Source organism: Nipponia nippon, unplaced genomic scaffold (genome assembly GCF_047370975.1).
Source record: "Nipponia nippon isolate SJK-2023a ecotype South Korea unplaced genomic scaffold, ASM4737097v1 scaffold_5, whole genome shotgun sequence".
NCBI lineage: Eukaryota > Metazoa > Chordata > Aves > Pelecaniformes > Threskiornithidae > Nipponia > Nipponia nippon.
In genome coordinates, this window is record NW_028262369.1 from 84,850,020 (window position 1) to 84,922,108 (window position 72,089).

Sequence of the window (72,089 nt, forward strand, 5' to 3'; positions counted from 1 at the left end):
GTAGCTGTTGAAGACAGCATTGTGCACCTACAATTTCTCTCTTCAGCAAGAGCTCAATCTTTCATTACATCCATCAGCAGAAGAGAGGAGCAAGTCACTTCACAGCACTGCAACTTTGTGCTTTCTAATATAAACCTTGGGAAGCTCCTGGGGGCAGGGATTGCCTTTATTGCATGTGAGCAGACTTAGCCTTAACTATCCACACTTTCCAGCTGAGAGGGGCAAAGAAATTCACAGTGGACCCAATTCTTTTCATAATGGAGTTCACAGAAGATGGCAGCCAGTCCAGCCCATAATAAGGGGTTATTGCAGTGTCCGTCAGTATTGCAGCTGGCTCCTGAATGCGCTTCTGAGCATTATTATAATATAAATCACTCATGGAAAGAGGAGGAATCCCACATGGGAGTGTTCCAGGCTGTGGATCAAAGCAGAAGGCTGAATCAGCATAGCCGGCCTTTGCCCATATTGCTCGTGTGACACTGCCTGCCCAGGTTAAGAAAAAGTCTTGCTGGTGGTTTGACATGGTCACCTGCTAGGTCTAGGTCTAAGCGACCTGCTAAGGACACTGGAAAACTCAGGATGTCCCATACTCTGTTGGGCAGCTACTGGCCCAACGAGAGTCTATGATCGAAAGTTTAACTACCCAAACAGCTGGTGAGTCTCATCTTTAAGATGGTCCTCATGTGCCCTCAGTGGACAGACTAGGTAAGTAAAGCAATGGCACTTGTCCCCAGTGCAGCATCAGAGGTTAGGGTTGGTCCAGTGACAATGAAAGGACATTAATTACAGCCACCAAAAATGTGCATCATTACTCATTGGGTGGTGCCCATGAGCACTGAATAGCGTTGGCTGCCATTTTGTTGTACAAGCCAAATCCTCCTCTATGCCTTTCTGGTCTGGAGGGTGTAAACCTCACATGTAGCACAAGCTTCCTAATATTTGTGGTGTCATCTGAGGGTGAATTGTACAGGCTAACTGCAACAATATTTTTATTGTTGTAGTGAGAACATTGCTTGGATGACATAATGCTGGTAAAAATGATTAAATCTGACTTCCTCAATCCTGCAAAAGCTATTTTCTTTTTTCTTTTTTTTATTTTTTTATTATTTGGCTTTGAAACACCCATATGAATTTTATTCAGTGTTTCATAGAGAACAGGAGCTCTCTAGGGAGGAAAACCCCAGCATGCTTGGTGTATATTTCAGACACAGATGGCAGCTTTATAGCGAAGTGTTTGTGTGTAAAAATATTGAAGAGACAATGAAAACATTCCATGAACTCAAACACACTTAAACAAAACCTGATGAAAACCAAAGCAACAATTTCTTGGGAATGTGCAGGATACTAATGAATATTATAGATTAAAGACCTAAGGGTATGGTGTCCCTGTGTTTGACAGAGTTTGCCTGCCAGACTTACAGGCCCTGTTCATGGCAGCTGAGGGAATACTCCAAAGAAATAGCAGCACAGTTTTCAGAGTTCCCAATACTGGCTTATGCCCATATATTGCAGTTATTGGTGGCTAAGTAGTGCCAAATTACTAAACTTTTCAGTTTCAGTCAGATTTATCCAATTCTAAGGCAGAACAAATGACAAAGGCTAAAAATAGCCTGCAAAATTACTGTGCCTGCAGAGATGTGTATCATCATGGGGGTAACATGAGGTGTTACCAGAGTGCAGTGTTGGAGATGAAATCATGCTATAACACCCTGCACAGGATGAGAAGATGGAGCATGACACACAAGAATTGTTATCCTCCACAAGCACCACAATTTTTATGGAAACCATTTTTTATGGAAAAGGACAATATTGGCATTTGGGATATTTAGTTTTGTTTAAGTCAAAAACTCAATTTTATATTTAAGCAAAACCATTATTTCACTTCCGAAAGATTTTTGAATTAAGTATTTTCCCTGTATGGGTCATCCCAGATGAAAGAATCAAAATTTGTCTCCCCTTTCCTAAGCCCACACTCTTTGTCTTTTACTAAAGCTCAAAGTCTAAAAGCCAGAGAGCAATAATCAGCTCAGTGCATGCTCACTCTGGGCTCAACTACAAACAGCTTAGGGTACTTAAAGAACACCAACAGTTAGGCAATAGTAATTCTTATGATACGCCTGGGTAAGATAGGATAGCAGCACCCTCTGCTAGAATAGGAGACTGTCTTCAGATATGTGTTTTTGGACAGGATGGGGAGAGGCCCTGTCATATGTTTGTGCAAGGTTTTACTTTGTCAGACCTTCACCCTCTCCCAACATCTCTGCTTTTGTCTGTTTTTTGGAAAGGATAATTAGCCTTCAAATGATAACAACCCCATTACAGAAGCAGCAAGCCTTCTTAGGAGAAGCAAGAACAGCTCAAGCCCTGCCAGGCAGGGAAGAACAAATCTCAAGGTTTCTTTCCAGATTTCCCCTCCCACCCTGTGGCATCCTGCTGCTACCTCCAGCTTTATCCTCTCTGCCTTTCCCTCAAGAGGTTCAATTGCTTTCATGTTTGCGTTTATGGATCTTGCAATGACCTGTCACAACATGAGCTCCCAGAAGCAGTAGGAAAGATGCTGATTTAGGCTGAGGGTGGCTGAAAGCTCACTCCTTTTATTCTTTTTTCCAAATCCAGTTGAAAAGAAGGAATAAGAGTTTTTAGGGAGAGAAGAAGACCTCCTGGTCCTTCCCAAAATCCAGCTGTTTGTAGGTGCCCACTGCAGAGCAGTTCAGGGGTATTTTACCAAGCATCCCATGATCATAAGTGCTTTATGCATAATAAATGGAAGCAATATTGCTGTCCTCAACTAAACCTTATGATCAGGTATCAGAGAATTGTATTTATTTCCCTTGCAACTATGTATGACTTCAAATGCAGTCGTCCCTGAGGTGTGCAAGTCTAAAATCTGATTATGTTGCTATACATGGCCTATGCTTTTCCTATCACCCTTCAGTCATTCAGACTCTTAGTCCAACATTCATAAAGCCACACTGAGATAAATAGAAACTCATTTATGCCAGGTGGGGAGGGTGGCTGCAAAAAACACCCCAGAGTCCATGTTCTTCTGTTTGCATTCACACAGAACAAAAGCCCCTGCACAGCTACCCAGGGTAGGTATAGAAATCCCTTCTTCTTCACTTATCTATTTTGCATTGTTACCTTGCAAAGGAAATGTGCCTGAGCTTTTGGCATGTACTGCCCATTGGGCTGGGTTCATAGGCCAGCAAGCACTAAATTTAGGGTTGCAAAATGCTTAGAATGCTTTGTGTCCAAGGCATGGTGCATATTTAGAACAGAGTTACCAGTGCTGCAGTGAGCACTTCATTCAAGAAAAGGGCAGGGATCGATTGCAATATTCCTCTAAGCAACATTGATCTAGGATGTATAAGAAAGCTGCTTGGCTAAAGGATTTAAAAATACAGCAGCCTGCATGGACACAAACAAAATAACAGAAGGTGTCAGTGATGAGCTGTTAACACAAAGGGTGAAAACCCAGTTCTCCTAACCCCAGGAAGCTGGGCAGGAGGTGGGGAGGAAAGGATAATCTTGTAATATTTTCAGTGCACAAATCAGATGAGAGGCGCAAAATCTGGAAATGCATTAAGAGAAACAATTATGATAATGAATTGGTGTGAGGAAAAAAAAGTCACTATGATAATTTCAAAGCATTGGTAGTGAGCTCGGTTTTATTTATTTTGCTAAAAAATAATCTGCAAATAGAACTTTGATGGAATGGAAAATATAACTTTTTGTCAGGCACATCAAAATATTTCATTTGAACATTTTTTCTTTTTTTTTTTTTTTAACTGAAAATGCTTTTCATATAGGAGATTCATCTAGATGGACTCATTCCTGCTAAAAGTTTTGTTTCCAAAGAAAGCAGCATTTCTTTTGAAAGGGAAAAATGTTTGGTTAATAGAATTTCCAGCTATCTTTAAAACACCAAAAAGCTTAACGAGTTGAGCATCACAGCAGTGGTGTTAGAGGTGAAATGCAAGAGTGGAGGTAATGTATGTAAAAGGGTTATCCTGTCTGGTCTGTTGCAACTACTTATATTGAGTCCCCTAAGAAGTGCTGTGAATTAATCTTTGGAAAAATGTTGAAATGTCGGTAAAACCACACAGTACATGCTCTGTTCTGAGTTCCTGGGCTTCAGCTCCAGCTCTCTAGACTTTGCGGGACATATGTTCATTTCCATCAAACAGCTTCTGATATCTTCACAATTGCACCTTGAGTAATTTGGCATGAAGAAAAGCCTCTGAAGAGCAATGCATGCAATATGCCTATTTACTTCTTGCCTACTCCGAAGGTTACTGAAACTAATGAGAGATTTTCTGTTGACTTCAAGGGGCTCTAAAGCTGGCCCATAGATAGGTGGCATACTTACAAATGGTGCTGTTTGTTAGAAAGACTGGCAGAAGAAAAACAAATTTGCTAGAGGTGTGCAAGATGGGAGGTAATTTCAATGGGCAACAGAGTTATGAGGCAGCAATAGAGAGGTCTTGCTGATTTATAAATTGTAAATCTATGTACTTTGCTGCGGGGACCCCATCTTCTGCTGCCTATTAACTTACATAGTCCGCTTTGCAAATAGGCAGGCAGACATGTAAGTTATTTTAGGCATGCTGCTATGCAATTTGCATAGCAAATAGAGCCTGAGATGTGCATGAAAAAGTCCCTGGACAACTGTATGCATGTTTTTTAAAATTTTGGTTCTGCCTTGAGACATGCAGGTGGTTGAGTGTCATCTCAAGGAACGGATGAGATTTACAACATTCATTTTAGAGGTGTTTGCTCAGAAAATAATATCCTAAGGTTGCTTTGGAGCTTGCAAATCACTTTCTCACCTTAAAGAATTTATGACACAAAATATGGGTGAGTTCAGTGCAAATTTGGGTAAGTACTTCATGTCCAATGCTGTAGAAATTTTATTCCTCTTTCCACAGAGGCTGCACAGCCCTCTGCTTCCAAAGAATCATTTCCTTAGTGTTCTAGAACATATTCTTCTGGCTTTACACTTTTTAGATGACCATGCTATATTAATAAATGCAATCTGGAGGGAAGGACATACCGTCAGGGAGGTGCTGTCCGTTCCACGAGGACATTTAAAGAGGTGTTCATCCAGGTTTCCCTTAATTCACTTAATTAGTGACTGCCCATCTCCTTGGTCTCCAAGACCCCCTTATTACATTCTGACTGTCTAATTCCTTTGCCGTGGTTGCAGTTGGACAGAAGGTCTCAGATTTCCAGAGCGTGGACCAGATCCTGAGGGAGGGGAACCATCCTTTGATGCACTCTGAGCTGGATTGTCTTCTCTCCTGCTGTCAATCAACTACTGTCCCTGTGGCAATCCATATGGCTACTCAACTGGAAAAGAAACACTGGGAAAATAATTATTCTTTAGATGTCTTAAAGCAAAATTACCTACCTGAAAAGAAGTAGAATAATCCAGTCTTTCAGAATGAATTATCCTTGGAAGATCATAGACCTCGTTTTGGTAACCTGTGCTTCTTATGTTGATGTATGGCAACCTGCTGCTGGAAGAACTTCCAGTCTTCAGCCACAGGGAAGCTAAATGCTGTTCCTGGAGCCAAGCTGGTTATGGTAAAAATCTGTGTGGTTCCTAGTAAATGGATCTTGCTTGCATATCAGAGAGCCAGCACAAGTAAGATGTACTGCAGATGAAAGGACTACAGTGCCAACAATGATTACAGAACTTGGAAAAAGATGAAAGAAATTTCAGACCCCTGTGTCACCTCCTTTTCCAGATATCTAACTGGGATTATTCTCTTCATTCTTCAGCTGTGAAATGAGGCCCATACTGCCTCCTTTTAGTGATTCTACTACTCAGCACAATATCTCACTGTCAGCAAATTTTCATTAAGACTGCCAAAATTTTCCTGTGCTCAGCTTGGTTTTAATAACCTTCTCTGTCAATTCCCTCTTCACCAGTTAGGTTTGCACTTCCCAGTTTTTCTAATCTTTTCTTACAGATGCTTACAATAATAATAATACTCCTTTGAACATTTTTTTTCCCATTTAGATATATCTACTGTCTGGAAATCTTTTCTAGGCAGAGTTTGAGGATGTGGGACATTTGTCCAGAATTTCTAGCTGTTCCAGACATATGCATGTGCACAAATGGTCCAATCCAGCCCGTGTTTCACAATTCCCTCCTGATTTTATCTGTTTATGGACTGGAAATCTCAGCTTGAAATTTGGGAGTCCCATTCATCAGGCATAATCTCCCATATATAGTCTGTCATTACATTGAACCTCCTACTTGAGTAAGCAGTCCAGCTTAAACACAACAGAATTTCTCAGCTGTGGGGTGGACCTCAAGGGCAAGTATCAGATGTTATTAACGCAGGGCTCTAGAAGAAGCCATTCTGTTGGCAACAAGGAAACATGACCATTTGCAGGGAGGAAAAAGGGATGCAAGTTATGGAACCAATTTGCAGGGGGGCACTGTGAAGTATAGTATGTAGGAGAGACTGAGACAAATATTATTCACATTAGCCTCTATATCTCTGCTTTTGGTGAATTCTCAGCAATAGGACTATTTACTAATTCATCTCTTTCATCACCCTATTCGTCATTCCCATTTTCCTTCTCTGCTGACTTGATTCAAGCAAACAGAAGCATCTGAAGCGTGTGGGGAGAAATTACAGCATCCATCTTTAAAGTGACCTGCTTTTCTTTTTAAGCAAATTCTATGCCCTACCCAGGCTTTGGATGTTCTCTGCTGGATAATGTAAAATGACACTAACTGGGCTATTTATATCATTGCAAAATGACTACATGATGGGATAATTAGCAGTGCTATATCTGCTGGAGTGAGTGATAACACTGTAACAAATTTTTGTGTTAAGCAACACAAACAACAATGCCTGCAGGTTAAACAGTACCTGAGCAGCTGATAGGCCTTCTGCACTGTTATTTCCAGGAGGCAATATCTACTGGCTTCATTCATGCATGAGGCACAGCTGTAATGCTGATTTTATTACTTCTTGCAGTACTTGCCCTCTATGCAGGTAAATGAATTTTGCAAGCAAGCTTGCTTTGAGCAAGTATGGGTGTTCAAGACATTTTGCAAATGAGTAAGGTTGTGTATATTTGTATGTCTGCTAACTAAAATATGACCCTTGGATGAAAACGTCCAAGTGCTTGACCAGTCAGTCTGTTACTCCTGGATGGAGTCCAATAGCTTTTGCTGTGTTTTGGCTTACATATTACTTCAGAAAACACAGCCAGTCTTGACCTGAAGCCATAAAAGTGCGAGTGTGATCCATTTAGCCCACATCTAGGTAGAAAGATTCTAGCTTTGCTGATGACAGCCTTGGCTTCTTTTAAGTATCAGCACAGCCACAGCCCGAGAGAACAAGAACCTGTTATGCTCAGTGAATTTCAATGGTTAATCACACTCATTAAAAACTGTTTAATATGAATTTGCTCAATTTCAATTTCCATAAATTGTCTGTTATGCCTTTCTCTGCAAGATTAAAGGACCATTTTGTATATGCTATTTTCTCCCCAGGAAGGTTACTAATGCAGTAATCATGGCTGTCTCAAGTCTTTGAGATACGATCAAATTCGCTCCCCGTAAATATTTCTCTCCATCCCTTGAGCTATGTTTGTGTCTCCTCCCTGCACACCCTGTAGTTTTTCAACATCTTTTTTAAAATGTCAACACCAGAACTGGACATGTCATTCCAGTACGCAGGAAACATGCCAGCATCAGGTGAGCAGTGCCAGATGGGGAACTAAAATCATCACAGTGCTTGCCTGCTGGTGCATCTGAGGAATGAGTTTTTTCTCCAATTATATCACTCCTGCAAAGTATGTTGGGTTGTTTCTTTGTTAAGAACTATAAATATGACTCACTGGTTACTAGGGTTCAGTTCCTTACTTCTTATTTTTAGATCAGTAATATTGCATTTCACTTAGCTAATATGCACTTTGTTTGGATGGACAAAATTTTCAAAGCAAAATCTGTAACTGCCCTTATTGACCTTTATTCATCATGTCACCCTCTCTGATGAGGAGCAATTCTATATTTACCTCCAGCTCACCTCCAGCTCCCCACAGGAAGGTGGACCAGGAACTCTACAGCTCAGGCTTGGTAATTCCCTGGTTCTAATGCAGAGCTGTTTCATGTTTCCGGAGAAGACAAGAGAAGTCCTATTTAACCTTGATAAAGAATAGCACTATGATTGTGAAAAGAAACTGGAGAGTGACATGTAGGTGAAACATTCTGGTAATGTTCCCATGCTGTCAGCTATTGTGAAATATGCCACCTTCATGACTAGAATTTATCCTGTCTCCAGTCTGCAGCTGCTTTGTGTTAGCAGAGATTCCTGCCACCAATTTATCTGGACTCCATAAGCAAGTCCATCCAAGATAAGACAAACTTTGGGCTTGCATCTGTTAGGTATCCATCAGGACTTTGCCTTCCATATTATCCTAGTTCAGTCCAATGAGTTCTGACACAACAGTTCATTATCTGAGGAATAGAACAACTTTTCACAAAGTGGAAGCCAAACATCTATTTTTTTAATATCAAGGGTACACATGAAGACAGTCCTGAAAACCCTCTAGTGGTCTATAATAACATGAAGATTAAAATGCTGTCTGTTGCACAGCAGCCACGGATTGCAGACTGTTATCTTCTTGAATAAAGCTGCTGCCACAAAGGCAGTGTCTTGCTGACTGTATTATGTAGAGAATAGGCGTCAAGCTTTAAAAGAGTCATTTAACAGAAGTTGAGAACAATAAGAAAAATATCTAAAGAACACAGCTTTCTAGGTAATTTACTCTGCCATTATTTGAAAGTACTGCTGTAGTTTCCCTCATACAGGACAGGTCATGTTACTGTAGCTGTCTTACATAGCCACTCAGAAGGGCTTCCTAGTGGCATGAGGACCACCGAGGAAGTAAATGGAAATAACTGTTGATCATCTGTTTTGATGCAAAGACTATCAGGGCTGTGTTGAGAAACCATCAAGGACAGGTTCAGAACAAAGAAAAGGAAGTACTGCTTTATTAAATGCGCTGTTGAACTGCATAGCTTCTTGCTTCAGCATGTCTGAAACAAAAAGAATTATGTGAATTCAAAACATTACAGTGTAAGTTAATGGAAGAAAAATCCTTAGAATCTGAGAACACAACAACCTTTCTTTGATATAGGAAATTGCTAAATCATAAATGTTCAGAGTATTTTCTAATATAAGCTTCCTCTGTTCTTGTATTGTTCCCTTATGTATCTGCAATTGGCAAAGACTTGGAGATGAGGTACTAGGTTACATGGGCCTTTTTTCTGACACAGTAAAGTTCTTTTATGTTATGCTTACCTTCTTACAGAGCTACACACATTCCCTACGATACCAGAGTCAGCCTCTAACTGCTTCTGCAGTTTACTGGCATATCAGTATGAGGAAGGTGAGAGAGATTTGTTGCCCTGAATCAACTAGAGACAAAATAAGCTGAAAGAAAAGCTCACTACACAGGGAACCAGACTTAGTATTCACTGGCAGGACGCAGCTGCTCTAGTAGCAAATAAGGGCTGGATGCAGTCAAGAGGTCGATAGCAGGGTGGCAACAGGAGAGCAGGGTAGAGAGGTGCTGCCCAGGAGTGTACTTACTTGTCCCTACAACAGACCAGAGCACACGATCTGTACCAGGTGTAGCTCCTGTCTCAATGGGAATGGCGCAATGCTGAGATCTGACTGAGAAGCCCACACCACACTGACTGAGATTTACAGCAAGAGAGAAGGATGGTGGAAGAAATTGCATCCACTCTAAGTATCCTGCTTTGCTAGAAAATCAGCCTTACATAGAATAGCCATATAGAATTATACGGAAATACGGACCTGCTCTTCTAATTCAGAGTATCCTGTTCTCCAAGAAGAGCTATTTTTAGGTGCTCTTCACTAAACATCACTGCATTTTCACTCTGCTTTTTTCCTCCTTCAAACTTTGCTCCATACTTCATCTTTGCCTACAAATGCATTCAGAAATCCAAACAAAAACCACTCTGTTTTGCACCCCTCTAGCCAAATCAGAGGATTGACTGAAAAACTTCCTTATAAAAGCTTTTCCCCAGCTGTGGCTATTTACTAAATAGGAGAGGATTAGCTTCTTAGGGGAAGCCAGCACAGAAAGTTAACTACACCTAGTTGCTGTGTTAGATTGCAAACCCTAGGTGACTGGTAGGATTCATGATTCTTGGATAATAGCAGTATTTTGGGGAATGAAATCCAGGTGTGCAGAGATTGAGCTAGTGTCAAGAAGAAAGGTATGCTGGGAGTTCAGTCATTGATAAAAAGCTTCTGGTCATTGAAGCCTAAAATAGGTTTGGTAGAATATGGGTTTAGGCTGAAATGAGTTTGAGGTTCTTAATGGTGAAGTGCTATTGTCAGTCTTAGTAGCAATGCATAAATAAAGCCTTTGTTATTGACCCTACTAGGGATCAAATATAGGCTTTCTGAGATACCTCAAATGCATAGGTCTACCTTTTGAAGGCATCTCTGTTCAATTTTCTGTTAGGTCTAAAGGATCCGACTGTGTATCTCTATTTCTTACTATGGAGCAGTTAGTGATAGGAAGGCTGCTTCTGAAGATAGGGTTCAACTCTGACTTAAAAACTCTAATCAAACCAGGGGTCTTTGGGCAGATTCTATTCTCAGTTATCTCTGTGGAAACTGAGTAGCTTTATCAAAACCAGCTGATAGTATAAGAGCAGGGTGGTGGCAGCATATGCTCTACGTAACTTTGTCTTCTAAATAACCTTCCTTGTACTGCTACTAAATCACAATATTCCTTTTCAAAGAGTATCTGAAATCACTTTGCCACAGAACCGAAGGAGCAGCAACAGTATTCTTCTGTTTTCTATTTTACTCAGTCCTGTACTTAATTAAAAAAGTGGGAAAAATAATCTAAATATTCAAAAATAAATTAAACTAATTTTGTGAACATTGAACCTTCACTCAAAGTTCACAGGCTGAAGGAGTAGGAGAAGAAAGTTGTTATTCCTCTTGTTTTATGCTTTAGATTTAAGGGTGCTGTCTTTACTTTGCAAAGTGCTTGGGTTATGGACGATGGTTGAACAAATTATATTTTTTTTTCCTAATCTTCTTGTCTGTGACTAACTCCAAATTTTACCCTCCTTACCTGCCTGTGATAATTTCTGGCTGCCATACGAACAGGATTACCCATTCTAAGTGTTATAGATCCATCAGTCTATTCCCAGATGTCTGGGAATTCTGAGTCAGTGAACTATATTGTATGTGGCCTTTTAACATTAATAGGCAACTTAAATTTTGTTGGATTTTTAATATATATTTTTAAAAAATCAATGACTTTCCAGGGATTTTGACCCAAAGTAATTACATTTATCAAATCCATATTTTTTCTTGTCTGTTTCAGTTTCTTGCCATTATCTTAAGCTGTTGCTGTCGCAGAAAATGTAAGCAAAACTCTGTGCCTTCCTAAGAGAGAATCTCCAGCTTACACCCGATGCAAGATCTTGTTCAAGAGGTGAAAATCAATTAGAAGTTATCTTTTTAGTTCTCTAAGATATTATCTGCTTGCGATGCAGAACTTTCAAACTTTTTCCCTTGATCTGAATATTCCTGTGAGGTAACTAACTTTAGACAGGCCCATAATAGTAAAACATTGTCAGTAGGTCTTCCTTTTCAAATGAGCAGAAAAACTTGTTTAAAGCACCTTCCATCTTTGAAAGCATTTTCCCCTTCATAAACCTTGAAGTGCTACAGCTAAGCTGGAGCTGTCTGCATACAGAAGCCTGCCTGTCACTTATGGAAAACTCAAATTTCATATATCAAGGGCTTGTGTGAAAATTGCTTTGAGTGTTAATTGCCCAAATGATTCAGCTTTATAAGAGCCTCTCTCATGTGCTCAAGTATGTCTCATAGCATGCTGAGTGCCAAGCTCCAATAGAGACCCAGCTGTGCTCTGCTCCCAGATGTTTGAAGAAGATAATTTTTGCCCATCATTTCAATCCTCCCCCCCAAAATCCTGAGAAATTTATTTAATGAAGTCATTAATGCACAATAGTGTATTTCTTCTTTTTTTGCTGTTAAAAGAATACTCTCCCTAGAATGTATGCAAGTTTGCCTTGGCTTATAATTACAGTAGCACATTGTCAGATTAACTGTGCTGAGGAGACAAAACAAAAGCCATCAGTTCAGCAAAATTAAGACTCTGCCAATGTAATTTAGAAAGGATCAGATCCCTCTGCTTTCAAAGATGCTGTTTGTTTGCTGTGCTTGAGGTCATTTTAATTCTCCGATTCACCTATTGCAACATGAATTCCTGTTGGAAACCTAACAAAAATATACTCAATCTTAAGCCTTTTCATAACTTTTCTTCATCCAGATCTCAATTTTCAACCTATTCATGTATTAGATCCTTGACCAATTTACATTGCTCAGGTTTTTTTAAGTCAAAGTAGCTACCCTGAAGTCAAGGGATCTGTGTTAATTTATACCAGCTGCCTGTGGGCTGAGCTGAAATCCTGGATCCAAACAATAGAAAAACAGCCTTTTACAGGGAGTTCCTGCCTGGACTTTGCCTATCAGTGTGGAGCTGCAGAGAATTTCAAGGAGAGGTTTTCTGTGCTGTATGGCGATAAAATATTTGTGAGATCCACAGCTTGATCTTCATAGTTAGTGACTACCATCAATTCCTACTCCTATCTGACTCAGCTGTCAGAAGAGATTTCTCTCAGACGATGTTGTAACTGAGTTTGAACAACCACAGATAGGCGCTGGGTTAATTCAGCCTGTCTTTGTGGCCAGGCTGCTCTTGAATCACAAGTATATAGCTGTATTTATACAGCACAGGTGCTAGGCGATATGAGTTCACTTTCCACAATTCCCAAAGTACTACGGTAAAGCTCATCTGTCTTCCCAGGTCCGTGCATTTGTGTGTTCATCCACCAACACCGCATTTCTAGCCCACAGGTTGCTCTGGCTTTACAGCGTCTGATCCAGCTGCTGTTGTGAGTTACGGACTCTGTCCAGCGTCTGTAGCCTCTTTCAGCTGTTGTTAAAGTAATTGCAAAGTCCATTTTCAGTGGTTCAATCAGAGGTGATAAGACCCTCTGGAAAGCATTTTGTCTGTAGCTGATGGCCCTCACAAGCTGGCGGCAGATGTTGATGTGGAGATTATTGAGATTGCACACAGATCTGAGAGACAGGAGACAGCGGAGCTCCTTGTGGTAACATGGGGATGAAGCAGCTGCTCTGAAACAGAGCCACAGCCACAAAAAGCTGTTCAAGTCTGGGGCAGCCAGAGTGACTCTAGATGATGCTTCTCTTTATGAAGCTGAGTCATTTGCTTGTATCTCTATCAAATGATCCATCCAAAATTAGGACACACACACCTGGGGATACAAATAATTTGCTAATTTTGTCACACTGGTGTTAATGGGTACAGTGGTGCAAAGCTTAACTTTCTCTTATATGGGCTTAGCAAAAGACCTTAAGAAGTACGATTTGTATTGTTATCTTGTCCTGTTAGCTGGAATACGAAATTCTGTATTCTTGCAAGGTTGTTTCAGCAAGGTGCTGTGCCGCCGGGGTATGTTGTTCTGAGTAAACATGTGAGATGTATTGCTGTTTCACTCGCCAACTGCAAGAACCTAGAAAACACAGGCAGAAACATACAGGCAGAGACTGGCTATCTCCCAAGGTATGAAGATCTTTTTATTTCTGTTTTTTTACATTCAGGTGTTGCCTGTAGTTAGAAATACTATTTGGATTAGACTAGTTTAGAAGCCACAGCAGCTACTGACATGACAACTGAATGTGCATGTAAATGTTCTGTATCCCAGCAGCTGTGTATACCCTTCTGGAGCAGGTGGCTATCTCTGTCTTTGGAGGGATTATTTTGTTTTACTCCCATCAGGAATTTCACCAGCTAAGCTATATGGTGTTAAAAAACAAACAAACAAACAAATAAACAAACAAACAAACCAACAAACCAAAAAACAAATAAAACCCCACCACTTCATTAAAATTCCAGTGCAAATCTGAGCACGCTTAGAGGTCTTGCTGTAGAACTAATGGAGTCCCTCATTGCTGCTTTCCCAGTTTATTGTAGACTCAGTTGCCTGTTTGGCTGGGAATGCCAACTTGGCCAAGTCACCCTGGATATCTCACCTCATAGACTTCTTGGGCTGGCTGATTGCTTATGTCTTTGATTTCTTTACAGACTTTGCCCATTCCAGTGTCCTTAACTGAAGGACATGGGAAATCACAACAATCCCAATTTGCTTGGAAGTCAGTAGATCTTATGGCCCCAACTGTTTACCAGCTGATACCTTTAGAAAGTTGTTCACCTTGGCAAAGGGCCTTATCTCCTGAGCTCTGCAGTACTGACAATGCGTGTTAACTGCTTTTAACTAATAGTGGATTTTTCATATGGGAAATACTTTTAATAGGAGTGCTGGCTCCTTCATACTCCAGAAACCACTAGAAAAATAAGCCAATACTTAACTATTTCATTGTTAATTTGCTGAAAATGGATATTTCAAATACTCTTTCTGTTCTTTATAGTTCTCAGGAAATGCATCATTTTTATTCTGACAAATAAAGCAAATAAACTGTAATGGGCAAATGCAACTGCTCTTTTGAGGAAGTAATTTTTCTGTTCTTTACCTCATAGAAGGCTTGTGGTGCCCCTATATTATCTATAAGATATTGTACAGCTGAAGAGAGCCTCCTAAAAAATTATTTTCTAGCTGCAATGGGACAAAATATTCATGCCAATTTGTTGTTGGGGCAGAGAGAACTAAAATTTGTGTTTTATTGAAAAGTGATACTCGGTGAGTATATATCATGATCTAGTGGACGAAGATGTGTAGGAAGTCATTTGTATTTTTTATAAGCTATCCTACTGCATGCTTATAGCAATACACCTCTTGTGTATTAAGTGTTCCTGACCAACTAAGGATGTGAGAGAGGCAGCAGTCTCAGCTGGAAGTGTTTAGTTGCTTAGCTAAATCTGGAGAAGCTTCTGCTTTTAGCTCTAACAGTCACAGTTTCAGTTCTTTTTATGACCAATGGCTTTTAAGGTACCAGCATGTATAACTGCAGCAGAAGTCTTCACCTTTGTGGAAGACAATACAGCACCAAACTTCTTATTGTTAGGAATCATTGAGCTTTACCTGAGACACAGGAGACTTTTGGTTTACTTGCAGAATCCAAAGGGTTTTCTTGTTTTCTTCAGAACTGACTTTAGTTAGAAAACCAAAGTCATCTTTGACGATGCCAACTAAAATGAAATGAACATCCCACAAACCTACCACTAGCAACAGAATGTACTGTGACTCACCTGCATCCTTATGCAGGCTTGCACTGATAGATGATGCTGTAATTTTCTCAGCCTTTCTAGAAGAATATTGGTTGTGAGTTAAGAATGAAGAAATACAGTCTTAAACTTGCACCCACAGCAACAAGGTGGAGAAGACAATGTTGGAAAATGTTCAAAAATTGTTACCAAATAAAAACCAAGGATATGTTCTTGCAGGTACTCTGGATAGTGACTGCAGAGGTACATATGGTAAATATACAATTTTAAGGAACTGCATAGCATTTTCTCAGGGGTTTAATTTTCCATAATACTACTAATAAAACAAAACAGAGCCCTTGGAAGGTGTGAACTCCTGCCTGGACTCAGAGCTAGGCAATGAATGATTATATGTATTTTCCCAGCTCCACCTTAACCCGATGCACGTAGAGAGAGAGGGTAAGACCTGGGAAGACACTGCACAAGAAAAATGATTATTAGATAAAATGACACAAACACATTTCACAAATGTTACTGCAGAGGGAAGATGAAACAAAAATATTGCTTCGCCTTTGTGCAATGTTAACAATTTTTACTGTACAGCACAGAACTGTTGGAAAATAGTTTTAGTGAACAATGACCTCTTATTCATCTGTTTGATTAAAAGTGCTTTTTCATCATACTGATTATTTATTTACTCTTTATTGCAGAAAGGAGACAATTATAAGGAGTTAAGAAGTGACTTTTTTTTCAAAAACAATTCAACTTTGGCCAAGAAATTGGTTTATAGAAAAGGTATTGTTTGGTCCATGTCAGAACAATATTCTGGTAATGCTTTCTTTCAAATCTTCAATGTCTCCCTGCTTTGTGTAGGAAGGCTGACCTTCTTTGGGAATGTGACCTTCATTCATGACTATGCCATTCGCTTCCTTATCGAAATGCCAAAAGCTGTTACCGAAATTACGAAACTGTTTTGTCAAGTTTTAAGGTTTTTTGTATGGGAAAAAAAAAAACCAACACAACCAAACCAACGACAATCCCCTCCCTCCCCTGAAGACTGGATCTATGAAAAGTTCAGCCAGAACCTTATAAGAAACTTCCTGATTCTGCAGCGGGAGAACAAAAACTGGACTTGAGGGCTGGGGCAAAATGAAAAAATTGGGACAGGCTTTCAAAATCCATGTAACTTACACCTCCAAGTGGGACAGCGAGTAAGCTGACTTAGTAGGTCAGATAAGGTTTAAAGTAATCTGATCCTGAACTATTTCCTCTTCTCCTTGGGCCTGTAATGCATTTTTCATTGCAGCCAGTGAAGCTGCAGAGATGAGAGATCTGGTTAAACTTAAACACAGCTGCCAGATGTTTTTGGGAGGAAGAAGGGGAGAGAGGTATTGAATGCGAAGACTAAGAAAAATAATTCTTTGGGGGCTCGGCAGAAGTCTCTATGACTAATTCTTGTGGTTTAACTTTCGGCAAGTGTTCAGCACCTTGCTGTTCAGGGGAATCAGCTTGTTCCTGATTCTGTGCTTGTGCCTTTCATTTTTCATTCTGTTTTCTTACATCCTGGTGTCAGAAGCATCACTCATGTCATGCAAGAAGAAAGACGGAGAGAGTCCTGAGCTCTCTTCATGGAACAATGGTCTTTATCCCTTTACCAGAAAACTGAGAGATATAATAATCTCTCTGATTCTTCCACTTCTGGTAGGCAAGTTGTGCTGCTGCTGAACAGAAGGGAATGGAGATATTTCAGCTCCATTCAGAAGAATTTCTGAGCACAAGGCTGTATTTATGCATAACATTACAGGAATATTAGAAAAGGTATGGAGAGCCCTGAGGGTCACACATGCATTTGTGAAACAAAAATTTATGAATGAAGAGGAAAGCAAAAATTGACAGTAAAGAATGGCAGAAAGTGTAATTTAATCGAAATACAATATAAAATCTTATTTGAGTTAAATATGACTTACAGTGGGCTTTATTAAAATGCTATTGATCACTCCATTAGGTGTTAAAATGAATAAAGATGATTGTTCCCAGTAACTAAGAATGTGGTGTTGAGTTGCATTTTATCAGCATATCCATATGTCACACTGAGAAGGGCTTTCAAGTGAATCTGCTAGCAATCCCTCTGAGAGATTAAATACTTCCTTTCCAAGATACTGGGAACGGAATGACCGCTTGGGTCTTCCTGGTCATTAGCCAAACATCAGAAATCAGGAAACCTCTCTATATGCAGCCCCAGCAAGGCTGGCTGCAAAAGGTTTTTCTTTTTTTTTTAAGCTGAAATAGAAATGTTAATCAAAATCTTTGCTGGGAAGCAGGCTCGTTACTGCAAGGTCTGGACCCTTTTCTTTCTCAGTGTAGTCAAAATATCTTGTACTGAGGCTTTAGTTCCAGCACCAATGATATGAGAGGTGTGAAGCAAATCATACGTATGTGTGAGATGTTGCTATGTGATGGCACATATTGCTGAAAACTCTTATTTTCAGGTACTTCCCTTTTTTTAGTATTTTTTTCCCTTTTTCCTCTTTGTTTCTGCTGTAAGCTGGTCATCCGTAAAGGATTAATTTGGTCCCAACAGACTTTCATTATTTCTTGGCAAAGAGCCTATGGCCAATCTCCATGGAACTACATGCCATGGAGTGCCACTGGTAACAGTACACACCGTCACAGATTTGGGCTGGTGAAGCACCTCCAAGAACATTGAATCCCATTGTCAAATGTGGTATGAAGTCAAGGTCAAATTTCCATAATGTGCTGGCTAATAATGGAGGATCCAGTGCCTAGTCTTCAGTAGTCTTACCTCTCTGCTTGTCATCCCAGCAAGAACATTGCTCATGAACCATTTGGCTACTGCTGGCCCCCTAACAGCATCAAAGTTCTATGTGACATGAAAGGCCCATTGGAAGAGCTGTTCTTACCACAACTTCTCCACTTAAGAATATTAAAACTTAGATGATTCACTGTCTTTCTGGTACCCTCCAGGTTTTCACCATTTTGAGGCATCATTTTGACCCAATAACATATCTTTTAAAGGCCTACTGTTTTGTTTTTTTTTTTTCCACTGACAGCAATGATCTTTAAAAAAATATGTGGCAGAGGTGAGATTACAATACCTATTACACTAGGCATAACTGATTATTCTTTAACTAGGGATACATTAAGATAAAAGAGAAATTATGTGGAAAGCATGAAGAACAAAGCAGAAGTATTCATATTTGGTAGCAGTTGGGTGGAAGGCAGGCCATCCATCAGTAAATACTCATTAGATATTTATAAGCCTGCCTAGAATTTTTAAGAATACTCTGCATTAGATAACAGACCAGTGTACAGGTCCACACTGGCATCCATAGGGTAATGTTCCTTCAGAGAGAATTATTGTTTGATTTCTTATTTGAAGTTTGACTCCTTCTTAGATCTATCAAAAGCTTCTCTGGCTTTTTTAATGCAAACACCAGCAGTATATCTTTTAGGGTTTGCATGTTCTATTAAGAAAAATTCTAGCCTACTATTCCTTTTTGATCTATGTTCTTATGAAAACAACATAATTGGCAATTCTCAAAGTTCATGGTATTTTAAAAGAGAACAAAAATATGAGAACAGTCTTAAATGCTGAAAATGACAACTTTAATTATAAAGTTATTTGGTTCTTCATAGTTTAGCTTTTTTTTTTTTTTTTCTCAATTCAAAATGTAGTAGATTTATACCAGCAGTGTATTAATAGCTTTGGTAAATACGAACATTATAGTCAGCTTTAACATACAATCAGCAGTAAGCTTTGAATGCTCTGTGCTCTCTATTCTTGTCATAGCAATGCTACAATTCTAATAGACTTTAATACAACATATCAGATACTTTCCGTCATACATACAGTTTGAAACAACAGAAAAATGGTATGAAGACACGAGGTTATGCTGAAAGATCAGTCCTTATAAAGATTTCTACTTTAATTTAGTGTGTTTCTTTCTGACATGGGTGGGAATACAATGTTTTGGAGAAAGGATAAATATAGTCAGTGAAATTCTTGTCCCACTGAACTCAGTGGGATTTTATCCCACCACACAGGGAACAGTTGTGTAGAATAAGGATGCCTTCTTTCCAGTCACTGACGATATTACTTTCTTGAACTAGAGAAGGACCTCTACTACTACAAATGTTTCATTACTTTGTAATATGGTTGAAATTTTTACTCATCATATATATTTTTTTCTTTGATATCATTAGCTTCCTTTATTAACTACCTGAATTTCCAGACATCAGATGTGTGTTCATTGCTTGTTCAGGGCTTCTTTAGTTTTCTGTCTTATATGAACTGCTGCTGTGAAACTTCTGCATTTTCTAAACACACAAAGCTTTCTTATGTGAAGAACTGAGAGAAAATGCAATAAACAGCTCTTAATACATTTAACGTGAGTACTCTTTTGGTGTGTATTTACTAGCACTTTTTGATTGGACTGGCACATGCAAGGACTTCAAACACCTCATATAATTCAGAGAAATTTGTTGTCAGCAGTTATCTTCAGCAAATGCACTTTGATTTCTCCAAATGGCAATATCTATTTTATTTGATGAAAAACTGCTCCCCATCTCTATTGGCATCTAATTACTTTCTCCCCCTCTGTATCTTTTTACCGATTTACACCTTGTCTCAGCATTTCCTGTGTTCTGTGAGGAATCCTCACAGGCTGTAGCTAGTGGTGCCATCCTACTTATCTTGCAGCTATAAATGTTTCAGCACCTTGTCTGCTTTCCTTGCTGAAAGGGAACAGTCTTTTTTATTTTCCTGTCCTGGTGTTCCCCCAATGATCCTTAGATTTGATTTAAGAGAAAAATCGATGTTGATGTTCTGAGGGATCCTATGGTACTATTTTTAATAGCCCCCCAAAGTGATTTGGTCCTGTTGTTCTAAAAATTAAAAAAAAAAATCTAGGCTAGTGGCTGATTAAATACGCCTTGGGACTGCATTAATGTGCAATGGTACATTGGACCTCAGGAAAACCTGGAATGATAGAGGCCAAGTCCCCGAAAAAAATGTGTATGAAGTCCAGTAATGGGTGGTCAGATACACATTTGGAAGTGACTGCTTTTGGACAGAATTACTCTGCTGAGCTGTAATGCTACTACAGGGGCTGACACTGGCATGCAGCCATTTTTGTGCAGGGGAGGACTGTACAGGCATCCTCCAAAAATTAGAAGAAATTGAGTTCCAGATGTTAAGGCAGAATGGTAGAATACTGAATCTGTGAAGCCTGTTTTCAAAGCTTGACAAGAAGAGATGGTTTAAAAGGAGATTTTTTTTTTTCCTTTTGCAAACAATGATTTTTTTTCAGTGAGAGAATTTGAAAGCTCCATGGACCCACTCTTAAAGCTTACCAATGTAATCAGAAATATTATGTTTAATTCTTGTCATTTCCACATATCCTTAAAAAATGTCTTGTGTTCCTACAAGATCATATTTATCCTCTCTCTTCCAACTCCAGCAAATATTGGTAATTCTGAGGCACAGCTTTCCTGTTGATCATTGAAAATGACTTATGCTTCTAAACACGGGCCAGTGGCTTTCTGTGCAAAGTGGGATTCAACAAGCTTTCACAGGTCATTAAGTCATCAGGACAAAATTGAGTTGCTTGAGGAGCTGTCATTCTGCTCCCTTGTTTAGTGAACACTAGAGATTTATAGTACTAAATTTAACTAACTAGAGAGCTTGCAATACTATTTTTAGAGTTGTTTTCTGTGAAAAAGTGGCATATGTGATCCCTTTGTAAATCAAGCTCAGGCCAGGTTGGTCAGGTTTGATCAAATTTGACACAGGATTGGAAGTTCAAAGCTAAAACCCTTGTGAAAATTGGTTCTTGGCTGGCAGAGAGGGACAGAGTATCTTCACTGATAAAAATAAATAAATAAATACATAAGTAAATGGCCAGTTCTTTGCCATAGGGAAGGCAGTAGGGATCCAGATGGGAGCCTGGGGGACTGCAAGCAAGAATGGCAGTCACAGCTGGGGAGATGGGGCACCGGAGAGCTGTGGGACAACAGGCCGCAGCAATGGAGGAACCTGGGTTAAAAGTATGTGGGGGAAAAAGAAACTGTTTCCTTAATCCTCCTATTCAGGAAACAAATTGTAAAAATCATTTAATCATCAGTGATGAAAAGCTATGGCTGCCAACCGAGACATCTCAGCATTGTACATAATGTTTGTTTTAGCACAGCATGTTGCTTGCAGAAGGATGTTTTGCTAATTAGTCCTAAAAGTTATAGGACGTTTGTAATGCATTCTTTTTACAACTAAATGGAATGACTCAAGACAGTAGAGTTATTGTATGATTAAAAAATAGCAGGATCAGGCTGTTAAGAGTCTGTCAGTCATCAGATGTCATGAGCTTTCTTCATTACAAAGCAAAATTTGCCCTGAAAAAAACAAATAAACAGAAAATTTCCACAAACCATCTCTTCTCTCTGTTCAGCATGCTTGAGTCATTTCTAAATACACAAAGCCCTGGAACCCAAAAGGACACTGTAAAAAAAAAAACTAACTAACTGAAACTGTAGCTCTTGCCAGAGTCACTGCTCTGCAAATATTCAAAAAGTGGCTCATTACCAATAGAGAAACTGTTGCTATACGCTTGGGCTGTCAGCCTAGATGAATAGGGAAAATAGGATAAAGAGATTTAATTAAGCTACTAAGAAGGCATATAGTCAAAGACCAGTAGTTGCATTTGGTTCAGATTTATAGGAAGCAATGACACAAAGTCTGGTGTTGACTGAACTGGTAAGAATTGGCTGAGCTCTGCTGAACTCATGTTGTACCACCAGAAAATCTGGCCTCTAGTTCCAATGTGGACAGTTAGTCTGTCTCAGTCCACCTCATAATTAAAAAACTCACACACACCCCAAAAGAGACACTAATTCAGGTTCTCCTGTGTATCAGGTATGACACAGTTGTCTAATTATAATTAGCAGACTCAAGTTGCATAAACCAGAATTGCATGACTGGGCAGGGAGACAGGAATTTATTCCCCATGTTCCCTCACCACTTCCTCTAAAGTCAATTTTCTTTAAGAGCCAAACTTACGTTACATGGTTCTGAGTATATGAAAAGGCACAAAAGGCTGGTAGTCCTTTATAGGTCCTGCTAGCACTGGAGGAAAGTTTTCTGATGTTCCCACGCCTTGTGTGGGAGATGCAGCAGAGCTCAAGTCACCCTGTTTACCCTCTCCTCAGGGGAAATATTTACATTTTTATTGAACTGAGGGGTCAGGGGTCTTCAGTTTTACAAACTCAGTCTTACAGCTAAGATTAGTGAATTTCTCCAACACTTGTCCTAGAAAAACAAAACCAGATTCCTTTTTCAAAAGTAGTAAAAAGATTAAAATAGTAATGTTATCTTAGAAGGAAAGAGTCAGGTGCATAATACCAAAATATTTGAGCTCTGCTAGTCCTGGGTTTTGTGCATTTTATACTGCACTAGCCACAGAATACAATGTGGTTGTGCAATGGTATGTTATGAAAAATATCTTAAGCATTTAGTAAATTTGGCACAATTCTGATATTCTTTGGTTAAAATGCAAACATGTGGGGATTTAAGATTCAAAATCAAAGCTATCGGGATTCTAAGAATAACTGAAAGTCCATCTCATTCAGGTGCTGAAAAAAGACTGAGATTGTGATTGAAAAGACAAAAATATCCCATTTCTTCATTTGGGTCCTCAGAGTCTTGTCTTGTTCAGATCTGTCTTGTCTTGCAGCATTTTTGTGGCCAATGTCGATAATGAATACTGGAGTCCAGGAGCTTTCCAACTTTGGTGCCAAGAAGTGAGCACAAGTGATCAGCAACAATGTCTTGAAAGCACAGTTGTAGATGACTTTACATATATGTACACATACATATAGATCAAAATAGAAGAAAAAACATATTGAGTTGAGCAGAGCTCATCAGTGTCTTATTTGTTATCGTGTATTTCTCCCCCTCTATTTTCAGTAGTCCATGGCACCATCGCAGCTGGGGATGAGCAGGTGCAGAGAACAATTATCTTATTTCCAGAGCTAATTCTGAGCTTCAATTAGGAAGCCAGCTTACTGGGGTAAAGAAACTCATCACCATTGATTCTTAGGCGAGGAATAAGATCTTTTCATGTGACTCACCATGACTAATCTATTTATTTATTTATAATAAAGCATCAATGGTTGGTGTAATTCTCTTACCTAGCACAATACAAAGGCCATACAGAGGCCGTACAGAGGGAGACATCAATAGAACACAGTGGGATGCAGATGAGCAAGCTTCTTTATAGTGTCAGTCTTATGGTTGCATTTGTAAAAGATTTATCAGTATCTGCACCAGAACTTAATTCCTCTCCCTGCAAAAATCCAAAATCCTGCTGGTGGGCATTCAAGAGAATTTTCCAATGTAAAATAAATAAATAAATACTCAGGCAAAAATATCTTACATGAAAAAATCTAGCTGAGCTCCATTGTTTCAAAAGGCCTGCTCAAACCAAGATGCTTTACCTTTTAATATCTACTTATGCATGCATGCAGGGAACCTACCAACTAATTGGAATCATATTTGTAAGTTTACTGACTACTATATTGTAAATTCCAACATTTTGCAGTTCTCAAGCTGACATGCAGAGCAAGTTAGAAATAAATCCTTCATTCTTACATTTCCCATGTTTTCCAACAGTTTTATTTCTTTGAAGTGTCTTTGACTTTTATATATATAAAAATCAAAAAACTAAAAAAAATACCAATCTAAATCCCCAAACAAACAAAACAAACTCCCCTGTGCCAGCAAAATTGCACATTTAAGGAGAGGGGGATATACCTGGCCTACAAAGCTATTTTTGTTCCAGCTACATCAGCTTTATCTAGTTTAATGTTTGTTCTGTGACCATTTGAAATGCAATTTCAGGTAGTTCTGTATCATATCAGCATAAGATGCATCATTAACTCTAGGAGGATATTTTGCATTGGCATCTGCTATTTTCACCAAATGTCAAGGCTTGACATTTGCTATCTTTATCTGGTTTTGGTGTATCACTCATGCTGAGATTTTGTTTCTTCTTATCTCATATTGATTTCAACTGTGACCAGCTGTGTTGCTAATAAAATCAACAGGCAAGTACCTGGCATTTAGTTCTTCACCAGTAGAGGAAAAGAAACAGCCCAGTGACAAAAAAGTAAAGAGAGAGATACTTTTCAATTAGGATGCTTGCCTGTATCCTCATATTATCCATCTCTTAGCACTTCTGTTGATGTAGCATTTCTTATTGATTCCCTTGGGGAAATCTCCATGGAAATCCTTGCCTCTCAGATGAAATATTCCTTTTTGCTCTCATCCACTGCTTCCTGGAGAGCGGGGTCATTTTTCAAAGCGGCATCTGCGCTTTCGGCAAACTCAGTTCCTTTTGCCTCATTGGTGTGGTAGGTGCCCTTATGCCTGTACATGTACCGGACCATCACCACCAGCAGGCAAATGAGGACAAATACCACTGCAGCAATCACACCTAGAGGAAAGAGACCAGTTAAATGTATTGTCAGTAATAAAATACAAGCAGTATCTCACAGCCAGGCATCACAACTTCAATTACTTGATAGGGAAAAGCCCATATATCATAAGATGTTCGCATGTTGTAGTGGCTGGCATCAGAACAGAGTGTGACATGGCAAAAAACAAGACGGGATATAGATACTGCAGGAATGCAGGTCAAAGTCTCACTAGCTTTCTTTCAAATCAATGTCTTGATTTTGTTGAACTCATTGGAGCTAAAAGTTCATTACAAAATGAGGAGAAATAAGAGAACATAAAGGAAAACCAATAGGTTTCTTTCATCCTTCTGGTAACATATACCCAGGGGAATTTGCAGGCAACCCGACCCTGCCTCCATGAGTGTACCTCAATTTAAGGAGTGCAGGGCACTGAATATTTCTTAGGAGACATTCAACAAATAGCAGGAGCCGTGTGACTGCAGTACTGCTCTGTATTTGCAAGCTGCCATTTCATGCTGTGTTCTAATTAAGAAAGTCTGATTGTAATGAATGTGGAAGTGACACTGGGGAGGAGGAAGGGATTCTGGGTAGATCTTTCCTGTCTCCTGGACTAAGGCTAATTACTAGCAATGATGTGTTGACTGGACAAAAATTTCCATAGGTAACCCAAATGTGCATAGGACTAATGGAAGCACTCCTAGTGAAGGAAAGTAAATCCGGGTTCCAGGGGCGATCGTGCAGAGAACACTGTGTGTCCTTGCTTCCCAGAGCCCCTTCATTTTTTTCCTTTTCTACCATGAAAGGTACAATTCCATAAAAGAGAGGCACCCCTAAGTCCGTTGTTAAAAAAATTACAAGCTGTATCCCCTTCCCTCCAGATGAAATTGTTCACTTAAGAATCCTGAAAATAAATGAAGTATTTTGAAGTTTATTCAACTTGTGTGATTTTTACTTTTTTTAACATTTTTTGGATACAACTGGGATGTGCTTATAAACTCTTTAGCTGTGATTCTGCACAAGTACATGATACTGAGCTGATTCTATATTCACGTGACTCTAGGAGTAAATCAAACATTAAAGAAGTACACAATAAAAAGCACCAGAACAGGACATTCCTAGGAAAATCCTATATGTGGAGTGTGAAGCTGCTGTGAGGATGCAATAGGTAGGAATTAATCTGTCTCATTGTAGGCATCTACAGTTCAAGAGGCTCCATCTGAGTTACTCCCCTTGGGCTTTCCCCAACATTGGACACTTTTAAGATTCAGCTGGACAGGGCGCTGGGCCATCTTGTCTAGGCTGTGCTTTTGCCAAGAAAGGTTGGACCAGATGATCCTTGAGGTCCCTTCCAACCTGGTATTCTATGATTCTATGATTCCTCTGTCATCAGTGGATGGTGGTGTGTGTGTGTGATTTCTTTTCTAGAACGGAATTACTACGTTTGGTCAGATGAATCGCTCGCTGGAAATGCCTATTCTGCAGAGAAAATGAGGGGTATGTAGACAGTATCTCTCTTCTGTCCCCTGTGTTCAAGATATGTGGCAGGGTATATCCAAAGCTTTGGATTTATCAGCATCAGTAGACTGAGTGGGGATACCCTATTGGCATGAAAACAGGGGAATGGAGAGAACATTAGCGGGGTAAATAAAAATGATAGCTCTGTCTTAAAAATATGCCTGCAATGTTATCATGCAGATTTTATGGTGCCTGGTTCTGGAAAGTGAAGTTACTCCTTAGCAGAAATGAAATTGCTTATACAAAGAACTTTAGGTTTACAATAATATCATAGTTGCAGTGGGGGCTTCATCAGTTTTTAGGACCTCACTGGTATCCCTTGACACAAGAGACTTTAATAGGCTTTGGATGTAGCACAATATTAATAAGCCTAAGGGACTAAGTACAAATCAATTTACCTGCTATTTGTTCATAGAAAGCTGAAATTAAAGTTACAGGAGATGGGACCTGAGGGAAATATAGCAGAACCTCACCAGTTTGCACTAATGATTGGTATAGCCCCTTGTGAATGACTGAAATTAGTGCGTTAGCATGGAAATGAACAAACACAATAAAAATAAAAAGACAGGTTCTCTCTGTGAACATAGCTTTGCTCATTTATTCTGACAACCGTATTTAGTTTAAATGCATGAGAGAGCTTTAATGGAACACCAAGAAATGCACTGTGGTATATTCTGTAAAAACAAAGGGTCAGCTGGTATGAGCTAGCATGGCTCAAATCAAAGGTGCTACACCAGTTTTGTATTAAATGACAATCTTGGCCCAGTGAATAATGAAGAAAATCAGAGGTTGACTTTGCTGCTGGACTCTTAGGTATTTTGTCTTAAAATGAGGAAATGGATGGGGGTGGTGCTGCTTACTATACAGTTTATGCTCATTATCTCATCTCATTATCTTGCCAATAGCCCCTCTGGGAGCAGATTTCCCACTGGCCTAATTAACTCTAATTGTGCCACTCCTGTTGTCTTGTCAGCAAAGTAGGGGATTTGCAAAATGCAAGACATCAACCAACCCGCTGTTTTAATTCTAATGGTGCTGCTTAGTATGGTCTGTTACTTACCTCCAATAACAGCCACATCTGCTCCAGCTGTGGGGCTCTCGATGTCTCCACCTATAAATAGATTAGAACATACAAAACTTAATTAAAGAAAAAGGAATTGGATCGTATGTAACAGCAGTGACTGTACTCGTGGTGCTGTATTATTTTAACCTTTGAAACTCAGAACTTAAACGAGATCTCTCGTTAGCAAAAGACATTTATGAAACATCTCATTAGAATTAGCTGTACTGTAACAGTTTTCTGTCACCATAACACTGGAAAATAAATAGCTAGCACATTATGCAAACTATCATGGCCCTCAGGGAAACACCTACTGTTTATTATGAGCACTTACCTGTAACACCCTCCAGCGAATGATTAAATTAAGAGCGTTCAGGTACTGTGATTACTCTCAGAAAGGCAGTTTTGGGGAAAAAATGTTGGTGCCTATTCATTTTCCCATTTATGGCTCTTCAGACTATGGTCTGGATCTTGATTTGATGCAAATTAATCTGGCTCTATTAATTTCAGTTAGTATTTATTTATCTGCAATATCCTGTTTTTAATCTTAGCATTTGTTTTCTTTTAAACCTGCATTTGAAATCAAGGCAAGCCTGTTATGTGTGTGGTATAAAACACAGTTGTCACTTAGAGTAAGTCTGAATTTGGTGCTGATAAATCAAATTATGTTCTTTACTGGATTATAATTTATAAAAAACTATAACTTTGCAATTTAAATGCAAAAGAGAAGTACCTGACTATGCCCTTTGAAGAAGTAAGAAATTGGTCTGAAAAGTTGCAAGCTGCTGAAAGAGCAGTTAGAATTTGAATTATGTTTTGATCTTAATTATAGCACTTACTAATTATAGCACTTCTGCTCCTTATTTCATGCCACTGGTATCAGCCCTTAGTCCTGAATTATGTGGATGTCTGAGAAGGTGATGAACTCCTGGAGTTCTTCCATGCTAGGTTTATGACAGGACACTCCTTTCTTTGTTTATTATTGTACTATTTATACAATTCTAAGTGATATTGGTTTCTGAATAAGGCAAATAGGTTTATGTGAGGTATTGTTTTATTTCTCTTTGGTAAATGCAGTGGATAGAAAAGTTTTCTGGAAAAGGTAAAAATGCTAATTCCAAATCCTTCTGTAAATTCAACAGTAGCACTATGGCTGATATCTGACTCTCCTTTTGCTAAATCTGTGATAGATGATGCAAGGATAAGACACTATCAGCAGTTTCCTCCTTACTCATATCCAGTGTCTTATATCAAATTGCAATAAACAGAGGAGAACTGAGATTTAAAGGATACCTCTCTCCCCAAACATGGGAGATGCTTTTTCTGGAAAGTAGGATCTCTCTCGCCCAGAGATCCTTCCCACATTTTCTTCCAGCTATACACTGATGGAAAGATTGAGCATGCCTTGTGTAATTTAAAAACTCTAATTATGTCTACGTCCATTCAAAACCTGTGTGCCTCAGAAGAGATTAATTGCTTCAAGGTCAAACTGTTCTGTATTTCTTTATACACCAAATATATGCTGCATGCCAAAAAAGCAGGCTCCTCTACAGCAATCAAATACTTGAAGGTGTGAATTTTAAAATGCTTCCCTAGCCACACAGCTTGCTTCCAAACATTAATTCCAGATCAAATCATTATCCCTTTAATTATAAAAAGGTATGTGAGTAACTCTCTGCTCTTTCCTGTTGTTCCCAGGTGCCTCTCAGATTCAGATAACAAGCAGGTGCCTTATCTCTAGTACTTGCCACCAAAGTGCTTTTTGATAATGGATTACGGTATCATCACTTTGCAGAAAAGTTTTCATTTCCATACTGTACTTTTTAAGTTTTCAGAAGAATGCTGGACTCATCTTGAGCTACCATGTAGTTGGCACTGATCTGTTAAGCTGACGATGCTGTGCTGTTCAGCAACCTGCTAACACTGTGACGTGGCTTCACTCACCACAGTTACCATTTTACTGCAAAGACGACAGTTTAACTTCTTTGTGTGTCGACTTTTTACCACAGAAAGTGCTTGCTGTCCTCTCAGCTGGCCTTTTGCTGCATCATCCAGAGTGCCAGGATACCACAGCTACCACCACCAATGACCAGAAGTTTCCAGGGTCTGCTCCCTAGATCATTTTCAGAGCAGGGATGATGGAATGGAGAGAGGGACCCTCAATGCCTGTCTCACAGTTCCTGAAATTTCACTTTGTCCAAAAATAGCTATGTGATTCATGGCAATATCACAATATTGCTAGGCAGGGGGGGAAGACATCAGTGTCATTCAAAATTCAAGCACTATTGCCCTTCATGAAACATGACTAAGGAAAATGCAAGGCGTGTGCTCATGAAATGAAGCCGTCTTCCCAGAGCAGGGGACTCAGCCACTATCCAGACAGGAATCCATGCTTGGCCAGGAACCTCAGCATGTCCTCTTTAACTTCAGCTCAGTCTATGTGAGAAATAACACTGTATTACTGGAGGCCTGAATCTTCACTTTCCGAGGCAGAAAAGATATCCAAAGTACTGGAGGAATTTTTAGCTCAGCAATGGCTGTAGGCTTTGGCCTTCTTGTACCTTCTTTATTCTGCTCTTCTTTGTGTGCAGAGCACTCAGAGATCTGTGTTTCAGTAACTGCTATTGCACCTGTTTTTGTTATTTTCCTTTCTTTCAAGGACGTCTTTTGTGTTATCTGCTGCTAAATTGTCCTTGCAAAACTTCCTCTCACTGTTATATTGGCCCTTGTCCATAGCTACAACCTGATCCCAAAAGTATTTAGACAGTGTTGTTATTTAGTGTCATTGGTTACCATGACATGCAGAAATCAAAAGATTGTGGGAAAACTTGTTTGTCATAAAATCTCTGGCCATCCGAATGGCTAAATCAAGAATAGAACATACAAATCAAATTGCCTGTTGTTGGAAAGTGAGTTTCTAAAAGCCAGAATGAAGGGAAAGAAATGCCTTTGTGCCATGACCTGAAATTCATCAAATTCCAGTTCTGCTCATAAACTTACAGATAAAGAATTTTGCAATAGAACGACAATTGGTGCCTGTCTCGTTCTCATCAATCAAATCATGCTGAGAAGGCAACAGCTTCTGAAAGCCCCAGGAATATTCCTGACTTAAATACTGCAAGCAGATCTCTGGCTTTGTGCTTCAAAGGTGAAAAGCCAGTACAACTAGCTTTTATGTTAATGTAGCCAGTGGTGAATTTTTCCTGCTAAATTTGTCAGTAAATTTGTTAAACCATCTCCTCCCAGTGCGATTTTCCAATAAAACTTGACTTTTATTAATTTTGATAGTTTTTTTCTAGTTTAAACTGATCCCATTCCATTTTGGCTGAGAGGCATTTGTTTGAAGGAGGTATGTCCAGCAGTGAAAATGTTTGTTTGAGGTTCAGCACTCTCCTTGCTTTGCTATGCACTTCTCCTGGCAGTTGTAATGGTTTCTTTTGTTCTTTAAATTACAAATCTGAACCACTAAAACCCATAAGTCACTTCCTGCTCAAAAATCATGATGTTGGCTTTAAAATAATTTAAAACTTTTTTTATTTGCCTTTTTTTTCATACCTGAGCTTCATTCAAGTCTTACTTTCCAGCCCTTCTCTACAACACCAAAGACAAAATGCACTTTGTAAATGAAAACTGAGGTTTTGGCATGATTTTGTGACACCAGGAAAACAGGTCTATAAGCACATAGACATTTGTGATCTAAACACAAAGCATTATGAGAATCCTGATAAAGATGCAAGACTTATCAGTGAGCTACTTCAGAAGCATAAACATGTTAAGACATCCCAACTGACAAGCCATTCAACTTAGATGGTCATGGGAAGAGGCATATTCATTCCCAAAGTACTTTATCCCATCCAGCATAGAAAGCACAGATTTTAGATCCTGCTACTTGCAGAAAACAATACCTTAATGTGCTTCTATGGCTACTGTCAGTGACACGTGGGATAAACTTGCAGAGAGGTTCAAGCTTTCTAATTTTTTAGACATCATTTTCACCTGCTAAAGGAGTTTCCAGAAAAAAATCCGGTACTTGCACCCTTACTGGTTTTGCAGTCAGCACTGTAGTTAGCAATTTAAGTACCTACATGTTTCCTTGTTATGGATTTACACACGGAAAAAGCATGAAAGGAAAACTGTATCTGCAAAGGGATCCCCATTTGGCACATTTGATATGAATGCATGGGAATCATCCTACAGGATAGACCTAATCTACTGGCGTGAACTACCAAATCTCTGCACTGTAATCCAGAAGGGCAATTTGATGGGATAACATAGACCTTACCCCAAACTTAGCGTCTCTCTCATTTCCTAAGATAAAGCTCCAAACTAAAGCTGGGCAAGTGCTTACTGTTAAGCAGTGTTGAATATAGAAAGAAAAGCCCGAGATTACAGCTCATGTAGTCACGATTTCCTTGCAGCTGTGGGTGATACTGCTGTTTTGGAGTGGGTGAGTCAAGCTGAGTGAGTATACAGATATCTATGTGTGATAATCAGCTTTTACAACACAGGTTCCAAAGCCACTCAACAGCAGTCAGGCAGCACTGCTCCTTCTCCTGCCTTTCAGGATTTTCCTACCCACAAGCTTGTGCATTCAATTCTTAGCAACCTAAGCCATCCCTTGTCATGATGCTCCATTGCTGCCTGCTTGTGGTTACAATCTCAAATGAAGCCTTGGCTGCTAAATTACACTCAAGTAGATCTCTAAGTGCTTTCTTGGGCAACCCATTTTCTCTCTTGATGTGCCTGTTCATTGCATAAGAAGTGCTTGAAATTCATTCAGTCCCTGTGAATGATGAGCTGAGCTCCTTAGGGCAGTCATTTCCTTCTTAGGGCTTTTCTAGATGTGCAGACTAGGACACACACTGTAAGATTTCATCTTTAATCAACTCACCTAAGCACCTTATGAAAAACACTGCTGCTAGTGGGACTTTTCCAGGTGAGGAACAACCCAACCTTATCTTGGTATATCCATGGATGTGCTTTGCAGAACCACCACAAATATTGACTGCATTGTTGCAGCAAGTGGTGTATAAGCAGTCTGTAGGTTGAAATGTGTCTTTAGAATTCAACTATTAAATGTTTAATGGTTTTGTCTTAAGTATTAGTACTATCTATCTGTGGACTTCCAGTAAACAAGGAAGATGTTCAAACTGAAGAACATCCAGTTCATGATTCAGGCCAGATATAAATGTAATTCAGAGAAGGATATTGCTTCTTTATTGATTGTTCTTTCATACATTCATACATTTGAAAGAGAGCTTTAAGTATAACTGGAGACTAGTGACATACAGTTTACTCAGTAATACCAAGTCTAGTAAATTATTGTCTATTTTTTGGGTTGTATCAATTGATCTAGCACAACATATCATATAAATTTTGCCTTATTTTAAAAAAGTTGTAATTGTAAAGGAAGACTGCCTTTTTATGTAAAGAATTTAGGCGGGGTTTCAAAACATTCATCACTGATGTAGTTACTTCCACTGAAGATGATAGGAAGGTATTTGATTGGGTTCAGTAAACCATTATAAACTTCTGAAAGTATTGAAGAATATACAGATTCCACCAGGAAGCTTTTGCAATTGTTAAAAACCTTTACTATAATTTTTGAAATTTATTATTTTTTAATATTATGTATATGTCGTGGTTTTGGCTGGGATAGAGTTAATTTTCTTCCTAGTAGCTGGTGTAGTGCTGTGTTTTGGATTTAGTATCAGAATAATGTTGATAACACACCGAAGTTTTAGTTGTTGCTAAGTAGTGTTTACACCAGTCAAGGACTTTTCAGCTTCCCATGCTCTGCCAGGTGCATAAGAAGCTGGGAGGGGGCACAGCCAGGACAGCTGACCCAGACTGGCCAAAGGGCTATGCCATACCGTATGGCGTCATGCTCAATATATAAACTGGGGGGAGCTGGCTGGGGGGGCAGCAATTGCTGCTCAGGGATGGGCTGGGCATTGGTCAGTGGGTGGTGAGCAATTGCATCGTGCATCGCTTGTTTTGTATATTCTTTTATATCATTATTATTGTTATTATTATCATTGTTATTATTATTATTATTACTACTACTATTATTATTATTATTACTACTACTATTATTATTATTATTGTTATTATTATTAATTATTATCTCTTTGTCTTCTGTCCTATTAAACCATGTTTACCTCAACCCATGGGTTTTACTTTTTTTTTCCGATTCTCCCCCCCATCCCACCGACAGGGGGGAGGGTGAGCGAGTGGCTGTGTGGTGCTTAATTGCTGACTGGGGTTAAACCATGTCAGTACATAGAAAAGTACTTATTATAACTGTTCCTTTCCCAAGGGCTCTTTTTTGGTCTTTGTATGCTCTTCTGCAGTCATCATTCCTCTCAATTGTAAAAGCAGGTCTTAATGTGTCCCTATCATCATCACTGATGCAAGACTTTTCTTACCACACATTTAGTGTGGAAGAACTAATGAAGTCTTAACATCTCCATTGTTTATGCAACTGTGCTATGTCCTCCTTGCCCTTTGGTTTATGTTTGTGCCTTGCCAACACATTGCGTTCATGAGAAAATCATTAATCTATTAACCTTACCATACTGATTTAATTTACAAGCTATAGTTAGAACTGGTTCACTGCGGCTGCATGCGTAAAGAGTTGAACCAACTTCTGAAAACTTCATGTTAAAAATATGTTAATTGCTCAAGCTGCTCTCTGGTCTGTGTTACGATATCAGATGCATTGCACTGAGGCCTTTCTGGATTAAAAAAAAAATGTCATTACCTATTTTAATATTTGCCAGTAAGCGTGCTGTGCCCTGCCAGAGCTGGCATCTCTTATCCTGAAGGGTCATCAGCCTGAACCCATCAATTTGACACATTCTGCTGAAAAAGCCATCACCAGCTCCCATTAGATAATGAAACACATCAAGGCTGTTCTTTCAAAATTAAGGAACAGTTTCTCATCTGTCAATCTGGACAAGAGACAGAATAATTTGGCTTCCATTTATATACTAAATTATTATAAGGACAATAATGGTGACATACAACAACAAGCACATGATCTTTTGGGTAAGTAAATGGACTGCGCTCCAAATGTAAGGTAAATCATGCAGATTAAAAATATCTACAAAATTTAAATGCACTAGGCCCAATCCTCTTGCTATCCTAGCTAGCAACTACTTTGTCATTAATTCTGAGAAGACAAAATCCAGTCTCATTCAATTAAAATAAAGGCCTGTTCAAGACTTTTCGTACTTTGTAATACAGTGAGGATAAAAGGGCTTTATCAAATTAGTTTAACTGGATTAAGATTGCCACATAATTTTAGCAGTTCACATTTGATTCTGGTGTACTGGGTCAGCAAAATATTTTTGTACCATTCTAGAATGTTATAAAGTAAATAAGAGAAAATATGTTTTCCAATGTTTGAGGGAGTAATGGCTTCACTCACACAGTTTCTCCTTCTTTTGTGAAACTGAATTGCACTTGGGTCTTGGGGAAAATCTGAGATGGAGAGATACACTAAAAGTCAGCTTGCCAGAAAATAATCCTATGATATCCCTTAATGACAAGAGGGACAAGGAGAAAATGTTCATGAAATTTGGGAAATTATTTTAGGTGAAAAATAGTAAGGATCTTTTAAAACTGAACAGATATTCTATATTTTTAAATAAAAAATTTAAATAACAAATTAAAAAAAGAGAAGAAAATTGTGTTTTAAAGGGTTACTTAATCTAAAAAAAATAGATCTTTTTTTAGTTAAATCAAACTTTTCTGTTTACCCCCCAAAAGACACCCCCGCCCCCAAATTCCCCTTTCAGTTTGAACCAAATACTCTTTTTTTTTTTTTTTATTTGCACTTACTAGAGACATACATTAAAATACTTTATCTCCTTAGCTCAGGGTAGATGAATGCCAACCACCAATTCTGACAGCAATTAAGCAAAGCGCATCAGTAAGAGCATTAAAATGGCCATCCCCCCCTTAGAAGTACTATAAATGTTACAACCTTACAGCTTCCATACAGCACAGTACTTGAGACAGAGCTTATTGTAGGCCCATGTCCCCTCTGGTAACAGATATTTAATGTGTCCCATGTATTCACACTGATGTATATATACAGTAAAAAATTGACAGAGAAATTGGAGAAAGGAGGTGCCTCTACTAACACTGGAGCTCCTTAGCAAGTGGGCAATGAAGATCACAAAAGGATGCTGTAGAAATCTTTTTAGAGATGGGATGTGGGAAGCCACCAAAGTCCATCCGGGGTGGTCTTGCTGCTCATGTAGAGTGGCTGGTATTTGCTGTGCTTCTATGGGAAAGCTGCTTGATATCACTGCAAAAAGCTCCTTAGTTTTCCATGGAAATATGTTAATGTAACCAGGCCATCATTTACATTTTTCCTCCACAACCATCAAAGTCGGCTCATGCTCCAAATGTACAACTTCTTGCTGGGGAAGATAAATTGACCTGGTATTGCTTCATTAAAGAAGGAGTAACAAATGGGGTATGAATCAATCCATAAGATACAGTCCACGATCAGGACTTTTTCCTGCATGTGTTCCTCCTCCTCCCACCTCCCCGCTCTTCATCAGAATAGTGTACTCCTTTCGAGGGCTTTTTAATTGTGAAGGTTTTGAAAGGAACATTAAATATCCAGCAAATCTGCCAAATAATTTCTGCCTGACTTTCCTCCAAAGTCAACAATTTCAAGCTCTAGTCATTCTAGCTGAATCAAAATGGGAACAAAACAGCCGTTTGCTCATTCACCGAGATCAAACCTGAATGGAAAGGAGTTGCTGGCTTAATTGATTAACCATTGCAAATGCTGCAAATTGTCATACGTAATCAAAGGAGCTGGCTATGGATATAGTGAAAACCCATCTGACAACCTGTAACAGATACTTAACTTGCAATTCTTGACAAGCAGTGCATGAAAGAAGCACACCCTGCTCACCTAAACTTTGCATGTTAGAAACATAAGCATAAAAATTTGAGCCAGAACCTTTCAGTGGAAAGTCAGAGGCCAAGAGGTCTTGGAGGACATTATAATTCCTGCCAACCCCTTGCGTAAATGGTTATATGATGCAGTAAGACAATTTAACTGCTAAACTGCTTGTAATTATTTACCAAGATGTGCTTTTAATTTGTACCTAACAGGTCTGCTAGCCTCAGTCCTGACTCTCAGGCCTTTTGACCATGTCATCAGAGGATAAGGTGATCTATGTGTTTCTTAATGTTGCTGTGCTTGATTTTATGACATTAATAACTTCTTAAGATTAGTTTTTAGTTTACATTTGAAGCATACCCTTTTTATGGCTGTAGCACTATTCAAGACAAACATTAGTTAAAATTAGTCTCCCTAACTAAGACAGACTGAACTGTTTGTTAGTATTCGAAATATTTCCACTGAATACATTCAGCAGAATTTTTGCACTGATTTTCTCTGTTCCTGCTGTGTGCCTGACTGTCCTTGTAACCGTTACAAGTTTTGACTCTATTATTCAACTCCAACTGTTTTTAAAGGAAGAGCAGGCAAAGATAAGCACTTTGCCTCAATTTTCATGAAAACTGTAGGCTGGAGAGAAAAGGTAGTCCAGCAGTGAAGGAAAGGCAGTGAGGATTCAGCAATTTTAAGCTCTGTTTAACAGCAGACAGCTCCCCGGTCACCATGTGCTTTCCAGTCATCATGCACGGAGATCCAGAGGAGCTGCAGCATGGTGCTTCTCCTTCACATGGGGAGCTGCTGTGGGAGTGAGCCAGTGTATGCTGGGGGTGGGCAGAAATACAAATCCAAAAGCAAGGGTGTTTCCCTGGTTCTGTTGCTGGCAGAAAACTTGTTTTAATGCACACTGACGTACAAGGAAAGAAACATGTCCATTATTCTACTAAGGCTGATAAATGTCTATTTTTTGTTTTGGGATGAAAAAGATTGACCTTGTGCTGAAATCACAGGTGATATGATCAAATTACAGGTGATGTCATCTAGAAATCACCTGGAACCTGGCAGAAGCCTGTAGTTATGCACATGATATTATCCTGACTATTCACAGAGTGTAGTGCAAGGCTACTATCCTTAGAAAAGTATACTTTCCCGCAACATAGGCAGGTTTCTTCCTTTATGTCTCATTCCCATCACCAATATTTTGTAGCAAAGCAGTCCGACAGGTGACAATTCTTGGAAACAGGAGCTCTCTGTGCTCTGTCCCCTAGATTATTTGATATGAATTGTATTCAGCTACATCCAGCTCATATACCAGTGCTTGCCTAAGGCACTGTCTACTAAGTATTGCAAGTGGAAATGCCAGGATGTTTAGCATATGGTCTTTAGGGACACAGAGATCTTTCCTGGAGCACTGACGAGGTTAATATTATTAATGTAGATATCTGTAGTGGAAACAATCTTCCAAATGCTTTAAATATTGAGCATATTAAACAAAGAAAATAAAACATATTGAAACACCTTAGAAACTTGCAAGGCAAATAATAGCTCAAGGCAACAACATTTCTCATTTTCCAAGGATTCTTCAGTGAATATGGAGATTTCTTTTGCATAACTGCTTCATTTAAAAAGACAAAGACCATTTTATTATCTGAAAAGCATTTACATATCAGTCCAAGCTGTCTGAATTGAGTTGAGCAATTTTAGCAAAACTTTACCATCTATCATTCATCTGAGCAATTCTAGACAGATTGTGCAATAATTGTTAAAAACAGGAAAAAAATAAAGAAAAAAATCTTGCTTGTCTATTATTTTTGGACAGTTGTCTGGCATTATTTGACAAATAGCATATTGAATGCATTAACAGAGCTGAGCATGAAAAAAACTTCATTGAAGCCATATACTGAATGTTTTTCAGCATGGGACTTATATTATTGTGAGATTCATTAACAACTCATTACTAATGTTCCTCTCTCCTAATGAAACCTGAATGGTAAGTACCATGTAGGTGGAGAGCTAATAACCAGCCTGGCAAGATGTTTGACTACTGGAAAGGAGTCTATGTGATTTAAACTGTCTCCACAGGTGCTGCAGAGAGTAAGCTAGTTGGCAGCTGGACTAGATGATCGTTGTAGGTCCCTTCCAACTGGAACTATTCTATTCTATTCTATTCTGACATGCCTTCTTGCAATGAGATCCATTCAGCTCCAACAGAGATGTCATGAATCCTGGGGATGGGGTGGGAATTTCTCTTCCTATCAACCAAGCAGCAAATCTAGAAGACTAGATTAGATTAGAAGCCTGGCTTTCTGGAGTCTATAATTAGGGAAAACAAATGCCAACCGTTACTGTTAGCACTGCTCAGCAATCCCTTTCAAAAGCCTGTGCTCAGGGCTTAACCTTTCCATAAGGTAGTCAAAGACTTTTTTGCAGAGCTTTCAACATGCACTGGTCAGAAGGGCTAGATCTCTCCTACAGGTGCTTAGTGTCTTACACTCTGCTTTTGCCTGTTAAGTTGCAGTCATGTTTATGGAAGAAACCATATTGCACCAAAATTTGATGCTATTACATTCCTAACTAGAAAAGAGCTCCATTTTGTTTAGTGTCCTAATAAGGAGTCCTTTTTGTGTTACTGCTCACTTGAATGGCTCTCTGTAGACAAATGTTGACTTTCACACAACTTGGAGAACGATAATAATTTCTGAGGCTTCTGCTTCTCTTTCGAATCTGGTTGAAACTGGTCAGTAGATCCAAAAGTTCTTGATGGGAAGTGACAGATGGATGAACAGATGATTAAGCAGACAGATAGACAGCAGGAATACAAAAGACTCATTTCATTAGGAAACTGGACTGAAAACAGAAGTAGCAGTGGGTACTTGGATAATATTCATATTTTGGTCACCAATTTAAAAAATGCCATTTTTTTTGTAGCCATTTCAAAGCTTGTGGACCATGTCCTTAGTGGTTTTAACAGCAAAGGAAAAACCAAAGGGACATTGCTGAGATTTGTTTCAGCTCCTTTTTTGGTCAAAATGCTACATTTTTATAGTTTGGACTGTATTTTAAACCTTTAAAGCCAGATTCAGCTTGGACAACACTGCAATTTCAATGGAGGATTAATGTGTGTCATTAAGGAAAGAAATATGGTCTAGTACTTTTCAATAGCAACAAATGCTTGCTATGGCACTTCTCTGATCAACATATTTTTGAGTTACTGTAAAGCCTTTGGGCTGCTGTTTTCCTAAATGTATGAAATATATATGCAGGAAAGCTGAGAGTGAATTGTTGTGATTTGAGCTGACTGCTACATTCCAGCAGAAAAGGGCATTCTCATTCCTAACCCTTTTCCTTTCAAGCTGATCCAGCAGAACACCAGCCCACCAAAAGGAAAGAGGTGGGGGGTATTTACTTATTGGCAAACTGATCCAAGTCACCATGTGGTCTGACTGTCGGTCGATCTGTTAACAGGAAGGGGTTTGCTGGGTGCAGACAGAGAGGGCAAAAAGCAGGAATGCTCTTTCCGGCGGGTGAAGTACATTATAAATCCGCACTTAGAAAAAACAGGTCCCACAAAAGAGAAGCATAAGGAGAAAAGCAGCTGGATAAAGCTGGAGATTTCCTTGCTAGATTGGTCTGAACAGAACAGAAAACTCCAGATTTTCATAGCCAAATGACTCCTTCAAAAAAAAAGGGCTCTAGAAGGCCACGGAAAAAGCTGAGCTTGGTATTCCCTGTGTAAGAATTTATTGGAATGCATTAAGAAGTAAGGACCCTCTCTCAGCTGTCAAAATAGGGACACTAGGGCAGAACTGTTACTCTGTACCTCCCTCCCTGCCTGGAGGTATGCTGCTCTTCCATCGATGAATCAGCAGCAATCACGCTTTGCAGCTGAGCAGCACCAGCAGTCACTGAGGTCCCATTTACACTTGTATCAAAGCAGGGCACTGTTCCAACAAACAAAGTGAAATACCATGTGGTATATTTACAAGGTGGGATTTGCAAAAGCTCTCTCTGTTAAACTGCTTCTGCTCCCTTTGAAGTTGGTGGCAGATCTCCCACGCATTCCAACCGCTCAGTTGGGCCAATGGTGAAAGCTTTTAAAAACTCTACTTTATGAATATTAGAAACATGACAGAACCAAAGATTCATCATCAAGATCATCATATATAGCCTCTGTCCATCCTCTCTGTTTTCCAGCTTCCCAGTTTAATTCACCAGTTCATGCTGCCTAACAGGCTGCAAAAATCTGCCTTCTCAAGCAGTCATGAGAGAACCTGCAAATTTCTCAAAGCCCTTTCATAACATACCCAAATCATTTATCATTGCCTTCAGAGAAGTCTGCTTTGGAACAGTATCATAAGGTCAAGTTATCCCACTGAAACACCTATTAGTATAAAGGGAATGGAAAAAAAAAAAAAAGAAAAATGAACAAACCAACAGCACTAGCACAGCCCTGGAAAATATGAAGTCATAAGTAGAGTTCAGCCAGAACAGACTCCCATTAAACTTTGTTTAAGAGCCAAGTTCCACCCTGAGATATGTGTGAGTCGCAGTTTATTTCAGGGGGAGCTGTGCTGTACTTCATGTCAGGGCAAGGCTTGGACACAAGTATGTATCTGTTACAAGTCAGAGAGGAGTAAAGCCTGCACCCCTTTTGCATTTTTTGGTTCCGTCTGCATAGACAGAATAGAAAACTGAAAGAAGTGGATAAAACAGCCCACACTTTTACAGGGTCTGTCTGTCAAATTTAATTCCTTCTTCCACAAGACCCAAGTGCTTGTGTTTCTAAATTCACTAAGCTACTTTCATGAGACGTGGTAGCCTTTCCCTGTGCCACTGCCACCCCAATGAGAGTTAAACGCACAGGCAGAAGATCTAAGGCTTGTCTTTCTAGCATCTTTGCTCTTGGGAGTCTCTTTAGAAGACAGTCAGCAAGAAGCATTCCCTAGAATACGCACATGCTTTATAAAGAAGGGATGTACACAGCAGTCTGGCTTTACTTCCTGAAAGCCTTCCACTGAATATCTTTGCCTGACAAGTAGGAGCTCAGCTGAAGAAGGAGAGAAGAAGGAGTGGCAGAGAATTTCCTATCCTGCTTGCATTCCCAGACAGGGGCTAGGCATGACGGCACCCTTGTGCTGTGCTGAGTTGCATGGATAGCTTCAGGCAACAGCCTTTATCGTTGCTGGGGCTCACTCCTGCTGCACAGCTGGCTGTTAGAGGGCACAAAAAGATGAAGTCATGGCCACATGCATTTCTACATGGCTTCTAGGGGCACTGTTGTTACCTGGGGGAACAAGGCAGAGGGGTGCCTTGCTCCCTGACACAAGCTGTGCCTTCAGTAATGCTGAGCTCCCAAGGCTGAATTCCTTCAACTGCAAGTTAGAAGAGTTCATTCAAGAAGAGGGAAGAGGGGGAGGTAAGTCTCAGTCCTGCCAAGCACTGAGGTTGGATGTGAGCAGGAGGTTAAAGTATTTCATATGAGAAACTCTGGTAAATGAGAAAGATTTTACACCCCAAGACAACCCTTTAAATGCTGAAATACTGACTCTGGCTCAATAGTTTCCCATGCCTCAGACTTCCAGATGGTTGCCTTGTGCTTTAACTCTCCATTAGGCATCCACTACTGGCTCTAATAGGGAAGACAAACCATCAGCTCCTTGCTCACTACAGCAGTTTCATGGGCAGAGGTGTAAAAGCGTTTAAGTCTTGGTTAGGCAAGAACACCCAGCACCATCAGGATCAAACCTATCTTGGCAATCACTTGTCATGGACACTGTAGCAGATGGGAAGAGGCAGCAGTGTCCCTGGGAAAGAAAGTCTCTTTTTCTTGATACTGGTGTGTCCAAACAGCTGGTGAGGGCCAAGGGAAAATCACAGGCAGCTCTGGTAATGCCACATTGTGCAATGGCAGTGAAACAAAGGACGGGAAAAATTGGTACCAAATCCCATTAGCTAGAAGATGGACTGGAAGTGTCCCAGCAAGGATGGGGAATGGGAAAGACAGGTACTCGGGGAGTCTGGAGAGACGATATGGCCCTCAGCCACAGCTGGCGTGCCATGGCTTTGCGGCTGTCAAGGGACTGATTTTGCATTTCTTGCTACATCTCCCCTCACCCAGGATTATGTTCAGTGTGGGGGAGAAATATCCTCCTAGGGATGTGGATGCTCATGCCCACAGAAAGCAAGCTGTTACCTTAATGTGCCAAACAGCAGCAAACAAAATAAATTGCTAAGCTGGACACCCACATTTATCAGTATCTCCGTGGCAGACTTCCCTCAGCCACCCACAAGTCCTGGACCTTGTTGTGTGCTGCAGGTGGAAGGGCATGACCTGGGGTGGTTGATCCCTTAGGGTTTGAGAGACTCTTCTCAGGTGTGAGCTGTGAAGCAAATCACTTGGGTGGACAAAGGCACGTGATAGATGTTTCTGTTTCCAAGCCTGTTTTCCTCTTTCAGCGAGGAAAATACACCCCTCTCCTCTGGAATGAATCACAGGCACAATCTTTAATTACAGGACATGTGGTCCCCCTGTCCCCACCCCCAATCACTGCTGCAATTTCATATCTGACAAAAATAGGCACCCAGACCTCTAAAGGGAGTAGCTTGCATTTCCCCCTCTGGCCACCTCCAGCAGCTGCCAGATTCTGCAAGGTCCTGGGGCTGGGCTGCACCACGTTTGAAAGGGAGGGAGATTCAGCACTCAAGTCACTTAAAAACAGGACAGTGGAAGCAGTGACATGGAAGTCATGCTCCCATCTGCTCTGCTACCAGCCTCTGGAGAAAACAGGACACAGGATATGCCTCCTGCTTGGGGAAGGCTCGTGGCAGCCCGTGAGAGAAGGCATGACCTTTTCCTTAAAGGAAATGCAAGTCATGGAGCAGAGTAAGGGGAAAAAGTCCAGGCTGCATTTTATCTTAAAAAGTGTTATGCAGTCCTACCTCCTCTTGCTTTCTCCCCCTGTGTTTAAAGCTCATCCTTACTTATTTAGCAATGACACATTTTAAACAGTTTCATCCATCTCCACCAACCCATTGTTGCCCCAGTCAGTCATGAACCTTCTGACACAAGTCAGATGTTGTTGAAATGAAAAGTTTCATTCACTACAAGCAAAGGAAATCAGAGGAGGTACCCCAAGAGGAGAAGGGCTTGGCTCATGCTCTGTTTCCAGCTCACAAATGGTTATGTCCCCAGGATGCAGATTAAGCATCTCAGACAGAACGTGGGAGGAGGAAGAAGAGTCTTTGTCTGAGATTAACAGATTTTAATGGATTCCAGAAGGGGAAATCTTTCACCGAGGAGCAACAGCAAAGTTCAGAGAAATGCAAAAGCATTTATCTCCCCAGTCACATTCCTGCCTGCCAAAAGCGGGAGGGGTGATTTACTCCTCCTTGGTACACGGAGTCCCTTACAGATCATTAATCCACAGGGAGAATGAGCTCAGGAGCTATAGACATCTTTTCTTAACATACAAGAACCTTGATTTAGCAGGAAGTATTCTTATTTGGGAGTGTACAGATTCAGTTGATCTTTATTTGCTCCCCACTACCCCCTGCCTTCAATAGCGGTTCCTACAGGAGCTCTAGTTACCACTGATAAATCACTTTGCTTTCATTAAAATCTGCAGTGATAGTAGATGAGGCTGCCATGAGCTAAATCAAGGCATTTGAAGCAGAATAATATTAAAAAAGTGAAGATCTGAAATCAGCAAATTCTGATCCAAAGTCCAATGAAATCAATACAAGCAATCTCAAGTTCCAGGGTGTGAGTATCTCAACACCAGTGACTTCAGCAATGCAATGATAACTTGCACTGAGTAAGGCATTTCCTGAGAAGCTCTGCAGAAACTTGAAGGAGACAGAAATGGTCAACTATTTGTTTACGTGCCAGGACCTCCAGTGATGAAGCTGTGTGTTTACAGCTAGAGCTGATCAGAAAACATGCACCAAAAGTTAGTAGGAAAGGCAGTAGATCTGGTGGACACCTCTTGTTATTATGTTCTCATTTCTTTAGGGGTAATAAAAAGAAAAATAGTCCCATTTTGTCTCACTTAGACTCTCTGAAACCACCTGAAAATATTTCCACAATGCCTCAGTTGCTAAGTGAGGAACGTTAAAGACTGGTTATCTCTATTTACAATATGCAGACATTTACAAAATGCCACTAGTCTGTAGTGGATGGCATTTTATACTCTTCACCTTGGTGAAAAAGTGTGCAGCAGAGAACTGTATTTCTGTATTCAAATCTCCCAAGAAGCACTCACTCCATGTCCAGATTTGCCAGTTTCCACATAAGTCTGGTAAATCCACATCCTTATTGCTGTAAATGACTTACAAGATCTGAAATGTGGCTGAAAGAGAAAATCCAAAGCTGTCTGGTGTCCTCGGGTTTTATGCTCCCTTGTGTGTATGTGTGTGCACGCAGCATCCCTTACTTTTGCTCTTTGTCAAACGTTGTGTCACAGAGTTAGGCTTTGACAAGTTGAAAAGTATGAAGATTAGAACAATCATGTTTACATGTATTACCACCTGCTACTTCATTTCTTCCATGGTGCTTAAATGTTCAGGCATGTGGCTTTGAAACACGCTACCTTTAATGCACTTAAAAACTCTGCTGGATTTCCAGCTTGCTTTGATCTCCACAGTCTAGAGACTATCTCAGAGAATACAAATGAATATGTTTAGGGGAAAAATATTTTCAAGGAGAAAACCCTAAAGTCCTTCCAACTTGATATGCTTTGCCAGTTGATGTCGTACATAAGGTTGTTTTTTGCATTTTATCTTTATGTTTCAGGAGGCCTAGATCTCTGCCCAGAATGAGCAACTTGATGAGGTAACTTGGGATGACGGATGTGGTCAGTGCCCCTTATCATGAGCACTGAAGTGGCAAATAATTTTTTGGTGATTTTTTTTTAGAAAGGAGATGGAAGGAGAGATGACTTCTGTCCTGAGGAATTTATAGACTAAACAAAGCAAAAAGGATACATTTATGCAGTGGAGAAGACTGTATTTTGTTAAGAAGGAATGGGAAGGATGTGAGAGGAGAGATGGTAAGAACTTGCTACTCATCATGAGTAGGAAGGAGTCATTGACTGGAGAGCTGGAAAGAGAAGAAAGACTTAGCTAGCCCAGGCTATAAGCAAACCAGCCTCTTTCTGCGGCTGTACAACACCACCTTTTCCATCTCTCACCACACAAAGTCACCATGCATCACTGTCTTTGTGGTAATGGCTTGGGCTTGAAGTAATGTCAAAATCTACCCTGTACAGCAAGTAAGTAGAAATGAGATCTGGGCTCTTGGGTCAGGGTGTGGGATGGTTAACTTGAGAAGAGGGAGCATAAACTGGGGAGATAGGGTGATGTGGGTGTGCAAGTAAGCAGCATGGGAGAGATGTTGGAGGTATTGGATTCATCCAGCTCTGCAAAAGGTGAGATACAAGGTGGTTTTTCCTTTTTCTAAGAATAACTGAGGGTCTTGACATCAACCGTTGCTTAAGCTCTAAGTACGGAGGAGCAGACAACTCTCAGTGGGAGCTGGGAAAGTGCCAAAGGCAATCAACAAGGTTGTGCAAGAATTGGTCCTTTTCCTTTAGGTGGACACAGCCTGAACAAGAAGGACCTATAAAGCACCCTTCTCCTCCCTGACCTGGTGCTATTCTTCTTGGCCATGCTGATGTTAGCAGAAGCCATTAACTTCACTCTTCTTCATGACTGGAGCAAGGATGGGATGAGCAATACGAAAAGTGACAGGGTAGGCAGAGCACACTGAGTGGTTTTGAAAAAGAGCAAGAAAACCATCACTTCCTCTTTTCCCAAAGCGAAGGGGAAGCTGGAACGGAAGCATGGCTCTCAACGGCTGTTTTGTTTCCTGGTCTGCTATGCTCAACACCTTATGCAGGGTTTTCTGGAGAGATGCAGCCTAATCCTGTGTATATCACCCTGTTTCCACTTAATTGCCGTTAGAAACTGGTAGTATAGGCTTCTTTAAAACAAAAAAAATCCTGATGAATTCAGTGAAGGGAAAACTGGATTTGTATGCAACAGACTCCAAAAATGAAACTGATGTAATTATAGAAATTCAAGGGAGACAGACAATAACAAACTCTCCCAATTGTGGGCTTCAGCATGTTCCAGGTTGTAAATAAAAATTCCTATGTGATGACAGGAAAGATCTGGAGGGGGAAGGTGCTGTTTCATGGCAAGCTGTGAAGATGAGAGATCAAAGAGAAATCAATGGAGAAGAGGGAGGGAGATGGAAGAGGGGGTGACACCCAAAGGAAACAAGGCCTTAGCCCAGAGGATGACAATGGAAGATTTATGACTTCCTTGCCTGTGCTCTTCTTCCTTCCCACTGCCAGGACTGTGGAAGGTCCTTGAAAGAAGGAAGGAAATGGCATTTAACAACTGGGACCTGTGTGTCTCTCCTATGTTGAGATGTGAGCACTTACCTGTGGGCTGAGAAAAGGACAGGCAGGCAACATTAGGAGGTGCAGAGAATATCTGAACTAGACAACCTGAGGGGTCAGGTGTGAGAGAGAGGTAATGATAGAGACTGGTCCACTCTCTGAGAGCATCGCTGCATCATGGATACATCAAGAATTTAATTGTCCACTCCCTGTATTGGATAGGACAGGGACTGTGCGCATGATACTTGAATGAACCATCACATAGTCAGAATAACAGCCTCTGCTAGCTCGTGAATGCTGGTTATTAAAGCCTCAGGAAATAAGAGACTCTACTGAAAATGTGATTTCATAATAAATTGGTAAATTTCTAGCTCTAATAAATGCTAAAAAAACCTGGAAAATGGTATTCAGCAATATACCCACATAGGTCTCAGAAGACAGAAATAAAATATATAAATTCAGAGTGTAATTTTAAAGATGCTTCAGAATTTTTGAAAACATACACAGGTTTCCTGAATCCTTGGATGACCATATTCCACAAGAATCCACTAGAAATATTGTTTTCTCTCTACTCATTCATACATGTAACTTTTTAATCACCTGTAGTTAAGTGATTTGTGGGCTATTTGTTTCACCTAAGGATTATTTAGTTTAGCTAAAGTTGGTCATCAGGAGCTGCTTTTTAATCCCTTGTTAAGTGACTGAAATTTTTGAAATATCCTATCAGAAGTTGAGAGGCAGCTTGCTTTTGTCTTAGTAAGAGAGCTTTTTCATAGAAAACAAACTTATTTTTCTTATGTACAGAGGGCAAATTTGCCTACACAAAAGGATCAAGTTAACCTGGAGTAACAATTCTGTGAAAGCCAATCCAGCATAAATTCATTTTCCCCTAACTGTTTGAAGTGGACACAGAATTACAGAATATGATTGAATTGATTCTTGAATAAGTATTCTGTTTCCAAAGGAGGGTAGTTACTCTTTAAAGAATAACTTTTATTTCAGCATGAATATGCTAAAATGATCAGTTTTTCTAGAAAACTGTCCTGAAGATGCAACTACCAAATTCTCCCAGCACAGATGAGCCACTCAAGGAACACAACTCTGATCAAATCTCCTGCTGCTTGAGGTTTAAACTTGCAGCATTCACTGCCTGAAGAAGAGTGCACACTTGGCCTTTCCTAATCTGGGTTCTCCCCTTTTAAATAGCTTCATCCATATGGAACATCAGTTCCCCCTTGTTTCTGAAGTCATTATTATTGCTTTTCTCTGGGTCTTTGCTTATGCGGACATGGGTCCTGTAATAGTCTCCAAGATGGATTCAGGTAAATACTGTGATGCCCAAATCAAAACATGGAGTGATTCAGTGTCTACACCATCATGAGCTGCTAGGCTCTGACTGTATATACAGTCAGCAGAGAGACACCTGAATCTGGTATCTGCAAGAGATAGATAGTTTGCATAAGGCCACTTTGCTAATGTTTTACTATGTCATATAAAAGGGATATTTTGTAATATTTTCCAACTTCTTATATATAGCCTTGCGCTTTCTTTCTTGTTGCTGAGTCTATGCCTCTGCGAAACCTTCAAAAATCTAGTCTTTTTTTTCTGCTACTTTTGAAGGTATCTGCCATATAAAAAGGGAAACATGAGCTTGTGGGTATTGGTCTGTGAATAGAGATGTGGTCAGGGAAATAAAACTCTTCATACGCAAAAGTCTGACTAGTGAAAAGCCATGTAAGTGGTCAAAAGGGTGGTGTGTGTATATATATGTATGTCTGTGTATATGTATACATATAGATATACGGTATATTATATATACACACACTGTGTGTGTATATATGTACATATATAAAGAATTCGAATCCAATTTCTAGGTTTGATGTTACTAAAATAGTCTCTGTTTGCAGATCTAAGCACTGACACATATGTAAAGGCTTGATGTCTGATTCTGCATTGCTGTGACCTTGTCACACATTCTTTTTATAATGTGGACCGCCTCATAAAACTAGACATTTTAAACATGCAGTCCCCAGTAAAATAGGCATTTATCACTCACGATAACATGGAGCTGTCTCAGGGTGTGTTCAAAAGCCCCCCTGCAACTGACTGATAAAAAGCTTAACTCCATTTCAGGGCTTATCTGAAGAAGAAAGAGGTAGACCCTCATGAAATAACTGTATTTTTTTTTCTAAGATGAAAAAGAGAGGGATAAGGAAGAAAAAAAAATCACTTTAAAACTTCAATGCAGCAGAACAAATTTAACCCATTGAGACTTTAAGTGAAGTTTTCTGCTTCATCAGGAAGAACCCTGTGGTGAAACATATGTCAGAAGAGAAGAAGATATGAGAAACTGGCCTCCTTTGCAGATGAGAACATTAATTAAGAGGAAAATCACTTAGCCAGATGTCTCATCGGTGAAACTACACATGCAAGGTACATCTGCAATAGGGGAGCAGCACAGCACAGACAGTGCATTTGATTTTCATGCTAACATTGGAGAGAAAGGAATCTGGTGTGAATTAGATCATGCTGACTCTTGGAGAAACGGAGTACAGATCTTATTTCAGCTACAAATTATGAGCTGCATGTCTGTTGTTATAACGTTGCAGTATCGTTACTTGATGTAGTTGAGTTATGGGTTACAAATAAATTATCCAGAGAAGACAGTCCTATTCTCCATTCGTGTTCATAAATTGTTGGCAAACCAAACCTGATTTCTCCAAGTGCCACTTTTCTTCATTCGCTAAATAGTTTTTCAGAATGCTTAGCAGCTGGTGAATTTTTCATCAGCTCATTACTGGGGTAACACTGTCAAATTCATTTGACTTAGGAACTTAAGTCTTTCAGAAGTAAGTAAAACACACTCTGCTATTCAAATACTTGCCCAGCTGAGATGTTCATGTATTCTTGTCACTGCAGCATCTGGATGTCCCCTAATTTTTCATGCATTTCTTATCACAACTTGGATGTGAAGCAAAAAAAAAAAAAAGGTAAGCAATGATCCTACAAGTGCTAAACACCATGTTTAAAAGTTTTCTGATCTTTCTGTGGGAAACAAATAGGCCAGTCGCTAAATGACCTTGGAGCTACATTTTTTTCCTAAGCATGTATTACAAAATTAGTGAGTGGGAAGCAAAGAGCTGTTGCCCCAACTGGAATCAATACTAATTCCTACCCCTTGGTTGCTATAAATGCCTTCCCATAGCCAAAAGCTGCCTCTCCAGCAGTGCACCTGGAAAGCAGTCATTTCTCTCCTACCTGTAATCTATCCTCTCTATGTAGTCTACCAGCCTTTTGAAGAAAGGATGCCTGTACAGCACCTAGCACAATCAGATCCCTCTGTTGGCTTGAATTTCTCTGTGCTATGGGAATACTAATCCCTCCCCAACAATAGAGACAGGCACTCCACAGAGCAGACACACAAACAGACTTTCATTAGAGAATGCAGTCCTGAAAGCCTGTTTTACAAAAGGCTTTGCTGATTGGACTCAGTCATTTGAACAGTGATGGATACAGGGTATATTCCACAAGAGCCTAGAAAGAAAGGTGCAGCGGTATCAGCAATGAGATGCAGACACCGCACAATTCTGTAATACTAATAGGCTTAAGCACATAACCAGCCATAACCTGAATCTTTAACATCTACTGTGTAAATCATTGGCTTTTTTTTTTTCTTTCTCCCTCCCCCCCCCCTTTCTTTTTTTTTGTGAAAAGCAGTGCCCAGAAATGCTGAGAACTGTGTATTTTAAAAAAGCAGACTCCTATTTGGGTGGACATCCCCCCCATTTCCTCCAGCTTCGCGGTTTGCCAACATTTCTGCTGTTAATTACTGAAATTTCAGGTGGGTTCTGAGCCTTTCAATTTGCAGACTTTCACATCAACATCTCAGGCAATAAGGGTGTCAGGGAGAGCCCTGGGGTATAAAGCCAAATTTTCCAATTCATATGCAGAGTGGAGGAGACAAATATACAAGCAGAGGCATTCAATTTACATAAATGCTTGTGGGACATGTTTTGAGACTTCTATGCTAAAAATGAGAGGTTATTATAATCTATAGGTTTCCTTGCTTATAAATGCTCACAGGTTTACCAGTGAAGACCAAAATTTTCATAATCAATAGCCTCCATTTTTGTTTATTAGTTACTGTCACAGACAAGTGCTTCTGTTGATTAAGGGCAATGAAATCAAATCTATTGCCAAGGCAGTGAATAACATGATTAAAAGTCTACAGGGATCGTCTACGGTTTTTCACAGGCCCTGTGTGAAAGGTAAGTGGTATTGCTCCAGGAACATTTAAAGGACCAGTGTGCAGCCCCAAAATGTATCTCATAATGACTTAAAGATAGGGCAAGGCTGTTCTCAGAACCAGACTCGCCATTCACAGCTCTAAGTGACTTTGCCTTTATCAAGGGCTACCTGTACCAAACTCTCAGTCTCTCTGGAGGGGACAGCCCACACATACTTGACTCTTTTTGCCAGAAGCCCTAGCTGTCATTGTGGCAGGTGGAGAAGCTGGGCACGATGGAGCCGAGACCTCCTGCTTGCAGGACAGAGGCAGCACCAGGATCTGCTCCCCCTGAGCAGGGCAGGACTTGCACCTGGGCTACTGCTGAACTACAGCTGGCAACACAGATGGAAAGCATGCAGCTCACAAAGCTTGCTTTGCTTCACCCTGTTCCTGACCCTCTTCCTCTCTCTGCAGCTGAGGCATGGCCTGAGGTCCAGTCTTGCCTCCTGGTTTCCTTTTGGGCCGATTCTTGTACATGGTACAGACCTCACTGCTTCCCTACCCACTTATCTGCTGGTAGGCGATGAGGAAGAGAAGCCTCCAGAAACTGCTCTCCTTAACGACTAATTCCTTTGGCAGCTGGCATTTGGAGCATAAGAGGCCCCAGATAAAACATTTCCAGCATGCCAAGTACAGATTAAATCCTGTAAGGTGCAGAGCACCTTCTCCAAGGGGATGAACACCATTGACCCCTGAAGATGGCTTTGCATAGATCACTGCTTCCTCAGACTGAACCTTTGACCCAGTGAGGTTTATTCGTGTGAGTCCTTCACCTCATTTGACTTGTCCATTGCTTTGGAACTGGGTCACTGCAGTCTAAAAGGAAGGGGGCAAAAGCTATAGCCTGAACAGAGAGTGCCAAACCTGTGGAATTCCTCAGATTTTGTAATAAGTCAGGCAGCTACTGCCTATACATCTTGAGCAGAGGTGGGAGGAAGCAAATGCATCACCAGATGCATTAAATGCATTAAATGCATTTAGAAGTGATGCATTTAAAAATCAGGAAGTTTACATTCCTGCTATCAGGCTACATCTCTTTTATGTCAGAAGAAGAAGACGAAGAAGACGAAGAAGACGAAGAAGAAGAAGAAGAAGAAGAAGAAGAAGAAGAAGAAGAAGAAGAAGAAGAAGAAGAAGAAGAAGAAGGAACTGGAGATATATTCACAGCACAATATTGTACTGAATCTCAGCCAATGAAATTGAAGCTCAACTCCATTTTTGGCTTTGGTAGCAGACTTCTTTACTTAGGTATTCCATTTTATTCCAGCCACACACAAACGTCCCTTAACTATGAACGATGGAGTAAATATACACACACTGCCTAACATCAGCAGGCGGAATTACTGGCTCATCTGCCTCTCCATTGAGTATACAGAGAACTCACTCCCAGAGATGGGATATCTGAGCCAGGCATGGAAAGTGCCTGAGGTTAGATGGTGTGGCATCTCTGTATAGAGGCAGAACACATTTGCAAGGTTCACAGAGTTGAATATTTTAAATCTGAAACAGTAGTGTGCTCCCACCTGGATTGCCAGGATCATACTGTATTTGTAGAATGAATAAAAATTCCTTATCAGCTGTGAGTGAATACAAGGAGATAAGCAAAGAACATGAGCAATTAGGCAACTTAACACTGTTCAGTTTACATCAGTAGGCAGCTGCTCTGTGGTCTTACCTGCAGGTACTCAGCAAAGAATTAATATGTTCAGTATAGTCAAAGGTTTTTGCTGATTCTTTATGGATTTTCACACCCATTTCAAAGATTTTCACATGGTTATGAAGAAAATTTGTCTTCCCAATTACTCTGCCTCTCTGGCAAACATCTGCTGTCCATGCTGTGCACTGCCTGTCAATACACTGATCTTTCAATATCTTGTTTCTTGCAAAAATTTCTGGAATTTTACTAAGAAATAAGACCCTTTTCCCCAAGACCTACCCCCAGAACCTCAACCATTTTAAAATAATGCACCAAGCTTGCATTATAGAGGAATATTGTACCATCAGACTTCCCTATAATTTAATTTTGTTCTTAATCTGTAAATTTGATCCATGTAATTTAAAAAAAAAAAAAAAAAAAAAAAGAGAGACAGACTGAAACAAAATACAGGAACATCCTGTCTGAATCAGTAAGGGGAATTATAAGGGCAAATAAAGAATAGATAGTGACTATTTTTCAGTCAGAATACTTCCTCTAGCTAGATTGTAAGCCATTTATTTTCACTGGCAATCATATGATCTTAAAATGATTCAAGCTGAGAATTCCTGCATAGATTTTGGAAAAAACAAGATGACCTGATGCATCAGCCTTTTTTCATTATGAACAGACAAAAAGCCCCATGGGGTACTAACTCCTCATCCAGATCCACCCTAGGGCCTTCTGTGGGGTCCTCTGACAACCTGGGTCTGTCAGATAAGTGATTCATAATGTATTCAGGACTGTAGAGCTGGTCTTGGACTTGTTACCTGCCAAAGCCTGTCACTAAAGATACAAGACTGGGTCTGGACCCTTGTTGATATTGCACAATGAACAAAATGCACCTCAATGAGTCACAACCACCCTCCTGCATGCACTTGGAGAGCACCAATGGCAGTAATTTACTCAAGCTTTTCCAAAATCAAACTCTCAGAATCCTGAATTAGCCTGCATGTTTCTTTCCTATCAATAATAGAAAACAAGCTGTAATAGAAACAATAGAAACCAAGCTATAACATTGTAAACTGCTGAATAAAATAGAATAACATTTAATATACAGTTACCATCTAATCTTTCTTGTTGGTTAGAACTTGCGAGAAGGACTAAAGGGTAAATAGAAAATTCTGGTCGGGATTCCAGAGATGCTGCTCACTGTGTCATTTCTGCTGGATCAGCCTGCCTCATTCAGAGCTTGGGAAACATCATCAATGTCAGCCTCCATACAGATGAAATATTCTTACTGCAATCTCTGGATCAAACCCTGAATCACAGGCAGCTCCCAGCAATGCTGTCTGTGTTTTCTGCCTTTGTTACTGATAACCATGGTATGATAAACAATTCTGCTATCAGCAGTTTGTTTATTAAAAATAATACAAAACTACTGTCTTGAATTAAAGCAAGAAAGATTATACTAAAGATAGAAAAGAGATATGGAGCTGCTATTGCAGTGCCGAAAACTCAGAGTTTTCCCATTGACTTTTCTCAGCTTACCAAATCAGAATCCACCCTCTTTCCCTCCGCTTTCTTTTTAATACTGTCCCAAAATGAACGCTACTGTGCTGCAGCTATGCCTCTGTGCTCGCTTGACTGTTTGGGCCAAATTCTTGCGTTTCAAATTTACTGAAATATGCAGAGTTACGCCAGCAGAGGACTTGCCCTCCTGTACTCTCTCTTGCTGAGAAACTAATTTGCTTGTCCTTAAGCCCACGTTTCTAAATTTTCAGGAGCAGAAACGTATTGTGGCTTTAAATATAGACTGTCAGTTTGTGGCTTGCGTCTCATATTACACACAGACAACTTGAGACTCTAAACACAAGTTGGGCAGCACCATTAATATCTTAGAAAAGCGTCAGTATGCTTTCGAAATGCTCTATATTTTCATTCCTGAAGGTGGGGGGAGGGAAAAACATTCAAACAAAACTTTTCTAAGCCAGGGTTTAGGCGGAAACATTACTAACTTTGCTCGGTATTCAGGAGCCAGTTTGCAGAGCCTGTTTCAGTTCTTCACACACACGCGCGCGCACAAACACAAAGAATAAAAAAGGAAAACAGTTTCAGCACAACTTTTTTTCTTCAGGATTAGTCTCAGGCGTTCTTTTTTTCTTTTCTTTTTTTTTTTTTTTGCATATGAAACGCGTTATACAATCTTTTCCTTAAGCGACAGACTGATAAATCCACTCTTATTGTAAGGAGGGGGGGGGATAAGGGTACTCACGTGGTTGAGATGTCGTATTGTTTTGGTAACTCATAATTTACGCCTTTGAAAAATGCCTTATTTGTGCTGACAGTCTCTCTTCCCTGCTCAGAACCGACGGCAGGATTGAACAGAACAGCTGGAAGAACCCAGGAAAATGCTCCTCTTGTTCGGGCTCTCCTTGCCTGGCTCCTGACCCCTTTACAACTGGAAAAGGAAACAGCACATGTGTCATTCTCTTTTGCCTGTGTAGCTCACATGAGCGGGGAGGGGCACCCATTTGCAGATAGCAGTAACTGTATTCAAGTTTTGCAAGTTGGATGTATTCCACCCCTTTGCTTTTACTAGCCAGCAACCAGTGGAAAGAAAATGCTCTTTTCATTCTTAGCCAAATCTAGATGCACCTATTAGATTTGCTTCCCAAACCCTTACCCACCACTGTTGATATTATTTCTTTAAGTGCAAAACTTGCTGCTGACTCCTTCCCAAAATGCCTATCATCAGTGGGTGAGACTGAAAGTAGGGCTTTCATTTTTTATTGCCCAGCAGCATCCTTAATGCTCACAGTCTAACTGATTCTGTCCTTTTAATGGGTAAAAATTGAGAATGACATTTACTGGGTCAGAGTAGTTACGCCAGCATATGGCATGAATCTACGCTGTGCTTAGAACAAGGAGGAACCTGTGGCTGCAGCACAGGCTGAGGCACAGGTAACTCCAGTCCTGGCTGTGACACAGGCTTCTTATGGCACCTTGGGCAAAGCATTATCTCTGCCTCAGTTTGCCATCTGTAGAATAAAAATGATACAACTGATTTTCTCCCAGTCTTGGTATTTTAATCTGCAGACAGATGTTGTATATAAATAGGATATATTTATTGGTCTGCATGAGTTAATTTACTCACACTCTACAGCAATTTTTTCAGCCTGGACTAGGCTACCAGCTCCCTCATTTATATTGCTACCATTTAGCAATATAAATTTATCTGTTCGGCTATCTCCATGCTATATTGCAATCAGTGGTATGTAGTTCCTGTAAGTGTGCATACACAGTCAGTCTGCATTTGACATGGGCTAGGACTTCTAGGTCATACCAAAATACAAGTAATTTATAATGCATGTGTCTTAGACACTAGGAAGAGTGGACAAAGTTTCCACTTTCCTGGTCTCTGTGAGTCAGGATGAATTAACTGCCTGCCCGTGACAGCAAAAACACAGTAACCGTTGGAATGGAAGTGGAAAAAAACAGAGTCATGAAATTCAGGCTGAGACTCATCCTGTTTTGCAAAACTGTCACAGGATATTTCTGTGAAATCATCTCAGTGACCTCCTACAAGAAATCAATGTTGCGAACTTGGTTCACAGTATTTATTTAACAGCTATAGGATGGAGAGACCAGTGACTTATTTACATGCCAACGACAAATAACAGCTTGTTTGTGAGCACGGATACAGTAAACGACTTTGGTCAGCATTTTCCACACTCTGGGCTTGTGGTAGAGAGCCGTGGAACATTTAGTGACAGAGCAAAGCAAGCCACAAAACAAAGAGGGAAAAATAATAGCAAAAACTCCTGACGTTGCTCCACTGGCTGCAACTCTATAGCATAACATTGATTTACACCAGATGATAGCTTCTCTATGAAAATACTGATGGGCATGTTATCTATTACTTCTTCTTCTATATTTGAAGCTCAATGTGCACAAGTAAAATTGAGGCTTTCTGTCCTGGGGTATGAGAACTGTTGTCATGCAAAGTTATTACATTTAAATCTTTCATCATCCTGATCCCTGAGAAATTTCCGAACTGCTGTCGAGAAAAGATTTCTCAGCTGAAGCAGCTGAACTGAAGGATGGAAGGTATTGATGCCTTCATTATGTTAGTGCCAGTGGTCTATACCCTTCCTAGGAGTTTTGTGGTGGACTGCTCGAAATGGCATACACACACCCAAGTGGGCTGCCTGAAACTGAGCCCTGTTAGCTCCTAGTGCTTAATCCCTTTGCATCTGTGCAACACTTCCTGCATCTGTTTTCTTTGTTCTTATTAAGGCCACTCTCCTACCACCAAAATCACTGGGACAGTTATACCCAAGTTTACATAAGAGGATTCTGGCAGAACCAAGCCCACATAGGAAAGTCCCCTTTAACACCTTGATATGTTCACTTTTCCTAGGACTTCTTTCTTTGCTTATTGAATAGACTAGGATTCCCAGGAAATCAGAGAGCCATTTCCCAAGGCTGTTGCTTGCCCTCAAGCAGGCCATTAAAGAGACCCTCTCTGACCTTTCCCACTCATCATTAATGGGAAATATGTGAGGTTGAAAAGGGAAGCGAGCACGACAGCTCCACGCAGCCCAGCAGGCTTCCAGAGAAGCCTGAGACTGGGGCGCAAAACAAAGAGCAGCCCAGTGCTCTCTGCCTGCCCCGACCCTCAGCTGGCTGCCCCTGGGGGACAGGAGGCACCAAAGGAACCCAGAGCAAAAGGTGGGAGTGGAGTGGTGGTGGGGAAAATATGTGATTAATAATTTGCAGCTTGTCTGAACTCTCTCCTAACTTTAAATACATTGCTTTTGGAAAAAAAGCCCCCCAAAAAGGAGAAAGGGTGAAGATAACAGAAGGGTAGCTGAAAGCATTTTTTTATCTATGGGCTGTGGCATTCATACAGGATCCATTGGGTTAACAAAGGTATGCTAGGAAGTGTGTGTGTCAGCTGTGTGGCTTTCATCAGCCAACTACTTGATCTTCTGGGGCCACCATGTTCCCATTAACCTACAGAAGAATTATCAGTTTCCTGCCCTGGTGAATACTTTTGTATCGCCAGTCTTTGAAAGCTCAGAGTGTTTTTCTGAGCAAGGAAAGCAAAATTCCCTTTTTGTCTCAGTAGCGCTTTCAGATGTGACAGTCCTTTCAGGTCCAACAGTGTTAGCTCAGAAGTGGGACCTCTTTTGCCTCTGATACTGCAACTTATCCTACTCCTCCTAAACACAGCTATGTAATGAATTCATAGTCAGGCCCACACAGTTGTTCTCTTTGATACTATCTTGCTCCAAGATAAATGATATTTCACAGTCCTTCAGGCTTGGCAAGCCAATGCCGCGTGCTGCAGCTGTTGTTCACAACAGGAAGGGAGGGTTTAGGCTGCACTTGAAGGAAAATAAATAAATAAGCCAAAGGAAAAAGTCTCTCTTCAGGAAGTTATGCCTGACAACAATAGGGCATCAAACTAAAAATCCCTGTCTTCGATGGATTTTTATGACAAAACATAATGCAAAATCTGTAATCTCAGCCTGTAAAAACTGTGGCAAGATTGAAGGAGGCTGAACAGAAAGCTCTCAGTAATATCCTTTGTTGTCCACCTTACGCAGTCTCCCAGCCTTGGAGAGGATGTTTGGATCCACTACCTGGATCTTTGAGGAGAGGATGCAGCAGCAGCTGAAGTGGTTCTTGCCTGGTTGTGAGTTCAAGATGGGCCTCATGCCTGTACTGATGGCCACATTTGCGTGAGCCAGCAGTGTGTCCCACCAGACCGCGTGCTGTGGTCACCTGGTCAGCTGGCGTGAGAAATGGTGTTGACTTTCTTCTCTCCTCTGCTGGCTACACACTTCAGGCTGTCTTAAACATGCCAGGCTGGTGACCTATGTGTGGTTGAGATGGATCCCAAACTTTGAAGACTTTCTGCAGGTCAAGGAGAGATACAGCTGTGTTGCAGCAGAAGCTAGGCTGAATCCTGAAGGAGAGATACTTCGTATGAGAGATGCTTCAGGAAAGTATTTGGCTCTGGACACACTGTGAAATACCATTTTCTACTGATTACCTTCCTCTCCATCTCTGGAAGGAATAATAGTCTATTTATTTGTTACCTTGTGCAGTAGGGTCTCCCCCTTGACTTCAGTCCTCTTGTTTCCTTCCTGTTTCCCATTTATTTTTTTGCTAAGCGGGTGGGAACTACTGGCCATAGACTACCTATGCCCTGTGTGGGCCAACTCATGTCTAGAGAATGTCAGGGAGAATGAAAACTTCGTGACCATGCAAAAAGGATCAAAGTAGACTTATTACCCAGGATGGACTATGAGGCTAGTATAACTCCTGTTTTATGTGGTGCCTATGCTGCCAGTGACTAAGTGCAACTAGCTTGTGAAATCCTTGGGGCACAGAGCAGGAATTTTCTGTCTGCAGTCATAACAGTAATTGTTACTGAACAAGTTCTTGACCCTCGTAAGGCCAAAAGAGAAGGATTTACTCTGGAGATAAGAGATCAACTCTCCTTCTTACTTTGTATCTCAGGCATATGTCTTTATTTTTACCACCCCTCTGACTTCTACTTGAACATTTGGGATATATTCCTATCCCTGGAACACAGCATACCCCCTGCTTTGCCTTATCTCACAACTATTTGCAGTTAAGGGATGTAGTGTGCCTATTTGTGTTTAAGGCATCTCCACTTAGGCTGTTAGTTTATTTGGGCCAAGTTCTTTTCCATTTGTGTCTGTAAAGTATCTGTGTTCTCAGGGGAACCTCCATTGTCACTACAATACAAATCCTTCTCAAAACATGCCATCACTCTGTGAAATGGAAATATAAGGAGATTCTACATCTTCTTTACAGCACTATGCTTGGCTTTCCATGAACTGTAGTTCACTTAATGACACCATGGAGGGAAAATGGGTAAGGTCAAGAGCTCAGTGGACAAAGTGTTGCAGATTCTCTGTGATTATATATAATGTTGTCATGTCCAAAGATCAGACAGGATGCCTTAGAGCCACTGATTCCTGCCGTGTCTCCAATCTAATACCTGATACCACTGAAAAGCATGTCATCATCTGCTTGTACTCTAGACCAGTCAACAGGATGTTGACATGCTGTTTGATAGTGCACGTTTTGGACAGTGGTAACATAAGCTAGGCAGACACGGATGGGGTGAATCATACTATCAGCTCTTGCTGAGTTCAAGAAATTTGAGAGTAGGCTTTGGTACGTGGATTTCTCACAACAAAAGAACTAAAAGATAAAATAAAGTTAATCATGCTGAACTTTAAAACAAACAAAAAGGAAGACTTGCTTGCACAAAACAGAACTGAACACTGTAAGTCATTGTTCCTAGGGGATCTGGTGTAGTTAGATCCTCAGTTTGACTGAAAATCGTCATTCTAATTTACATAGTTGGAACTGTATTATCTGTAGCGTAATTTCAATAACTTGTTTTTTTCTAGGTTGTTGCATAACTCCAAAATGGCTGAAAAATTGAAAGTCAAGAGTCCTGACGCCTGTGGAGCCTGGCGGGTCTTGTTACCCAAGTGTTAAATTATGCTTTCACTGCTAGTTAAGTGTGGGTCAAAATCCTCTCAAAGGTTTCTTGTCTGTCACCTGGCCTGTCCTTGTGTAACATGAACTATGGGCTTGTCTCAGCCTGAGCTCTCTGGGAGGCTGGATCCTAAGCTCTCTTGTACATTAGCAAGGGCTTCATCCTCTTTTTTACCCTTTCTAGTCTAGATGGATGAGGCTTGTGTGGGACACATCCAAAGCTGAGATCTTTCTAATCACAGTGTGAATGCTTTGATCAAAGCAGTGGCTGAGGTATGTCCAGCAAAGGTGTTGGATAAGTGTGTGTGCTTTAAATCCATTCCTGAGTCTGCTTCCCACTTTGCAGCAACACAGAGCCAAACAGACACAGTCAGATTGGCAGATGATATTTCATGAAATATAACAATACTGAGGTATTTGTTCTCATTTTTAGCTTGCATGTACTGTCCTCTCTGGAGAAAAAGGCATCAGATTAAGACTACTTTCTCCTATAAGTGCAAGAGCAGAAAGCTCTTGCTTCTCTTCTCTTCTGTACCTCTGGTCAATCCACAACTGGCAGCCTCTATGCAGGATTGCGGGCTAAATTTACTCAAAGGTATTTATCCTACCAAATTGATGCTATCCCGGTAATTTTTACAAGCATACTTTATAATAACTGTGCTAGATATCTTCCTTATCATATTGATGTTGTAACAGTCTTCACTTTGGTTATCAGACTGCTTTCCATAGCCTTGGATTAATTGTAAAAGCAGAGATATTTCACTGCAGAGTTTAGTGTTTCAAGCCACTATCTGAGCACAAAGCTGGCATGTGATAAAGGCATAGTTACATTGAATGAAACTAGGGAACCATGAGGACATGCGTGATGACCCTGAGACCCTGTTGCTTAACACTGGTCCTATCACTGCTTTAAAAATAACTCCACAAAATTCCTATCCCAAGGGAGGCTTGAACTTCATTTTTCTCGAGTCATGTGATTTTAGTTGTTTTTATTTTAAAACAACCTTAAACTCACATCGTTTTTTCTTTCATTCTGCAACTTGTCTAGGCAATCATAAAGATGTTTGTGTTTACTGACTTAGTCAAGTTACTTCCTTTGTTAAGTAATTAATTAAATAACTAGAAGACATAGTCAGCAATCCTAATGGAGTTCATTAGAATCGCACCAATAAATCAGCACTGCAGCGGGAAGAAAGGGCTTACAAGCAGTTAGCACAGATCTGGGTCCTCTCAAGCTCCCTCAGGGTGTGTTCTCCTGTGATCCCTGCCTGTAGTTTTTGCAAATCCTTAGGCTCTTGGAGTGCATTCCCAAAGTGGCAAGTGGTTACCATATCCTGCAGGCAGGGCATCCCTTAGGACTACAAAGATGAAATTTGGAAGCTCCCAAAGCAATGAACACTTTTATCCTGGTAGTGTTGGTTTTGGTTTGTTTTTTTTGTTTTGTTTTGTTTTGTTTTTTTATTAAATCTTATTCTAACCAATTCCTAAATCAATAGACATAGGATCCGGGGAGCCTTGGCTAAAATCCTGGTGTAAACTTGCAGCTACAGTGTAGAAATAAATTTTTCTTATCTGCTCACTGGTATGAGGGAAAAACCCCATGTTTTTCTGACCTCTGCCATGTCAACATGTGTGTCTTCCCAGTGCAGTCATGTGACTGGATTTACTAACATCCTGCAGACAGTTCCTCCCATTGCTTTTCAAAAGGCTATTCACAGGAATTAAGCAGATAGAAAGTGACTGTAAAACCAGAGCTCCAGGGAGGACTTTCAAAGCCAAAACCAAGCATTACACACATGATTCCCCACTGTCCTTTAGCAAGACACAAGTGGTGCCTTATTTTTCCTTTTAATTTTAAAGGAAATTCACCCACCCTCGCTTAATGGGTAGTTGGTAGTTCTCTCAAACAGTAAAATATTCATCTCACTTAAGTGAGGTTCCTAAGCCACTGATAATAAATTTGTTTTACAAGCTTTGTACAGGGAGTGGGAGAGAAATTGTTCCCAAAGTGCAACTCAATGCACTGGATGTGGCTATCCTTGAGGTCCACTGCGCAGTGAGTCCAGCTAAAATAGGATATGGTCTTAAAGCCAGCTAAGCTGCTGTTCCTTTTATTTTTGCTAAGTAAGTTTTTATACAAAAAAGGATATAGGTCTCTGCTGTGATGGGAGTAAAAATTTAGAATGGTCTATTCTAATAATAAATTGCATGCTGATCTTTTTTTTTTTACTGCAGCAAAGGCAATTCAGCTGTATCTGATTGGCACTACTTCAAGATTTTTGACGTTCAGCAGGAGAAGAATATACAGCTGTAAAAACCAAAACAAAGCAAAAAATTCTCAAACTGCACATGCTGGAGTGGGAACAAGCCCAACTGCAACAGCTCACCAGACCCACTCTCAACTAATCAGGCACTGGGACACACAATGAGTGCTTTTGCTGACGAAACTATACAATGAGTTTTGTTTTGTTTTAATGCAGAGTCCAAATGCAGACTCTGGATACAATGTCACAGATTTCCTTAAACCTTATTTAAATGACAGGTATGAATGTGGTTGAAAATTTTAGCTGTCAATTCTGCAACACTCCTGCAGATCTGCTTTTTACCTTCCCTGTGTTCCTGTTGGACATGGTAGGCGTTACACTGCAAGGAAAAGGCGAGATGCTGAAAGAGAATGTGTAGAGATTACTCCTTTCTTGTAATGAGCTGCAAGCAAAGTCTACTGATATATACATTCTTCACTGTGAAATCTGAAATGTTTTATTTAGAAGTAGTTTTCCTCCTTATTAAATCAAAGAGCTGCCCAGGAAGTTATAAGTCAGGACAATAAACATAACTACAGGAAAAATATCTGAATAATCTAAATATATCTTTTCTCTACCAAGTAGATTAATATGAATTTTGGCTTGTGAAGTCAGGCTGAAAGGAGATCTAGATTTAACAAGGAGAGTTCAGGAATGGAACTGGCTTAGATCAGGAAGGTTTGGGAAAGATCTAAGTTCAGAAATCTGTAGGATCACTGGATCTTGTCATTTTTTTTTCAAACACTGAAATAAGAGCTGGAGAAATTCTGTGTAGCACCGGTGCTATGCTGCTGATTCGTCTGGGAGCTCAAACCCGTATTACAAAAGCACTGACAAATGTCCTTATGGCTACCTTGACTTAAGAAAACACAAAGCATGCTCTTAATTTTAAGCACATGCTTAGGTCTCTTTCCAAGTTGAAAGCATGCTTAAAGATTTTCCTGATTACTGAAGGCTTCCTATAAATATTTACATTTGGAAACTTTCTCTTACCACATCACCCAAATTAAATTTCCTAATTATACTCAGACTCTATGGTGAGGCAGCCTATTGAAGAAGCTTTTTAAAGATAAGGGGTTAGTGTCATTTTATGTAACTTCAGTGATTGAGATATTAGTCGCATAATGTATTCTAATCTTCTACATTCCTTCTGGAGTCAAAGGAGAAGACAGAGGTTTCCAGAAGGTGATTCATTCTATGGCTAAAATTAGGTGCGATGAACTACCTCACATCGAATAATTTTGTTTCCCCTCTAAGGAAAAAACCAACACCCTTCTTTGCTGAGATTCAGACATGAAGGATGTTGCAGCATTTCTAGGAATATTTAAATTAATAAAGAGGCCATCCCTTTTGTACTTAGCAAACACAAATGGACAGAGTCCCTGCCTTTACCATGTAAAAGTGCTGGTATGCTTTGAAATACCGGGCAATCAAATGCTCATTTAGTAAGTAAGTGTAACTGATTATATGAACCATGTAGCATGAATAAACACTACTCTGTGTTAATTAACACTCTGTATCAATATTCCATCATTTGAAATTTCACCTGCCATCATCTTCTGTTGTTTTCTTTTCTTAACTTCAAAAAATAATTGTCAGATATCCTCTGAAATGTCCTGCTTATAGTTTAAATACATTTGAATAAAGTGGTGTTATTGCCTATTATACATAATGACATAAAAGCTTTAATTGCTTGAAAAGTACAGTAATTACAGCCAAATAAATTTTGACTTAATTTGTTTCTTTTACTGTTGGCTAATTTTTTTTACATTCATTCAAATCCTGACCTTTCTCTGAAAACTTCTACTGTTTTCTAGTCACTGTAGTCCTTGTTAGTATTCACACCCTTGAGAATGCTTGCTCTCAGCTTTAATGCATTCAGAAATTTACTCAGCAATATTGTATTATTACTGCGTTAGCAGATATTTAGAATGCGACTTTGGATATGCTTTTTGATAGTGAGATGGAGGTATCCAAGTTCTAATAAAAGAGTAGAATTTTTTCAAATGAAGCAGGTAACTTCTACAAAAGAAGAGTAATTGCAAATACTTAATAAGTTCTCTCCCTGTTTATTATATATTGGATATAAGACCGTCTTCTTTCAAGTTTAGAACTGGGAATAACCCCTAGGACATTGAATTTTACTAACTACCATTAAATAATATTTTTTTCTGTGGTACCTTCAAAGTTTCAGAATTTTGTTGTACCTAATAGCCTAAAATAATTAATCTTTGGGCTGTGAGATCACACATTTGATATCTGTACAAATATTGCTGTGTAATTTTTGTAGCTGCAGAAATAAAGGAGAGAAAGAAGGCCCAATTCCCCTGTAAATGATCTAGCTTAGAGTATCTTGGCTAAAATATGAAATGAAAAATAAAATGGTAGTGTCTTGCTCGTATCAGATCTCACTGAGTAGAGTACCCAGATATTATCTGTGTATAAAGCCATTGTGGTTCACAGTAGTTATGATGATGTTTTGTTCTCCTAAGGTATCGAAAATGTGCAATTCACCTGAAAAAAAATCAGAAACACCTCCACCAAATATCATTGTTGTTTTTCTGTCATGTTACCATATACTTCTTTTGCTGCTAGCCCTGACTTGTTAATCTTCCCACCTAAACCATGGGTGATCCAGCACAACCACCCTGCTGTCAGTCCAGCCCAGACACAGAGTGTGTTCACAGCTGCATCCAGTTAGCTGCACCTCATAACAAATCAGCTGTGCATGTATATGAACAATCTAACTCTGTTGTAATCATATCAGTTAACATTTTTATACTGTCCACTAAAGTCAGCATTGACTTAGTAGTCAATGCAATGCCAAATTGAATGGCCATGGGCAATACCTAGACATTAATTCTACACATAAATACACACAAAAAACATATTTATGTTTATAGTCAGCTTTTTAACAGTGTCAGGTCAGTGCCTTTCAAGTTTTGGAAGGTATGTGGGGAGATTCAGTAATTCTATTCATGGGTTTATCCTAAGAGCAGAAGGAAGACTGAATGTTTCTAGCAATTCTCCATACTTTGCTAGTGAGCTGATATCACAAAATTGCAGTTTGCTGGCAGAGAGCTAAGAATTATTTGGATTCCTTAGAGGAACAGAAGATCACCTACAATGTACTGACAGAAAAGGTTGGAAATGCTGAGTTTTTTGATCACTGGGAAAAAAGAGATGTAAAAGCATCCTGCACTGCAAATATTATCTAGAAAGAGAAACACACCTAGAAAATTGAGATATGAAGGGCTGTTCTCCATTTAGAAGTCACATTATTTTAACCTAAATCAGGTAAAAATCTTACATCGTTTATGTTCTGAAAGTAAAAATGTGGAGAAATCTGTCAGACTAAAAATTATATCAACATAGTGTGTCCTTGTAAAATGTGCACAAGCACAATGAGAAGTCACTGCATGTCCACTTTACTCTTAGCTGATGTCTTTGCCACAGATAGACATTGATAACTCTTGACTTTATTTTACCTCTCGGCTTTGCCGAGAAGTTATCTTCCACTGGGGACATGGCATAGCGCTGTGGTTAGAGCTCATTTTGGACAACTGAGATCACCGATTTCGTGCTCCCAGGGTGAAAAACCCAGAGCACTCTGGGTTTCTGGGTAGGCACTCTGGCCACTAAATGATTTAGGTTCTTCCTTGCTTTTTCATTATCAATCAGGTGTCTGTTTTGAATAGTGCATTTGTCATTGTGAATGCAGAACGTTTGCTATACAGGACTTATTTTGGTTCATGTTTGGAATTCCCCTGTGCCCCACTGTTTCTATGATGTGAGGTCCATGCGGGAACTAGTGTGAGAGGGTCTGACCACCTCACAGAGAAATGGAGGTTAGCTGTTGAAGCAGAGAAGGAGGAGTACCTCTCTTAGGCATGTTAAGTTGCCTTTTGGTGTCATTTAATTTTCCTTCACTGACTATACAGGGACTGTTGCCCCCTTACACAGACTGTCTGAATTCCCTGGGAAGGCCATTTAACTGCTTGAAATTAAATGTGTCATTTCACTTAAAAAAAAAATCTCATCAGCTGCAGACCTTTGTAAAAAGTCTGAGATGAACAACCAATGGCTGACCTCATGTCTTCTGGGAACCACGGTGGCTTGAGCTAACTTCTGTGGTCTTGTCAACATTTTGGAAAGCAAGAAGAAGCATCATGGAGGAGCTTTTTCTTTTCCATTTTGAAAGCATGGAACATAGCTATCTTTAAGTATTTTGGGTTTATGATTCATACAAGGCCAAGGCCTTGCTGCAGAAATATATCTGTTTAGCTTATCAAAAAGAAAGTCAAGAGGTAATATGATTATCGCTTGCAAGTATCTCCATGGGAAGGAAAAATCAGGTACTAAAAAGGGTTTTGAATCTAGCGGAGTAAAGTTTAATGAGAGTTAACAATTGTGCATTTGCTCAAGAAAAAAAAAGACACAATTATTTAACAATCAAGATTTGGAAGAAAGTACTGAGAAAAAGTATGAATTTTTCTATTTCTCGAAATCTTACAAACACCTTGCTGGAAGATTTATGAGTCAAACAGAAGTTATTAGTTCAATATCATTCTGTGGCCTGAGTGGCCTTGAAGATATTAATCTGTGAATCAGCCGGTGAAAAATCTATGGCCTGTAAAGGGCAGAGTATCCGATGACATGATCGTGATGTCTCTTCTGTCCCTACAGGCCACAGGCCAATGAAACCATCTGTATTAGCTCACTCCAGCGTTTGCTGCTGTAGCACCGCTCAAAAAATTCACTGTAAACCACCTCTTTGATTCCGCCTTTATGTGTATATAAGTAGATTTGAGACATACAAATTAAGTCACGAGCTCGGAGGGTGGGGAGTGTCACCAAGCGAGCTATCAGTATGACATTTTAAAGCTGCTGGCTGACTGCAGAGTGATATGCAAGCATGTACATGAAGCATATGGGGAGGCAGGAGACATATATCAGAGACAGCAGCTAGCATATCAGGTCCGGGATAGCTTCTACCAGGAGAAGAAAATAGATTGCAATTCCAGGCAGAGTGTCTTAACTCTTCTCTCCTTGCCTATGGAGATTTTTATTTCTTGTATTTGTACAATTCCAATAATTTATTTCCAAGATTAGTCCTTTTACTGTATGTTACTTCTGGTCTTAATGTCCCGAAGCACAGCTTATTTTCTGTTATCTCACTGTAAAAGTGGGATAAACCTATTGGATTTGCGCTCAGTACTTTGAGCTCAAAAGAGTAGAGTAACTTCAGATTTATCACTATGTAACTGAGAGTGCTATTAGGTGTTAAATTTAATATAACCCCTCCCTGCGCAAAAGAGAGAGGGCCAAATTCTCCGTCGACGTAAAACGATAGAGCTCAGTTGGAAATAAAAGATTCTGACCTGTGGTTCAGAATACTTAAAAACTACCCAGAGAGAACAATTGAGTAGGAGGATATATTGTTTTCTACTTTATTCCATGACTTCAGCACAACTACTTTTCTCAGCATGAGCCCAAGTCATCAAAGTTTCTCACTATAGAGTCATTCACTACAGGCTTTCTCTGCTATCCTGCTGTGGACGTTAGTGCGATGCCACGAGCTCTCTTGCACCTGTAGTTACGGCTTCTAAACAGATTGGTGTCCCCTAGAAATCATGACACATTTGTCCTTGCAATGTAACCTCTTCTTTCCTGGTGTCACAAAGTGTTCTCTACCAAAAATAACCTGCTTGTTGTTACTTTCCCAAAATGCTCTCAAAAGGATGTGGCATTACCAACAAACATTATGGTGACAAAACATGTGGCAAAAAAAGGGGTCAAGGATGGTTTGGTGCATGAGTGAGCAGTAAGAGGTAATCATATGATTTAGTAAAAGGTAACAAGATAAAAAGTAATAGTAGTTGAAGCAGTGTAGTAAACAATAGGAAATTAGGTAATATTGCAGAACAAAGATGAAGTGGGGAAGAGCTCCAAAAAAAGAGTGGGAAAGAAATTCTCCTTTCTTTTAGAAACAGGCAAAGGAGGAGCAGTGAGAGACGATGACTATTTTGTCCAGAGTAAGGGTGCAATAAATAAAGCGAGCTACCTCTGAATGAGACGGTCTGTCTGTCTCTGTCATTCAGGGTGTCAGGAAGCAGAGTAGGTGTGCCAATACTGTGTGTAGCTCTTCTAGAAAGGAAAGCAGCCCTGGCAAAGCTCTGTACTTCCACAGCTGTATTGCTTCTGGACATAGTGGTACTAAATAAACTAGCTTTTCATGGCACACCTTCCTCACACAAAGTAGACATTTTCTACATTTCCTGTAAAAGGTCACCCATGAGGTTCAAACTGGTCATCCTCCTGAGCATGGTTCAAGTCCATGAACCACAAAGGCAGCCATTCTCTTTAATGTAATCAGAAAGCCAGTTTGGTCTTGGAGCCAAACTTCATAGATAGTCATGGGCTAAGCCAGCTCCCCACTATCTCAAATACCTCTCAGCAGTGATAACTGGGGTCCTTCTTCTCTGGTATGACTCCAAGGAATGCAAAATATACTTTTATCTTCCCTCCTCCTTTTTATTTATAACTTGTGCTGTTCATACTCTGTGTCTGATCTGTCTTGCAAATTGTTGTCACCTCAAGTTTCAACACTGTCAGAAATGTTTATCTCATTAGAAGGGCTGGAAAAGCAGTGCAATAAAGTAAAATTAAATTACTACAGTAGCTTGGATATTAGTGACAATGTAGGAAAATGATAGCAACAAGAATGACTGAGGAAGTTTTACAGCTCCCCAATGCCCAACACTGTAGCAACTATTCAAAACAACTGTTATTTTTTTTGATGTTTGCTTTTAATATCTGCTCTTCTTTTGGCACCAGATTCCTCCAAACTGTGTATTAATGTTGCTTCTTTTTATGCTTTGTGAAGTCCTCAGGAGTCCTCGGGTTTTCTAACGTCTGGATGCTATTTATGAGGCATCTGTTTTCAAAGCTGAGGGCACCTGTTACTAAATTCGCTCAGTTTGAATTATACGGTGTGTAATTCTGCTGAAGTTTGTGGAAGGAGCTTGTATCAAGGCAGTGCCATGTGCCCCAGGGCAGGGCTGCAGGCTCTGGAACCAGATGCCACCCTCCTGGAAAACTTTTTGTAAATGTAGTACAGGTGATGATTTGCCAGTAGGCTTCAAAGGTCTGAGCTGTACATACGCATTTCACCAGAAGGAGAATATATCCTTGGGAGACAATGAAGAAAAAGATGGAAACCAATGCAGATGAACTGTCACTGAGAGCCTTTTGACAGAAAGGAGGCTCTACATAGAGGAACCTGTTATAGTTTTTCATGTATAGTTATGCCATTGCTTATCTAAGTGTACTAATAAAAACTGTCTTGGCAAAAAGCTTGAATCATAATTTGCCTTTTGAAATGTCTTTTATTCCTCCTTTTCCATGAATGATAAACATTTTTCATGTTTTTAAAACTCTTGGGTCTTGATAATTCTATACCAAACAGTTAGAAATTCTGTAATTCCTGTCTGTGCAGAAATATCTGAAGACAAAAGAAATAAATAACAAGACCCCAAACCACTGAAAACTTTGAGGGTAAGATTATGTCTGTAAATATGGCAAAAATTCATCATCTTATCTGTGAGGTTTGCTGATACAATAGTCAATTAGGTTATAACGTGCAAATGAAGTGAATGTAATTACACACTGTATGCATGCAAAATAACAGTTCTATATGCACATTGGTCACCCAACTATTTCTCCTACTTTTCTGCATATGGAGGTCCAAGACATCACATTCACAGTGGGACCAAGTTCCAGTTGTGGGAGACTTGTTCTTGTGGTATCATAATCCAGAGGCCAGAAGAGCAGCCAGCATCTCTTAGCATGTATTATACAGTTCACCCCTCTAAGTGCTGAAGACTGACGTGTAATCTGCTCACTCGTATCTCACCTGATTGGCTGCAAATCAGTCATATCTGTAGTCATACATTTGCACTGTGGTAGCTTAGTACCATGCTAATAGCCATTAAAATTTACAAAAGCTGAAGGCTCTGCTTAGCGCCCTTTAATACAGTAGAATACGCAGCCACTTGATATGGAACAATGTTAAACATCCAGTCAGAAAGATACCCAAAGGAAATGTCTCAAAACAAAAGGAGTGCTGAAGCTTTTTTTTATGTTTCTTCTGGATTCTCTAATGTGTTGTCCATTTGGTGAAGTAAGACAAGTCCTTGCTGCCTGCTTTCAGGATGTCCTTGGAAATGAGAGACCGTCCCACTGTTTTTTCCTGTTGAAGTAGAAAAACTTTAAAACCAGCAGATCTTTGCTTCCCATACTTTTTTTTGGAGATGATCCATGAAAGGAAGTACCAATATTTAAGTGGATTCCCAGAGACAAACCAGCTGGGTCACTCTAAAGAGCTGCACTTTCCTTTAAGGTATCTGAAATGGTAGTGAAATCACCTAGCAGTTTCCTTCCTAAAATCAACATGTTTATTCTCCTGAGCTTTTTGGAGCCTTTCCCTGTTTCAGACCATAAGCCTGTTCTTCCTCTATCTGTTCATCTATCATTGTCTGTTAGTTATTGAGGCCTGGCTCTGTGTTGGATGCTATTAATGGTTCTGTATATACGTAACACGAAAATATTGAGTAGGATGTAGTTAATTGTATTGCTTGTTCAGAGCTTCGCCAGTTTCTTTAAAAGAAACTGAGGGGTTTTGCTTAATTGAGGGCTTGTTTGTCTGCTTTCTTTTGATGTATTGCCTTCTTTATGCTTTCCAAAACCTTGGAAATCTGTCTCTTCATCAGCTTGTTGTTCCCCAGCTAGCAAGTACCATTTGCAATTATCTGATATTTTAATTGTTTCAACTAGTGCACTTATGGTTTGGCTTCTCCAAATTGAGAGTCTGATCCTGCATAACCTGACCGAATCCCGTTTTTTCCAAAGAGCTGCCATTAATTTTACTGATCCAGAATCAAGCCTAAGAAAAGCATCGATAAATAATGACAGACCCCTCGCTTTTTCTAGATCCTCATGCTGTGTTTACGAGCAATGATTTCTGTGTACTTGCAACGCTTAAATGCTACATCTTTATCCTTCTGCATACTAAGCCCCTGGTCTTTTTCCCTGCCTTCACTGATCTCGTTCTCCATCTGCCTATGCATAGTGATGTATTAAAGATCCTGCTGAAATCCATGTAAGTTACATCCACTCCCCTGCACTTCCAAGGATGCTGTATTATGTCTTCAAAGCCATGCATTACATTATTTTCAAGAGATGTACTGTTAAAGATCCTTGCCTGATAAATGCCTTCACTTTCCTGGTAACACATCACTTCAACTTAAGTTAGCAACTCAGAAGATCGCTTTTTAGAGAAAAGTTAGTCATATGAACTTATAGTTAATGTTTGGTCCTCTGTAACCCAGTTTTGAAAGTTGCCATAGTCACATTATCCAGCTGGGTCTCACCCCTCTGCTGACATTTAGCATGAAGGGAGGGGGTTTGAGCCTGTAATACAGCCTCCAGGTCCCAGGCAATGGTAGCACTTCCAGGAGCCATGTTCATTCCCATCAAGTCAGCAAAGAAAAGTAGGACAAGATGTGACAATAACTTGGACACAACTTTTGTTTCTGTCTGTGAATTGTCTGGGATATGTTAGCTCCA

The 72,089-nt window shown here is 40.0% G+C and overlaps 1 protein-coding gene across 4 annotated transcripts; it reads right to left on the reverse strand.

The window, feature by feature from the left end:
* Positions 1 to 8,117: 8,117 nt before the first annotated feature.
* GYPC (glycophorin C (Gerbich blood group)) lies at positions 8,118 to 55,087 on the reverse strand. 4 transcript variants are annotated; one of them, XR_015699006.1, is made up of 4 exons: positions 35,509 to 36,110; positions 27,359 to 27,409; positions 24,420 to 24,800; positions 8,118 to 13,645 (listed from the first exon to the last, which is right to left on the reverse strand). XR_015699006.1 is itself a non-coding variant. In XM_009472198.2 (3 exons), exons 1-3 carry the CDS (start codon positions 54,915 to 54,917, stop codon positions 24,604 to 24,606), a joined length of 282 nt encoding a protein of 93 aa, XP_009470473.1. In that variant the 5' UTR covers positions 54,918 to 55,087; the 3' UTR covers positions 22,512 to 24,603. The 4 variants fall into 4 exon arrangements, 3 of the variants coding, with proteins under 3 accessions (XP_009470473.1, XP_087589457.1, XP_087589459.1); XM_009472198.2 differs by lacking the exons at positions 8,118 to 13,645; positions 35,509 to 36,110 and adding an exon at positions 54,884 to 55,087 and having other exon boundaries at positions 22,512 to 24,800; XM_087733331.1 differs by lacking the exon at positions 8,118 to 13,645 and having other exon boundaries at positions 22,512 to 24,800.
* Between the last annotated feature and the right edge of the window lie 17,002 nt (positions 55,088 to 72,089).

Coding starts and splice junctions, on each gene's coding strand:
- GYPC (XM_087733333.1), bottom strand. CDS start 34,218: ATGTGTCAAATTGATGGGTTCAGGCTGATGACCCTTCAGGATAAGAGA. Junction 27,410..34,121: donor ACTGGCAAATATTAAAATAG/GTAATGACATTT, acceptor ATCTATTTATAG/GTGGAGACATCGAGAGCCCC. Junction 24,801..27,358: donor AGATGTGGCTGTTATTGGAG/GTAAGTAACAGA, acceptor TCTTTCCTCTAG/GTGTGATTGCTGCAGTGGTA.